This window comes from Macaca nemestrina, chromosome 18, assembly GCF_043159975.1.
Source record: "Macaca nemestrina isolate mMacNem1 chromosome 18, mMacNem.hap1, whole genome shotgun sequence".
NCBI lineage: Eukaryota > Metazoa > Chordata > Mammalia > Primates > Cercopithecidae > Macaca > Macaca nemestrina.
The window spans coordinates 54,692,411-54,746,754 of record NC_092142.1 but is presented as its reverse complement, the minus strand read 5'-3'; the positions used below and the strand labels follow the sequence as shown (position 1 = coordinate 54,746,754).

Below are 54,344 nucleotides of genomic sequence, written 5' to 3'. Positions count from 1 at the left end.
CAGACGGAGTCTCCCTCTGTCACCCAGGCTGGAGTGCAGTGGCATTATTTCCGTCACTGCAAGCTCCTTTTCCTGGGTTCACACCATTCTTCTGCCTCAGCCTCCCAAGTAGCTGGGACTACAGGTGCCCGCCAGCATGCCCGGCTAATTTTTTACATTTTTAGTAGAGACAGGGTTTCACCATGTTAGCCATGATGGTCTCGATCTCCTGACTTCGTCGTCTGCCCACCTTGGCCTCCCAAAGTACTGGGATTACAGGCGTGAGTCACCGTGCCTGGCCCTCTCCATTCTTTCTATCTATCCAATCTTTCTCATGGGCTCCCGATAGATGTCCATTGGGTAGAGTCTGTGAATGGAGTCAACTCCTCCTTGGGTCCATGGTTCCCAGAGATTTTATACTCTCACAGTGGCCCGCACTTGGCCTTCAGCACTTATTAAAATTCAGAGTATTTCTGCTCATTATGGTTACCCCGTCTCCTGCCTGCAGGTGAGAGGTAATGCAGTGTTCAAATCCCACCACTCCCCCAAGTGCTTGTCCTCCCGTTGATTTCAGGGTAATCATGTGCCTTGCAACTTCAGCTATTTGGTGCAGGAAAAGTTATGATTTTGAGGACAACGCAGCTTTCTCTTGCTGATAAGGCAGGAGTGACACTCTTTAGAGCTTTCTACATTCTAGCAGAATCCAGAAATCACCCCTGGGATTCTGAAAGACACAGTATTAGGATGACCCTCTGGAGACTTACTCCAAGGTGGTCACTGCCCGTAGCAGAAGTGGTCTGGATTACAGAGGGAGTTTAGCTGTTGAATGAGACAACCTCAGGGAGGGGTCTAGGAGGCTAGTGTACATACTGAGGAAGGTGTTGCAGACCTGTGCAAGAATCAATAAAGGCCATCCAACAGTGGCAAGGGATTACCTCGGCACCTCTGTCTCTTCCCTGATCCAGGCAAATTCTCAGCCTGGGCCACTTCCATTTCCATAGGCAGCTCCAAATGGAGGATAGGGATGCTGCACTCTGGCAATCCCAAATCCTATTGTTGGAAATTGTTGGGGGCCCAGAAACACCCAGCAGGTCCAGAGCTCCCCTGAGCACTGTCCATGGCCCAGCCTTCTGGTCTCTGCTCGTCCTGAGGCCAGGCAATCTCTAGCAAAGCCAACTTCCTTCTCATATTGCCTCTTTCATCACTTTCCTGTCTCTGAGGAGGATGGATTAATCTTCAGTACAAGACGCAAGCACTGATTTAGCTATCGAAAGATCTTTTATTGCCAAAGCTGAGGTCACAAATAAAAAACTTGCTCCCTCATGAACTCTGCCCCCTGCCCCCTGCCCCCTACCACCAGGCAATTCCCCAGCCACGGTAAGATGCCTTCTGAACCTGCAATACCTTTCGCAAAAGACCCCAGTCTTTGCTCCTGCAGGCTCCCGAGGCTGGATGGACCTTCCATTCACAGCCCAATGTGTTCTGTCTGGGGTGGCTGCTCCGCTGCCTTCTTAAAGAGGTTGGTCCAGAAAACCACTTCCTTGTCCTTCAGCTTCTGGGCCACCTGGGTGTTGGCACCAATCTGCAGGTACCCTTCCTTCTGGTTGTACTCTGGCCAGTGGGGCAGCCCTTCCCCATTGGGGTTTCTGGAAACAGAATCAAATAGAATTGCCCCAAAGCTGCTGTGCGTTCCCAACAATTTTCTGAGATGTGCGAGGATGCCCAAGTTGTCTCTGTGAAGAGGCTTGTATATCTCCAGAGATGGGGAGCTCACTATCTCCGGGTGTGACCTCTCCAATTTTAGAGAGCTCTCATTGTCAGAGTGCTATGGTCACAGGGTCAGGAGACTGATCACTAGAACCTTAGAAGCTGCCCCTTCCCAATAGGCATGCCCTGCCCCTGATCCTCACCAGCCCTGCTCCATCTTTGCTACCAGCCTCACCCACTGCGAGCAAAGTTAGCCCAGAATTTCATCATCATCTTGCTGAGTCTGATCTCCTCTTCTGAGGCACCCTCTGTGGGGAAGAAGAAAAAAAGCCTTTGTGACTCAAAGTGTGATCCGCAGACCTGCAGCATCAACATCACATGCGAACCTGCTAGAAACATAGTCTTGGCGAATGCTCCACACCCACTGAGCTGAGGTCTGCAATTTTAGAAGAGCCTGGTGGATTTGTGTGTACTTTTCTATTGAGCATGGCTGACCTAGGGCTTGGCAATGGGCATGCATCATTCTGTGTGCTTGTCCCACCTCCCAGGGTTGCTCTCTCTTGTGTCTTTTCTCCCTCTCCTGCACACATCCACAATTCATATTCTGAAATATAGCAGAGCTCAAGGCTCCTAAGGGTGTACAATTGGGACATGCCAAGCAGAGCTAGTGCATCCTGAGTGGCCATGGGGTGAGTCCCATGTGATCTATAACAGCTGAGAGTTAAGGCTTAGAAGACATTGTGAAAGGATTTTTTAAAATATTGTATAATATGAACTAAAAATAAAATCCTAACACCCTCAACTCACTGAACTGACCCTCTCTGGTCTAAGGGGAGCCCAGAAAAGCCCTAAACTGAGTTTCTGCCTGGAAACAGACAGGCGGTCAGACACACCTCATAATATCCCTTCCCTTTTGTGGTTTAGACACCACTGGACCAACATCAGCAATAAAATAAAGGTCATCATTCTGACAGAACACACTCTTTGTGGCAATAAGACACCAAATTAAAAAAAGATCTAAGACCATGCCGGGCAAATGTTCAGGCCTGCATCTCTACCCTTAAAGAATCCACTCTGTTCTCACTGCTGCAAGGTGCTTCTTTTTCTCTAGCAGCTAAACCAGCACTGGCCTGGAGTTAAGCAAAGTGAAAACAATTACAATGGCTGCAGCTTGCAGACACGTATGAACAGAACCCTGACCTGCCAGCCTTAACTATGGCTTTGATTGCATAAGAGACTGATTTCAGTAACTTTCTCCAGATAAGAACATCATCAACCATGCACTGGACCTGGCCAGTGTACAGAGTCTGCTCACTTGCTGGGCTTTGTGTCCTGAGAAGACCTTTGGACTTATAGGCCCTAATCGTAATATAATATTAAGTCTCCATTACCAGGTGAACATGGGCCACGTTACATGCATGTTTGTTTAATACACATATGTCAGGACTATCTTCATGAATATCCATTGCTCCCCCTGTAACCTGTTGAACACGTATGTTTAATCAATCCATTTACGTAAAGCTCCTACGCAATCCCACCTCGTTCGATGAACCTGTGTCTGGGCTTGGCCAGAGGTACCTTCCCAGCCTGTGGGATGGCCACCTTGCTGGCTATAAAGCATACCAAAAATAAAGTTTCCTCTCCTATTCCAAATTCATACATCCTACGATTTAAAATTAACAATTATTAAATATATTAAATTAAAAGGCTTATGAGATTTTGTTAGAGACAGACAGAAAGACAAACAGACACACATCAGACCTGACTCAGAGTTAACACCATTTCTAACCTCACCCTCAGTCACATTCTCAGCACTCCTGGGAGAGGGAAATTGATCGGTGGTTTCTCAACCTAGAGCAGGGCCCTGCATGTGTCCCACCACCTATCTTGTTGATGACACAGCCCAAGATTCTGAGTGTCTGTGCAGAGGCCACCTGAATACACATCCTCCCTCAGGTGTGTTAGAGCAGGCAGAACCTGGGGGACAACCCAATGACATTAAACCCTGTCATAGTGAATCCTGCGGGAGACCACCCCACACCTGTCTTGTTGATGACACAGCCCAGGATTCTGAGTGTCTGTGCAGAGGGCACATGAAGACACATCCCCCCACACATGTGTTAGAGCAGGAGGAAGCCCAGGGACTACCCAATGATGTTCAACCCTGTTATAGAGAATCAGGAAACTAAGACAAGGAGAGGAGAAACTTGCTGAAGCCCACCACACCAACACTGGAACCCAGGTCTCCTAACTCCAAGCTCACGGACAGCAAGGAGCCATTACCTTTTAAAAATGGGGCCCCAAGGACGGAGAAGAGCTCGTCCCCGTGGTCTCCTATCACCGTCTTGGGTTTCATGTCTGATGAGAAGCTTGGACGATACTGAAACTCATACATGTAGGTGGGTGCTCCAGCATCTGAGAAGACAAGGATTCATGCTCAGTTCATGTTGCCCGACACACACCTGGAGGCTACCAAGGTCTCCAGCTCCGCAGGAAACCTCTGGCTCTCAGCACAATAGAGAAACAGTCATGGGAAAGCTCAGTGACGTGCACTGGGCTGCATAGCTGGCTGAGGTAGAACCAAAATTTGAGCCAGATATTTGTTCAATGAACAAATGTTTAATGAACGAATGTGGAGACCCTGGGTCAATTCATTTAAAATAACTGCCAATGCAGGGACACTGACTCAGCCTCATAAACCCCTTTGCCTGCTGGTGCATTCTCTCTCAAGACAATCTCTCTACATCTAGTTACACTGGATGTACTTCATTGATAACAGACTCACATTCATTCACTTGGACATTTTCCAAGTGTTTCCAAGCATTTCAGTGTTTCTCTCACCCATCCTGAGAAGACTGAAGCAAATCCAAGTTTCTTGTCTGAATGTGAGGCTATTTAAATACAAACATAGGCAGAGAAGGAACAATCTGCCTCTTGTGTCTCAGGAATCTGCAGCACTCACTGCTTTATATCTCACTGTCCCCATGTGTCTTGCTGCCTGCCTGGCCTGGGAGTGTTAGGGTGTTAAGGCGTTAAAGTCTTGGCAGAGAAAAGAAGGGGCTGAGCAAGGGTGACCTTGCCTCTCCCCTGCCCTCTCTCCTTCTGCTCTGCCCTCCTATCCCAGCAACAAAGCTCTCCTGTCCCAGCTCCAAGAAGATGCCAGGTTCACAGGGATTGGCTCACTGGAACCACACATCGCTGCCCCTTCAGGGCTACCCGGTCCTGTGCCTCAGCACTTTGCATTTTCCACCTCTGACTTAATCTAAAAATAAGTTTGAAAATCCATTTTAAAAATCGGATTTAAAACTTCACTCATAACTCTACCACAGAGAACACTTCTTTTTTTATTTTAGCATATCTCTTTTTTATGTATATAAACTTGGGATGATATTACACGTGTTATTTTGTAATATACTACCATCACATTTTAAAAACAATTTTTTTGTAGAGACAGGGTCTCAGTATGTTGCCCAGGCTGATCTTGAAATCCTAGGCTCTCACAGTCCTCCCACCTCAGCCTCCCAAAGTGCTGAGAGTATTGGCATGAGCCACCACCTCCAGTCATCATTTCTTAACATCCTTAAATATTCATCCACAAAAGGATTTAACAATGGGAGCTCACGCATCCCTAACCTCACGCCCCACCCACACATGTCATTTCAATGTGAGAATGAAGAAGAATTTATTCACTAGTCTTCGTCAGCCTCCTTCACTGCACCCTCGGCTCAGCAGGAAACGCGCTTGTGAAGATGCCATCTTTCTGTGGCTCTGTAATCCTCCTGTTAAATGGCTGCTTCAATGTCAAGCAAAACTTGCTAAAAGGAGGGTTTGACCTTGCCTTTGCCCCTTGAACATTTTCCAAAGGAACTCAGAGCCAACCATAGAAGAAAGATCTTTGGGGAATGGGAGAACTTATTATAGGCAGCATGCTGCCCAAAACGTACTTTGTAAAACCTTTTTGGCTAAAGCCATTGATATTCATACAATTCCTAGAGTCACAACACAAGTCTTGAGAGGAAAGTAGGGCACAGTTTTGCCCAGTGACAAATAGGCACAATAAGAGAAGCAGAGACAATGAAAGACGTGTCATGAAAGACATGCAAATGAAAACAGGGTGATGTGCTTCTTTTTGGTGGGGAAAATTGGCAGCATTAACTTTTAATCTTAGTATCCCAAATGAGAAAGGAAATTAAGAAATCCACATTCTTAATTCTGGAATGCAAATTTGCATTATTTGCCAAGAGTTCTAAAATATTTCTAAGGTCCAGCCTAGTTATTCACTTCTAAAAATAATGCTAGGAAAATTATTAGACATGTGGTTGGAGATTTATAAACATCAGGCTGAGCTCAGTCTTATTGTAGCATCAGAATGTGAGCAGCCAGGCTAAACATCTAATAGGATAGGAATATTAAAGGCTATTTAATATAGCCATTTCATGCAATAAAGAATGGTTTGATGAGCTTTTATCAACCTTCAGAAAATCCTCACAACATACTGTTCTATGAACAAAAGCAAAATAGAAAATTGATTTTTAAAGTATATAGGACATGAAAAATATTTAGAAGAAAGCACAAAAAAATGTATATCACTTGCCTCCAGGTGGGGGAATTAGGAGTGATATCTAGTTTCTTCTTTATGGATTTCCATATTTTTGAAACTTTCTGCATATTAACTTTATCATATTAACTTTATATTCAGAAGTGTTGTTTTTATCAAAAAGAGTGAGACACGACAATAAGGGAAAGTTGATAAAATATGTGTCTTCCTGGAAAAATAAAAACAACACTGAACTCAAAGTCATGGGAAATCAGATGAAAAACGGAGGCTCAGTATTGCTCAAACCATCAGAGGATGGAGATGGGAACACTATATATAGATCAGACGCAGAGCATGGGGCAAAGCCAAGTGAGAGTTGCGAGCACCTGCCCCTTCCTGTGCAAAGGAGTGTATGGGCACCTGCTAGATCAGCCTTAGTTAGTTTTTATCATGCTTATGAAGTTCTGCATTTAAAAATCCTTCCAGCATGGTTAGAGAGAGGACATTTCCTGGCTTGCAGACTAGGTGAATGACAGCTGAAAGAAAAAGAGGAGTCCTGTGAGCCTCCTCTAGTTTGCACCCAGGAGAGGACACTCCTCTCTAGTGAGCCCACGCATCCCTAACCTCACGCCCCACCCACACAGCCTTGGGTCAGTGGTAGAAGGTCCTGCATAGACCCTGCCCTGGACCTGTGCTTGCCCATTACTGCACACACCGAGATAGACAAAAGCCAGTCTCAGACATTGCCATTCTTCAGACCACCTCCCCCACACCTGCCACAGCTCTTCCTTTTGGCCTTCTTGGTCCTTGACAATGCTTTGGATCCCATGCAGTGCTCCCAGTCTTTCCCCAGCTCCAATACTTAACAAACTTTCTTGCAGCCAGCTTGGACCTTAAAAACCTTCCACAACTCATCTTTCAATATTTGTCCTACAGCAGCCCTATGTGATAACACCAGGCATGGAGCCCTTGCAGCAGATGCTGTCAGTGTCTCACCCATATCCCCTCTTCCTGGGCATGCCAACCTGACTTCCACCTCCAGCATCTGTAGGGCCGGCCTGAGGCCTTTTTCTGGTCACAAGAGACTACTCTGCCCTTGTGTGCAGCAGGTCAAAGTCACAGGGAATAAACAACTCCTTGCAAGAGCCTTTAACCAATCACAAGTGGAAGCTGGTGGATAAATACCCCGGCTCCCTTGCCACTCAGATGGGATGCCCCTGAGCACTGTATTCTCCATGTTTCCTTGAGTTTCCCAGCTCCAGTTGTCCACAGTGGATATTCTCTTGGCAATGCATCATGGATTGGATTCCATCTCTTTCCTCTCTCACTTCCCCACATCCCTATTGCTGTTATCTGGGATCATCACTTTAAAAAAACACTTGCCTCTGGATTTTTCTTCTCACAATCTGCTACTGGCACAAACCAAAATAAGACATCACCTCACTCCACGCTATATGGAATCAGCCTTTGAGGCCTGACCCTCGGCTGTTTCCACGACTGTCTATGCTGGGAGGCAGGTGAGTCAGACACAGAAGCTGGTGGGGTCCATGTCCCTCCCCTGTTCGACCTCTGGGACTCACCTCTGTGGTGCCGGGCCACAATCACAGATGGGACACCGAACATTACATCCCCCATTAAGTCCAGGAACAGGTCTTTCTTTTTGACAGGGTCATCTGTTCCTCCTAAGTACTTCTCAGTGGCTTCTGGAATCAGTTCCTTAGGAATGTGCTAAAATAGATCAACAAAGTGACCACCACCCCGTGGTGAGCGATGCAGTTTCTCCAGCCCACCAGGAAGGCCTGCCTCAATGGTGAACCTTGCAAGCCCTGTGCAACTCCCCCCTAGGATGGAAAGTGAAGTGGGGAAGGTGGAAAGATGGGTGAAACCCTGAGGCCCCAGTCTTCTTTTTGCCATTTAATTGCTCTATGATTTGAGCAAGTCCTTGTCATTCTCTGGGTCTCAGCCAATTCCCATGATTCCTAGACTCTTACAACAAGGGGATAGGACTTCCACAAGAGTGACATGGCTGTCTTCTGGTCCAGTTTCCCTTCGGAGAGTGGATAGCCCATCAACTGTTAAAAAAAATTAAGCATTTATGAATCATTGGGAATTAATGAGGAGAATCAAACTGACCAACCAACCAAACCAACGCAGACTGAAAGTCCTCTAATTTGGGGGGTTTCTAAGGGCATGAGTTTTTACTGAAATGGTCAGAATCAATGAATCAAATGGGCTTATATCCAGAAACTCAAGCATCACAAAAATTACAAAAAAAAAAAAAAAACAAAAAAAAAAAACAAAATTGGAGAAGTTGTAGAAAAAGTTGGAAAAATGTGCAGTGTGTGTGTGTGTGTGTCTCTGTATGTGTGTGTGTGCATGTGTGTGTCTCAGGTTGGGATCCCCACAGTGGTCAGTGATATGGAGAGGCAAGGTGTCTGCCAGGCCAGTGTGGAATACAGGGCTCTGGGAAGAGGACATAGATGTCCCAAGTACTACCACGTGTCACAGATGACACTGAAAGCCTTAGATCCTGCCTTCATGGCTTTGGTCTCTGGCAGAACCTCTGAAATCCTTCTGAGGGGTGAACTTCATATCTCTTCTCATAAAACAACTCTGCCCAAACCTCTGCACTCAGAGACGACCAAACTCTAGCATTGCTTCTAGCAGCTTAAGGCTGTGTCCCTAGAATGACCCCAGTATTCTTAACATACATGCCTGGGAAGGCTCAGCCCTGTCAAGACAATTTACTCTGCACCAGCCAAAACCTAGAGAGAAGCTGACACGCCCCTGAACCCAACTAGAGCAGTTACTCTAGAAACCTGAAATGATAAACACTTTCTCTGCCCTTTGGGATGTGAATCTACCACCCAACCCTGTTTCCCTGAGGACCTGAGAGCCTTCTCTTTGCAATGCAAGCATTCAGGGAGCTCACTCCTGATCTTCCCAGTGCCTGTGGAAAGAGTAGAGGCTGACTTCAATGGAAGCTTCCTGCAGTCTAACGCATGGCTTCCTGTCCTGAAGATAAGAGAAGTTTGTTTCTGCCCCAGGTGAGCCAGGATGAAGACATCCAGGTGGTCTAGTCACATGGACCAAGACCCTCTCCACAACCCACAGTGCCTTTCCCTTAGCACGCTCAGCCTTTAAAACAGCACCAGGGGTTAGTTTTGGGGATTTGAGTCCAATCCATACTGGACTCTTCTTTCCCTGCGCAATCATGTTACCAAATAAATTCTGTCCTACTGCTTTAATCATGGTCAGTTTTGTGTGTCCTCGACTGGAAGGAGAACACTTTTTTTGCTTTTAGAAGTCAATCTTTTTTTTTTTCATTTTTTCCCCCAACTTGTATTTTAGATTTGGGGGTACATGTGCAGGTTTGTTACATGGGTAAATTGTGTCTCTGGAGTTTGCTGTATGGATTATTTTTTCACCAGGTATTGAGCATAGCACCTGATTAGGTAACTTTTCCATTCTCACCCTCCTCTGTCCGTCATCTCTCAAGTAGGCACTGGTATCTACTGTACACTAGAAGTCAATGGTAAATCAAAAGAAGCCACTTTCTTTGGATCTTTTCAATGAGGTGATGGAAGACCACGAGTGATTTATGGGGGAACTATGCATACCCAGCCAGAGGTGGGAAGCCAGAAAGCCCCTGACTGCCTCTCCAGACTCCTCAGCTCCTTCCCCCTCCTAGGCTCCCTCAGTTTTCCCATCTGCACAGTTATTTTCTTTACTGGCCCTCCCAGAACAGACACTTCAGGATTCTTCAATAGGAAGACAATCAGAGAGTCTGGGGAGAGAGGATCCCAGAGCCCTGAAACCCCAGTGACAACTGTCCCCTCCTGGGGAAGGTTTCCATGGAAGTGGTAACTCCTGCTGAAGGGAACAGCTGCCCAGGACTCAGAGTGGTGCTTGGAGAGGGAAACACTCCTGGGACCAGAGACAGGAGGGCTGTTTTGGGTGGGTGAGTCCCTCCAAGAGGCCTGTGCCTTCTCACCGTTGGAAGAAACCAGCCAAATTCCTTCTTGTTAATTCCGATGATGTAGGGGACAGTGAGGAACTTCCTTTCAGCTTGAAGCTCCTCAGGTGTTTTTGGCAGCACCACTCCATCAATCACGGTGGGCGTGTGGGGGTAACTCTGGGGGAGAGAGCAGCACAGCGCCTGTGATTTTCACCCAAGGTCACACTCATGTCCCCAACTCTGCCTGTCTGAGGGTGAGACCCGCACCCCAGACCGGCGTGACCATAGGCCATGGCTACACACGCTCAGGGTCCTAACTAAGGAGGGTAGGTGTGTGGCTCAAGGGTAGAACTTCAGGCAGAGGCTGACACTGGTCAGATGATGAGGAGAGGATGAAATCTTCACTCAGACTGAAATACATGTATTATCTATATAAAATTACATGTCTATGTATTTCAATTTGAAGCGCATGCATTTCCCTCTCTCCGTCCATAGTTGATTTTTGGTAGTCCTGGCAGTTGCTTCTGATAAAACTCCCATGAGTGCTGAATTAGAGAATAAAGAGTCATCACTCAAAGGGGAAATACTGGGTTAGATTCTTGCAAACCTCTGGTCACAATATTTTCATCAACCTTCCTTTATGTGTGGTTTTCTGTTGAAAGACACTTTACATAATATATAAGTCTTACAAAGAGTGAATTATAAGTAGGGTTGTTTTAAATAAAACACCAGCTGGAAAGCCCTTCCCATTTTTGTGACCCTGGGTAACATGACTTCAAATTTCCTTAGTTTTCAACTTCACAACAGTGCTGTCCACCCTGCTTTTTAAAAATTCCTTCATCATCTCATGAATCTCCCAATGTAGTTGCTTTTCCATCTTTCCACATCTCCATCACACACAGTAGGTGTTACTTTAGCACTTCCCATCACAGCCTCACGTATGAACTGGCCAATTTCCTCCTTCTTTTCCTGGATGTGCAGTTTTGCAGATTTTTCAACACTGAATGCACGACCAGCAGTACTACTGAAGCTTGTCTTACACAGGGGCCTTCCCCGTAAGGCACAGCACAGCCTGTTTAGCTCAGGAACGCCAGACAGCAGCGCTACTCTTGGGGGCTACTCTTAACAGTGACATCACCACAAAAAGCACAAAAATGCAGAACACATGGCACTAAATAGACCGCGAAGAGGACACTTGTTAGCATAAGAGATGAAACAAGAAGACAAAGGTCGCCTCGCCGGATCTTAGATGGAACGTGCCCATCATGCAAATCCAGTTTCCCCTGCTCTGTGCCTGCCTGTGTGTGACCATGAGAGTGCCACCAGTATCGATTTGGGGGTTACAAGGAAATTTTAGTAAGCAGGTGAATTTATAAATGCAGAATCTGTGATTAATGAGGAGAGATTGTGCTGTCCATCTGTATTTAAATAAGAACTGATGTTGATCCATGGGTGGCTTTGAAGAGGTACTGAACCCTCATCACTCGAGGAGCCTAGACTAGGATGTGATGCCCTATTAGAGAGAAAATCATGAATAAAAGAATCAGTGATGAACTCACAGTATATTGATCCATATCCCCATTTTAGGTTTTACCTTTGATAAATAATTTATATATGGTCACAGATTAGAGAGAGCCTAACTCACATGTTGCCATCAGGGCAGCTGGTTCTGGGTACAGTTATATATTTATATTTCATATTTAGTCACAATGGTGTTAAAAACGGAGCATGGACATTGAAAGCACATTAACACCACCTGAAGCCTGGCTCTGCTACTTACTGGTTGGGTTTCACCTGTGTGGACCCCAGTTTTCTCATCTAAGAGGTGAGTTATTGTGAGGATTAAATGGCTGAACACATGTAAAATACTTAGCACAGCACCTGGTGTCTGGAAGGGCTGAATGAATGTTAGGTATTACTTGTTAGCAGGGTTGCTGAGGGTCCCTCTCAGAGACATCAGTCTTCTGTGCCGTCTTCCCAGTTCCACGCCCCATGGGCTGTATTTCCCTCCTGGAGATCAGATGGAACTGGACAATTCTTAGCCTTTGAGACCCTATGGCTTCCAGGACCTTTGGTCTGCTCTACAAAAGCCAATGACTGACGAGGTAGTTCAGGCTGCCTGGGGGAGATGTTCTGTAAAGTGAACCAGACCCAGCTGTACAAGGTGCAGATCCTAACCCAATATGGCTGACAATGCAGAACAGGATTGGGGTGCAAGTCTGGGTGCCTTGAGAGGCTGTGCAGTTCAGGCAGGGCTGCCATGGGAGGCCAGCAAGACCAGCCCCTCTGAAAGGAAGATGCAAGGAAGGCTACATGGAGGAGGCACTGCCCGCCTGCAGTGGGCTCTGGGCAGTGAATGATATTGACAGGTGAGGAAAGGAGTGAGAATTTCTAAACAGTGGGAACTGCATGAGCAATAGAATACAGGTGTCTCTGTGCAGGGTCAATTCCAGAAATACCCAAGAGTCCTGGGCTTGGACAGATGCCGTGGGGCAGGGTGTAGAGAGAGGGACAGGTGCAGAGCCTACCTTCTGCACAGTCTGGCACATAGCGCGCATGCAGGTGTGTTTTGAAGGACTAACTTCATGGAGGGAAGGGGATTTGTCTCATAAGGAAGATCAGGCTTTTAAGAAGTGAGGGTGACGTGCTCTATCTCTGTTAAGGAAGGCCAGTCTGGCTGCACCATGAGACATGGAAATGGGGAGGGGATGTGAAGTACAGGAGGATAAAAGTTGAGGAGAGAGACAGGATTGCCCCATTTGGGTGGTAGCCAAGTGGGAAGACTGCCATCAGCAACAATGACAAGTGATTGTTGTCCACTCAGAGTTTGCAAGTGATTGCCCTGTGTGGGCATGACCCTGCTTGTGTCAGAAAGCTCAGGGCATCCTCTACTCCTCTCCCTTTCTTACCCCTTGCATCCTGTCCATCAGTGAATCCTCTCAGCTATTCCTTCAAAGATATCCAGACTCCAACCACTCCTCCCATCCCCACTACTACAGCCCTAAGCAGCCAGGAGCCCTTGCCTGGATTATGGCAATGCAGTGGCTGCCCAGCTGGTCAGATGCATCCACTCTGCCCCTTTCCTACAGTCTATTTGAGCACCAGGGGCAGAGACCTTTGTGAAATCTAATATCATGTGACTCCTCTGTTCAAAACCTCCAAAGGCTTCCCACCTTGCTCTGAATCCAAATTCAACTACTTTAAATGATCCCTCTCCCACTTCCCATTACCTCTTGACCCTCAAGCCAGTCTGTCCCCACACTCTGTCCTCTCCAGCTAGACCTGCCACTTCCGTCAGGGTCTTTGCAGTGGCTGTTCCCTCTGCCTGGAATAGGCTTCTCCAGGTTTCCTGACAGCTGGCTTCCTGCCTCCTCCAGAGCTTGGCTCAAATGCCACCTTCTCATTGAGCCATTCCAGGATCCTGCTACTTAAATGGAAACCACCTGCACTAGGCCTGCCACTAGTCTTCCTGGCTGTGTTACCCAGGTGAGTCACTGCCCCTCTCTGGGTCTCAGTATCAAGCACACAGGAGTTACTATAATTACCCGAGAGAGGATTCTTTCACTCACAGTTAACTGGAGCTTAAAGGTGCTAAGACTCAAAACCTGTAATCAAGAAACAAAAGGTCTTTACCTTTCTGGGGTCTCCATGTAACTTCAGAGTTAAGAATTTCTGTGAAGACAAAGACAGTGAGAGGTTTCCCAGGAGAACACTGAGCTGGGTGACTGGGGCAACAGAGGTGTCAGGTTCTCCCTCTTGGTGCCAAGCTGGCTGGGCCCAGAGGAAGTGGGCAGGACTCTGGCTCTGCTAGGCCTGAGCACAGGGTGAAGGCATAGAATGGAGGGGTGGGCACCAGCATGGGAAGGATGGGCCAGGGACTCTGAGCCAGGGTTGCTAGAGCTCTGGATAGGACACCTGCTTTTGGAGACTGCCCTATCCCCCATCCCTCTCCCCTTTCTGTTCCCCAGGGAAGAACATCCCCATTCTTTTTCAGGAACCCCTTTCTTCCCCTATCGCTCCATGAATTCAGGTATCTATAAGATACCTGGGGTGCTCCATCTCCCTGATCGCGGATACTAGTGCATGGATAGGCATACACCCATGACAGTCCAAAACAGTTTACCACAGAACTTTTGCAGGAATTATTTGGAAAAAGGGTTTCTAAGTAGATAGGATATAACTCTAGAGCACGGTTGTCTTTAACCTTCCCAGGAGACATATCTGCCTAAGAGTGAAGCCAACACAGAGTTGTGCAAAGAGAAAAGATAGAGAATGGTAGATTCTCAATAACATCCTATAGGCATCTGGATCCAGCAATGCCTGAAGCTCTCAACTCCTGAGTTATTCAGTTAACATGAGGATGCTATTCCAACACATTCCTTTTTCCATTCAAGGCACCTTAGGGGAGTTTTCTCATCTCCCATTACACAGCTCTGACTCATACAACCCACTGAAACTCACCCTACCCCATGTTTCTCTTTGGTGTGTGTTCACGAAGATTGCAGTCGTTGTAGCATTGCACTGTAGCTCACATGTCTGACCTGTTCACAGGAAGTAACCAGTGCAGGTCTCTCCATTAAGGATTGTAGTCCCACTAGCTAGGGGGGGTGTGTGTGTGTGTGTCTGTGTGTGTGTTTGTGTGTGTCTCTGTGTGTGTGTTTCTCTCTGTGTGTGTTTCTCTGTGTGTGTGTCCAGTGTGTGTACTGGAGGCAGTGGGTAATCATGGAGGTACTTCCACAAGATCTCAGAAAATCTCAGAAGGATGTCCCAGAATCTTAGGGCTGGATTTTCCCAAAGTCACCAACTTTTTCCTTTTAAGCTGAGTCGTCTGATGCCACATGCAGAATTGCTGGAATATTTGCCTCCTTCCAGGCATTAGAAAACAGGTGTGTTTTAATTCCTTGAACACTTTGATCATTTAGAGCCTGAGCCAAGACTTAAGCTCCAAGACCACATTGGACTCAACCCATGGAAACACAAGCAGAGTCCAGTGGTAGAGGCTGGCCCTGAGACCCAGGAGTAGCCTCAGGTCCAAGGAGAGAGACCAGGCAACTCCTGAGCTTGGAATTCACACCCTTCCCCGTCAAAGGGAATAGTTCCCAATGGCCCTGGGTGCTGTGTCATCTGGGTGTTTGTCCTGCTGGGCTTCCCCGTGATAAGCGACTGCCACAGCCATCCATGAATCCTAAAGATCCCCAAGTCCTAATATGTGAGGACAGCAGGAATGGCAGAAGATATTCTAGACCTGCAGGTGTGGGTTCTGGGTCCTACAGTGTTGCCTCTGACTAACTGGAACCGTGACATGAGCCAATTACAAAATTCATCTGTCTTTGTTACCTCTTTTAAAATGGGCACAATGATCTCAAAGCTGAATTTCTCAAGAAAGATAAGGTGGAATCAGGGTTAAGGGCATGAACTCCCAAATTCCTCTGTCTGGTCTCAAACCCGGCTCCTCCACCTTCCCTGTGAAGCATCCCTGAGGACTATAATGAATGCGTCCCCTCTGTGCTGCCACCATACTCAACCTGCGAAGTATATGAATGTGTTTCTCTCTGGATAGTTCCTTGTGAGTGGGGAGCATGTCCCCTTCATGTCTGTTTCACTACCTCTAACACCCGCCCCTACATACTTGTCATGGATGGATGGGTGGATAAATGGTGGAATGGATGGGTTCGCCAATACCTGGAGTACAGTTGAATTGGATGGATACATGAATAGATGGGTGAAAACTAACAGATAGGTGATAACTGGATTGTTGATTTTGGAGGAATGGGTGATAGAGTTAAGATATATGGTGGCTGGATGATGCATGAATAGTGGATAGATTGAAAATAGATAGATAAAAAGTTGTGAAGAAGTTGATGTTAGATTGATAAAAAGATATCAGTGAATTGGATGAATTAGTGAACAGATAGATTCATAAGAAGATCATAGTGGATGGATTCATGATTGAGTGGGTGGATGACTATCCCAGAATGAAAATTGAGTCAGAGTCTCAGAAAATCTAGAAAACTGGACCACTACTAGGTCTAATACTGAGAGTTTTTAAGTCAACGAAAATAAATTGTGACAGCTTTCTGAAAATCTTTGAGCTTAATATCTCCATTCCCCAAATTCAGGATGATGGTGTCCCCCTGGTATATGTAGTTTAGTTTCTCAAAAATACATCTGAAAACAAGAATGGCAAAATATTAAATTTTGGTCAAATGTCAAATTTGGTCAATTTTTTATCATGTTGTTTTTGGACTTTTTTTTTTTTTTTAACATTTGTGCCTTTTTTCAATAAAAAAGAACAAATTAGATTCCCCGTTTAGATACTGAGACTCCAGAGACTTGAAAAATTGTCCCAGGTAACTGTCCCAGGGCAAGAGGACAGCTGAAATGAAGAAGTCTGGGACCAAGTTTACAGGATTTGGGCTACAGGAGCAGGCAACTTAACCATTTTCGATGTCGTCTCCAAGAGCTCCTCTTCCGTCTTCTGTCGCAGGCACTGAACCATGACAGCTGAGGTGGTGGTTTGACACCCAGCAGTGTTAGCAATTTTCTGCAAAGATCACAGGCAACAATAGAGTTCAAGAGTGAAGTCCTTTCCCCCCATCAATATGGAAAAACGTGTTCTATCCCAATCCGGACTTGTACAAGCGGCTGGGGTAGCAGAAGAAACTACATAGGGCCATGTAGTGTCCATGTCCCCTCCACATGGACATCTGGCTTTGAGACAAAATGACCTCTGCACACCTCTTGTTTTTGCCTTCACTTATTCACCTAGTTTTGTTGTGTGAACAAATGAATCAATGAGTGAATTCCCCAGGAAGCAACCCTCGTTATCAGGCGCTCAGTGTGGAACTGCTCCAGGCCTACAGCCCACAAGTGGGTCTACAGAACTCAGACCCTGAGAGACCCAAGACACCATTACTGCCCAACATGGTATCAGGCCCTGGCACACAGGTGGAGTGAAGGCACAGACAGGGCACTGTACTGGCTGTCTAGGCCCATAAGCTGGAGTCTCAGCTCTGCCCTGATCACCTGCTGCCCTTGGAAAATCCCTTCCAAGCCCTGCATCCATTTACCCGACTCTGAAACTGAGAGGTTGGGTGTCTGCTTGCCCTTCCTGCTCAGCCACTGGGGCTTCAGTGGTTCTAGGAGAATATCAGCTAGAACCTATGGCAAGAGTGACCCTTGAGGATTCAGGAGCATAGAACCAAGGGGATGGGGGCGTCCAGCGGGGGACTTACCTCAGCCAGGGGCTTGATGTCACCGTCCTCCAACAGAGCATGAGTGAGGGCCACACCACTCTCAGAAATGGCCCGGTGGAAGAGATTCTTGGACAATGGAGAGAAAATCTGGGACCAGAACGGAGGGGAGGAGAGTTCATGTTCAGGGGTGGGGTCAGTTACCCACTCACTCTTCCGGACTACATCCACCCTAGCTCTGCCCTGGCCCATTCCCCTCAGATCCTGGGGGTCACTGAACACGGTGTCTCCTCCACTCACTTGGCCTGCTTGCCAGACTCACCTCCCACCCAAGAGAACCTCCCACCCAAGAGAACCTCCCACCCAAGAGAACCTAAGTGGGATCAGGACAGGGCACAGGGCAGGGACATGACAGGAGGTGTGTGGCAGCCGAGCCTAACCAACAAAGGTGTTGGAAAGGCAGCTTAGCATCTCCTAACCACAACTTCTGATTCAGCATCTCCATTACTCAGAGCTTATCCTATAAAATGATCCTGGAGGCACACAAAGATTTCTAAGGATGCCTCCGCTGTTTACAATGGTACACACTGGACATAACCCAAGGGTCCAATATTACGAGATTGGGCAAATAAATGGTTTTTCATTCTTATCGTGGAATACTGTACAACTGTAAAATATATTATTAAGGGACAACATTTAATATTTAGTAAAGTGTTTGTGTTGTATTATAATATTCAGGACAGTATTTTCATAAATAAAAAAGACAAAGATTGATAATAGATGATAGACCTATTGATAGGTAGATTGATGGATAGATGGATGGACAGATAGATATAAAGTCATGGAAAAGAAGACTAGAAAAATCCATGTCAAACAGAGCACAGTGACTATCCCTGCGTTATGGGATTGTAGATGGCTTTTGTCTTTCTCGGGCTTATCTGTATTTTTCCTTTTTCTCTACTTTAAAAACTATAAAAAATGTTTTCCTCTGTGTATTCAACTACAAAGCCAACACAGGAGTGAAGACTCCAGTAGTGGGCTGACCCTCTGCCCACCTTGTGGCAAACGGAAGGCTTCCTACAGCTCCCGGTACTTCTCGTCTGGTTTTTCACCCCAGCTCCCCCAGTTTCTCCCTCACCCAATCCCCCACTCCAGCAGGACCCCTCATACCCCCAGGTTGTGTCTGTGTCCCACAACCCCTGCCCCATCCCTCCCTATCCCCGGCTCCATACCTCCTTCCTCTAGCCCGCCTGCCCTAGCTCACCTGGTCTCTCAGTCGTAGAGACTGTTGCCTCCTTCTTAGGCATTAACCAGTCATCAGACCACCACAGAGGAATCCCCAGCCTGCTCAGTGTCCATGTCCCCTCCACATGTAGATCTGGCTTTGAGCCAAACAATACCTCTGCCCACCTCTTGTCTCTGCCTGCCCTTACTCATAATTTATGCCTATTCCTACTTCCCAAGAGAAGGGAAGTGAATCCTCATATTAAAATGAGTGATAGAGAGAGAGACAGAGAGAAAGAGAGAGAGAGCTCAACCAAGCTAGAAGAGGGAAATGCCACCATTGCAGGCTGCAACTGGAGATACATGGGGCCCTGGGACATTAAGCTTAGCTCAGATTCCTGGGGGCCAAGGAAAGCTTGGTTTTTAGCTTTCCACCACCTGATGCTGGACAGTGAGTAGGGTCAGTCCTGAATACAGGTATTGTAAGCAGAAGTGTGCATAGCTGGATTGACAGGTGTCTAAGAGGTCTCATCAGCATCACATCAAGCATGGGGTTGGGCCTGGTGCCAGGAGCACTCACAAGAACAGAGACACTTTCTCCTCCCGATGACTCTCCAAAGATGGTCACAGAGCCTGGGTTCCCTCCAAAGCTGGCAATGTTGTCCTGGACCCAACGCAGGGCAGCCAGCTGGTCCAGGTGGCCCCAGTTCCCCCGGCTGTGTTCATCCCCTGTGCTGTGAGGAAGAGAACAGGTTGAGGGTGGGGAGCAGAGATGTCATGGCAGGACCTTCAGGACTAGAGATGGGGCTGGGGGCTCTCAACGAGCGCCAAGGCGGGTGAATCACGATGTCAGAAGATCGAGACCATCCTGGTTAACATGGTGAAACCCCATCTTTACTAAAAATACAAAAAATTAGCTGGGTGTGGTGGTGGGCACCTGTAGTCCCAGCCACTCGGGAGGCTGAGGCAAGAAAATGGTGTGAACTTGGGAGGTGGAGTTTGCAGTGAGCTGAGATAGCGCTACTGCACTCCAGCCTGGGCGACAGAGCAGGACTCCATCTCAAAAAAAAGGAAAAAAAGAAAAGAATCAGGCTGGGCTTCATCCCACAAATGGTTATATACCCAAAGGATTATAAATCACGCTGCTGTAAAGACACATGCACACATATGTTTATTGCGGCGCTATTCACAATAGCAAAGACTTGGAAACAACCCAAATGTCCATCAATGATAGACTCTGGATTAAGAAAATGTGGCACATATACACCATGGAATACTATGCTGCCATAAAAAGCTATGAGTTCATGTCCTTTGTAGGGACATGGGTGAAGCTGGAAACCATCATTCTGAGCCATCTATTGCAAGGACAGAAAACCAAACACCGCATATTCTCACCCATAGGTGGGAACTGAACAATGAGAACAATGAGCTGAGAACACTTGGACACAGGGTGGGGAACATCACACACCAGGGCCTGTTGTGGGGTGGGGTGTGGGGAGGGATAGCATTAGGAGATATACCTAATGTAAATGACGAGTTAACGGGTGCAGCACACCAACACGGCATATGTATACATACGTAACAAACCTGCACATTGTGCACATGTATCCTAGAACTTAAAGTATAATAAAAATAAATAAATAAATAAATAAATCATAAATTAAATAAATAAATAAAAATAAATTTTATTAAATTAAATAAATAAAAAATAAAAATAAATAAATTAAATAAAAATAATTTTAAAAATAAATTAATTAAAAAAAGAATAAGGCTGGGCTTCAGCATCTCTGAGACCCTGCCTTGCCTTGCTGCAGTGGTGATGTATGGTTCTACATTCACTCAACTGGCAACTATTTACTGAGCATCTACTGTATGTTTGACACTATCCTATGAGCTAGAGCACATCTGAGAGCAAAAAGGGTAAAACCTGTGACGACACAGAGCTCCCACTACAGATCACAAGCAGATAAACAGATCTATAGAGAGAATATAATGATGTCAGGTAGTCAAAGTGCATTGAGGTAAATACAATGGAGTAAGGAAAAAAACAGGGGTGGGACAGGGGGTGCCATTTCAGATCGCAATCAGGGAAGACCTTCTGGAGGCAGTGGCATTTGAGGTTTTGGAGGTAAAGACCTTCATAAAACAAGCACAACAAGCACATGAGCCTTGCAAATATCCAAAGAAAGGAATTCCAGGTAGAATAAAAAGCAAGGGCAAAGGCCCTGGGGCCCAGTGAAGGAAAGTGTGAGTCAGGAGGTGCAGCTAGAGGCCTTGGGGCCCTGATAAGAACTTTGGCTGTCATCGTAAGGAACATGGGAAGCCCCTGCAGTGTTTTGCGCAGAGGCATTGCATGATTCAACACACATGCTAAGTGATCACTCTTGGTACTGTGCGACTCAGCCTCAGGATAAAAGTGGCAGGTATCTGAAAGTAAGTGTTAGGATCATAATCAAGGTGAGAGACAGAAAGCTTTGGCTGGGGTAGGAGCCAGGGAGAAGGTGCGAAGTAGTGGATTCTGAAGGTGGAGCCAACAGAGTTAGGAGAAAATAGAGAGTCCGGGCTGCCCACAGGGCTTTCTCCTGAGCCCCCAGGAGGATGGGGCAGCAGCAGCTGAGTGGAGGCGTGGTGGGAGGAGGAGTGGGAGTCAAGGATTCAGCTTGTTCCTCCTTCTGGCACCAGCCAGGGGTGGGGAGAAGACAGTAAGTGATGCCTGCAGGTTTCAAAGGTGAGATGGGCTAGAAATGGGGGCTCTGGGCTGCTCCCTGGGATCACTGGAAATTAGTAGGGAGGGAGAGGTAGACAAGAGAGGCCTGTGGACAGGGAGGAGGAGGGACCAGGAAAGGGACTGGGAAGGAAGCATGTCGCAGAGGCTGAGCGGCCATTGGCTGCTGCTGTGAGGTTGGGTGGAGAGTAGGGGGAGGTCATCGGTGACCGCGAGACCAGCTGAGTGGCGTATCCAGGAAGAAACCTGACTGGCATGGATGGAGGAGATATACGGAATAGAGGAAGTAGAGACAGATCATGAAGCAGCTTTATTATAATGGGGAGCAGAGACACAACCTGTGGCTGAAAGGGATGAAGGTGATACAGCCAAGACTGACCTGGGATGCCTAGCTGACGGTAGACCAGAACCCATCCTCCATCTCCCTAGGCCTATTCATCAGTGAGGGGAATCCCTCCCACAGCCCTCCCAGCACTCACTCGAGATTGGGGTGCTGGGATGGTAACACTTAGAAAAGGTTCATAGTAGTTGCACCTTGAAGGAGATCTGACTCCTGTCCCCATGGAGACCTGATGGGGAAGACTCCATCCTTGCTTCCTGCACTTGCCAGATTTCAAGCAGAAAATGGGGTGAGTGGGCCCCAACACTCCTTCAGGAAGGGGTCAGATGCTCCCACACCCCACCATCTGCAGCCCCCATTTCTTCACCCACAACATGCCCTGAGCTCCCTCTGTGACTCTGCCCCTTCCCTCCTTTCCATGAGAAGTCAGATGTGTCAACCTTCAAGAGCTGGGCTGCCTGCTAAGTGTCATTACAGAGAAATTCAATGTGCTGGAGAAACATAGGTGAAGAAGAGATGAGTCTTTCAGTGGAGGTAACTGGGGGCTGGGTCTTGCAGGATGATGAGGAGTTCCTCAGGTAGTTAGCATTCCAGGCAGAGGAACAGCATATGCAAAAGCTCAGAGGCAAGTGGATGAGTGTGGCTGGGGAGTGAGAGGGTAGGTAGTGTCCAATTATGATAAGGCTTGTATGCTACAATGAGGAACCTAGCTAAGGTCTCCTGAGGGTTGACATGACCAGAGGTGGGTCCTAGCAGCCTCATGTTGGGGGCCAAAGTGCAGTGAGGAGAGTCTAACTTCTTACCTGAAGAATCCCAAGATGCCCAGGCGGTGCTGAATGGTCACCACCACCACGTTTTCGTGGGCAGCGAGGACCTTCCCATCATAGGTTGATGCTGCACCCACCACCAGTCCCCCTCCGAAGATCCACACCATCACCTGGGCAGGGAGGAAGCAACATACCAGTTACAAGACACTGAGCCAGAGAGCACTCAGAGGGTGTTTTGTTTGGTGACCTACCTGTTGGTCACAACTAAAGGAGGATGTTACCCAAAGTTCACCAGCGCCCAGCAAGGTTGCAAAAGCCAGTCTCTCTCCTCCAAAATTCTCCCAACCGGGGCCTGAGCCACCACCCCACTGCACATATCCTGGCTGCCCCTTTCTTTCTACCCAGCCACCAATGCCTCCTCCTCCCAAGGCTCTTCATGCTGAGAACATCATCATGGGCGTAGCAAAGGCTAAGGATGTCGTGTCCTCCCCCTCACTCCCATCACCCTCAAGCCTGGACTGTTTATGCACTCAGCGTACCCATGGGGCAGCCCTTGTATCTCAGTTTCATCTCAATTTACTCTCTCATGGTGAAGTAAACTTCTCTGTGCATGAATGACTGTCTCAAGAAGCACACATACCTGTGATAGTGTCTCTTCCCTAAATGCCTCCTCTATGACTCTGCATCCCTAAATCCTATCCATCCTGCACAGCGCAGCCTAAAACCCACCCGCTTCCGGATACCTTCAATCAATGGACTAACGCTGTCTGAGAACTTACCATGTGCCAGGAACTCTGCTAATACCCGAGATGAGAGTACGTACAATTCTTAATGCAAGGTTCTTGCATTTTAAAAGTCCACATAGTGGGGAAGTAGTGAGAGTGACTAAAATAATAATATTGTAATAATATTATTCATGAAATATAAAAGAACTCATAACATAAACCATGTACTAAGTGCTGTTCTAAGCACATGTAGTTCTAGAACCTGTGACCATTCCTAGAGGTTCTCCTGCCTCCAGGTTCCCAGAGTTCCCATTTCTCCCACACATCTAATCCCTGCCTGCTTCCTGGGGAGGGACTGAATGTGCATTCATCTGTGTGTGAAGGCTGAGCCCGAGGGCTGGCCTGCAATAATATGCTGAAGAGAGGATTTGTCTCTACAGCCCAGATGGCAAGATCTTCGAAGGTAGGGGCTGCGTGGAGTGGGTTCATGTTCCCCCTTTCCCTGAAGCCCCAGGTCTAACTGTGTATATGGGGCACTGAGTACAAAATAGAAGAATGAATGAATGAATGAATGAGTAAACCTTTCTCCCACTTCCTGTGTCTTACAAAGCACATGTAGGACCAACTTCTAGTCACACGTTTGCAGACCTGCTCCCCTACTCCTGGGCTCCATGCCAGGGTGGCCCTAGGAGACTGGTTGGATGTGACACCCCTTCCTCTTCCACCCTGGGGTGGCCTTCTTTGCCAGGAGACCCTCCCTACCCTGCAGCTGGCAGCCTGCCCCATCTCCAGCCCTTTGTTTATTTGGGAAATGCTGACACATTGGGTCATCAGCCTTTATCAAGACAATTACGGAGGGAAATTAGGTACAAAAAAATCCCAGATATTTGGCCAAAGGCAAAAGAAAGAGCTTCTGGGATTGTCTCAGGCTCCGCCCCCAACATCTGTACCCAGACGGTGAAAGTTACACCAGATGAATGCTGGTGTACTGTAGAAAGGCCACATAAAATCTCAATGCCCTACTCTGTGTCAAAAGCACTGGTTTGAAGATCAGAAGACTTGAGCCAAAACTACCCTACTGCGTGACCTCCTCTTCCCTGTCTGGGCCTCAGTTTCTCTATCTGAAAAGAAAGAGTTGAGGTGTTGGCTTTTCTCTAAGTTCCTTCCACCGCTAACATTATTGAAAATCATGTCTTACCCACTCTGGGTGTCAGCTTTTTAATCTAATAACTAAAAGTAATCATTTACATCCTTCTATTAGCATGAGGGAACTTGGAACAATTAAGCTGTTCATAAAGATGCACAGCAAACTCCCCCAGAGTTCCTGTGTCACGAGGGGAAACTGAGGTGTGGAAAACCTGTGTTTCCTGTGGAGGCCCTGAGGTCCTGGCCTGTGCAGCCCCCTCCCCAAGCTGCCTTCATCCCCTTCCGATCTACACTAGAAGATCCGGGGTACTGGAACTGACAGGCCTTGACCAGGGGATCCCACAGCTTACCGGCAGCCTGTTTTTCTTGGTCAAGTCAGCAGGAGTGTAAATATTGAGGTAAAGACAGTCTTCGGAAACCTTGAGAGAAATGTTCTCCTTTCTGTTACTCAATAGGTCTGAGAGAAACTGCCCCGCCTTGGGATCTTGGATGCACCTGGGGATGGGGAAAGAAGAACCCCTGAAGTTCAGCCAGCTATAAGCCAGGTGTCTTCTTTGGCAGGGCCTTGGACTGGGAGGTTTAAGCTTGAAAATGGACTTGATATTTACAGACTCACGACATTGTAGTGGGTAGGAGGCTATCAGGGGCTTCAGGTGGGGGTGCTGGGACTCACTAAGGTCTCCTAAGACCAAGCAAAGTGAGAAGGGCTTCACACCTCTTTCCTTCCAAGAACCTTTGGGACTCCCAGCGTTGAGGAGGGGAGACAACAAATACACTGATTCTTCCTGGATGGTGACATTTCTCACAATATCTTAGGGGTGAAATCTTTGTGGGACAACATCAGGAGAACTGTGCTCTAGTTTTGTCTCTCCCACGCATTTACGGGGTGACCTTGGGTGAATTCCTTTCGCATTCTGGGTCCCAAATCTACCAGGTCTAAGTGAGAGCAGTGATTTCTACATGGGTCTTGCAGCCCTGACATGCCAAGACTCTACCATCAACCCATCCCAGGCAAGTGCTGTTGGTGGCCCTGATGAAAGATCTCAAGGATACAACATAGATGAACACTGGTAATAGTTATTGAGTCCTCCCAGTGTTCCAGGCACTGTTTTAAGTACCCTTTGTATATTAACTCATTTAAGCCTCAGATCAGTCCCATTACATAGATTCTATTATCTCCATTTTACAAATGAGAAAACTGAAACCCAGAGAGGTTAGAGAACCTGACCAATGTCACATAGCCAGGAAGATTCATGCCATGTGGTTCTTATACACAAGTGTATTATAAGCAACAGTCCCAGACCTCAGAGTACCAGAAGGGAGGTGTCACCGCCCCCACTAGGTACATGAGGAAACTGAGGCACTCAGGCTCTGGGATGACACAGCTGTCAAGTGACAGAATCAGAGTCAGCAAAGATGACTTCTTGATTTCCATCCTGGGAGATTTTCCTACAGAACACCCAGTACAAGCAGCGTAACAATAATAATAATAATCAAAAGACATTCCAATGTGAAGAAAGGGAAAAGGAACTCAACTTCACTGGTCTTTGCATAAATGCAAACTAAAGAGGAAAATAAGATTGCTATTATTATTATCGTTTTGCCTACTGAATAACCAAAAACAATTTTAATAACCCGAAGCACTGCAAAAAAATCTAATGAATGGAGATTTTTGTCCATCAATGGGAGAAGTGTAGTTGGAATATTTTGGCAGGGAATTTTAACAAAAGATATATACTTTTTGACTCAGAAATATAACTTCTGGGAACTTATCCTAAAATATTCATTCATTGGCATAAAGGTTTCACTACAAAATATTCATCATAGTGCTCCCTATGTTATCAAAAACATCATATGTAACTTAATGACCCCAGATAAAAGCTTGGGGAAATTAATTATGGTGCAATACCAAATATAATGCAGCTGCTAATATCAGGCTGTGCCATTTAATGGCATAGAATGATGCTCATGATATACTTAACGAGCAAAGCAAGCATCCAAATTATCTGAACATAGCACTCCTTTTTAAAGAAAGAAAGTATAGCAACAGGCCAAAAAACTGGAATACAAACAAAACATTAGATCATAATACTGTACCATCTAAAATATTGACAGCTGCTCTCTTTGAGTGGTGGGATATTGTATGTGATTTTAATTTTCTTACTTTTCCTTATCTAAATTTCCTAAATTTTCTGTATAAGTATATACTATACTTGCAGTCAGGAAATAAAAACAGTAAATATTATTTTTTAAAAAAAGGAAAGAAAAGAAGGCAACCAGAGGTGGGCTGCTGGAAAACCGCTGAATACCTGGCTGCTGAGATGCATGGGGTTTCCTCTGATGCCTGTAGGGTCCTTGGTACCCTGGGGAGTGGCGGTGAGGCCAATTAGAACCTTTGGGAATAATAATTAAAAAAAAAAAAAAAAAAAAAAAAAAGAACCTTTGGGCTTTTCTTCCCAGCCTGGCCAGGGTGAATGGACACACCTGCCATCGTTCTCCTCAGGAATACGGAACTGGGCACACTTGAGAGTTGAGCACTTGCCAAGAGGACACCTCAGTTCACTTGCCACCCACACACCTCCTGGCCCTCCCTTCTCCCCACTGTGTCAAAATTCAAGACAGCGGAATTCATGGGATCCTTCTTTCTGATCTCCCTCACCTGCTTAACTGCTTCTTTGTTTCCAAGGCACTTATCCCACTCTAACAGATCACACAATCCATGGGGTAATTTGCATGTTGTTCTCCTCTGTCTCCCGCTGCTAGAATGCACGCTCCATGAACCTAGGGGTCTTTGCTTTGTTCACTAATGGATCCCAAGAACCCAGACACATGCCTGGCACACAGTAGGTGCTCAATAAACATGTGTTAAATAATGGACTCCAGAATGCTGTGAGACTTCTGGAATGTTCTTAAGGATCTACAATGATCTTAAGGATTCCAGAGCAAAGGATCAACCCATCGGGGGACTGCCTTGACTCCTTCCTGCATCACTTTGAGGCAAACATCCCCCACAGACACATGCCACAGCCACCCCTGGCTTACATAGGAGGGTAAGAGGTGGCATTCTTCACGAAGCTCCATGGCTCTGCAGGCTGCGGTGGAGTAAACCTCAGGGGTCCAAGAGGGGGCTTGGCAAAAGGGATTCCCAGGAAAACGGCCACAGGCTGTGCAAATCCTTCTAAGCTGACGAACTTCCCCAGCACTTTGCCATGCACGGTGTCCACCACAGGTGGCGAGGACGGGTGCCCTGCTGGACATGGAGAACAAATCAGGATGCATCAGAGGCAAAAGGCTGGACCCAGATTCCAGGTGGGGTTTGCCACTTTCTAAGTGCATGACCTTGAATAAGTCACCAAAACCCTCTAGGCCTCAATTTCTTTTGATGTACAATAGGGATGAGGATCACTGTCCTTACTAACTGAGGTGGTTTAAAGTGCAAATTAGATTTGGAGGCATAAAAACATTCAGCCAAAAATAAATGCAAGAAGGAGAACTACTAGGAGAGAACAAGACATTTATCTTCCCCCTTAGAAGCCTCTGGAAACATTTATCCATTAGAATCCTGGCACTGAGCCACATGCTGGATGAGAGGATGAACAAGAGGTGCTCCGTATTCTCAGATGCATTGACCCTTGTAGGGAAGGGTCACTTATACACCTGGGCCTACAGATGGGAAAGAAGTGACTGTGTCCTGGGAGAGGTACTCATAAGGCAGTCTAGGAATTAGAAGAGGGGGCAAGGCCTTCTGATTGCGGACATCATGGAGGAGCTGGGACTTGCAGTAGGGGAGGATTGAATAAGGGGAGATGAGACGCAGGGAGTGGTACCGAGCAGAGAGAAGGGAATGTGCTGAGGCTCAGAGCAGCAGAATGCATAGCCTGCCTGGGGAAGGGGGCATGGCCCACATGCACCAGGTGGTGTCTGAAGGGAGTGGAAAATATTCCTGGAATGAGACAGCGCATGTCAGGGAGGGCCTAGAATGCCAGGCTAAGGGCTTGAGTTTTCTTTAGTGGACGAATAAGCAGCAGGGACCATTCCAGATAAGGGAAATGATCAAGTCGAAGAACATTTTTCTGGTGGCCCTGGGCACATCTGATCCATTCTTGCAGCACAGACAATGCTTCCTCATTGAGCTGAAATTCATTTCCCAGCCTCCGCATCAGTCTTGGTTCTATCTGTCATGGGACCGCACTGGCCTGTGGCCTTTCAGACACTTGATTATGCCACCCACCCCTCAGGTCCTGTCTGACTCCAGTGACCTCAATTTGTCTAAGCTTCCCTCCTACGAAATGATTTCCAAACTCTTGTCCTCTCAGTTGCTCTGTTTTGGATATAGGCAAGAAGGCAATATCTCCATCAAAGTGGGGCCAGAGCAGAACAGAACAATTCAGATTTGATCTTACAGGGGAATATCCAATCACAATGGAAACTCCCTATGCAAAGCCCAGATGCACAACAGCATCCATGTCTCATTATCAGCCAGCCCCACACTGAGAATAGTTAACTTGTTTTCTTCTGTTGTTGCTAATTACAAATAATATTGAGATAATTTTCTTGGAAGCATGTTTATCAACATAGCAGTGGGTGGTGGCATTACAGGTGGCCTATTTTCTTGGTGATTTCCATGTTTTCCGCACTGTATGGGATTTCTAGTCTTCACCTGAAATCCTTCCCAGCCCCATATTAATTATTTTAAAATTTTAAATAAAAAAGAAAATATTTATGAAGAAATATGATGATGTCTAAAAGGTACTTTGAAAGACTTGGAGACTGGGCACAGGGGCTCACATCTGTAATCCCAGCACTTTGGGAGGCCGAGGAGGGCAGATCCCTTGAGGTCAGGAGTTTGAAACCAGCCTGGCCAACATGGCAAAACCCCATCTCTACTAAAAATACAAAAATTAGCTGGGCATGATGGCGTGCGCCTGTAATCTTTGTTACTTGGGAAGCTGAGGCAGCAGTCCAGGAGGCAGGGATTGGAGTGAGCCGAGATTGCACCACTGCACTCCAGCTTGGGTGACAGAGTGAGACTCCATCTAAAAAAGAAAAGAAAGAAAAACTTGGTCCCTGATCAGTTTTGGGGGAAGTGGAAGATGAAGACCAAAGAGCTGGCTTGTGATGCTGGATCCCTGTTTACATAGGCTCAGTGGAGATGTCAGTGGGTTATCCTGGCAAGATGGTGCCACAAGACGTGGGCACTTCAAGACTGGAAGGAAGCCTGGCGAGACAGCAGGGTAGAATTTTCTCCTAGACGGTGAGGGTACACACCATGGATGTGTATGGCTTCATCGAAGATGCCAGTGTGAGAGGGAAGGGAAGAAAACAAAGATCAAACACAGGGACCACTACAGCCAAGACCAAAGATCCATCAGAGTGGGAAGGAGAGAACATCCCAGCATCCTGGAAGTCCAGGGAGAAGAGGACAAGGTGCAAGCTAAGATTGCTGAGGGCTTCAGGGAAGTGGAGGAGGATCAAGGCAGAGAAACCACTGGGCTGGTCTTTCTCAGCTCAGGGATTCATTCAGCAGGATGAGGTGGATGGCAGCCAGATTGCCAAGCATGAAAAAGTGGGTGAATGGGGGGAAGCAGAAAGAAGAATGGGAACAAGAGCAGTTGTCGCTGACGTTATATGAAGCATGAACATGATGGGCACCTACTATGTGTCAGGCATGCATTCCAGTTTGTTTAATCTTCAAAAAAGCCTTGCTGGGTAGGCATCAACATGCCCAATTTACAGAGAAGGAAATTAAGGAAGTGGAGGCAGCCTGTATGGTCTTCCTAAGGAAGGAAATGGATGGCATTGCCAGGAGTCACCAGAAGTAAAGGAATATTCAGCTCCAAGTAGGGTTCCTCTCTTCCTCTGCCCTTCCCCACAGTTCCAGAGCTCTCACAATGTCAGGCTGCCAGAAGGAAGACAGGATGCAGATGGGGCCTGGGCTGTCAGGATTCAAGACCCAGAGACAGACCCAGGCATGATTTGTACTACATTTCCCTATGTGAGTCTCAGTTTCTCTGTCTATAAAGTGGCACAGGGGTATTTTGAGGCCCCTCGCTGCACCCCCTCTATGTACCATGTGTTTTGCTTCCTGTATTCTGATGCTCTGGCATCTGAGGCTTTGCTGATATTGGAGAAACTGTCCCTCCCAGGGTCCAGCCAACCCGGAGCCCACACCCCAACCGCCTCTTTGATCGGGTTGCCATGCCCTGACCACTACCCACTTGCCCTAATTATGCCAGAGCTAGGTACCAGACAACTAGGAACAGCCCCTGTGCCCCAGAGACCCCTGAATTATCCCAACTCGCCAGTCCTCAGCCTGGGGATGGCCAACTGAGCTGCCTAAAGTTCTCGTTTGTGCGGCGTGAGGTGGTCCAGCCGCCGGCCTCCTTGGGGCAAGCAGTGCAGGGCGGTTTCAGTGTGTTCACCTTCTCTGCGTCTCCGCCCGGGCCAGGCTGACTGGGCTTAGCTGCTCCAAGTCCAAGTCCAAGCCCGGAGGGCGCGCACCACCGCGGATCCGGACCTGTTGTGTCTGCCTTTTTGCGCATCTGCGTCCACCTCACCTTTTTACGCACCTGCGGCCCAGAACAAGGATTTCAAAAAGTGCCCAGCATCTTTATGTTTCAGAAGGACTCACCCCAAACCGTGGAAGCAGCGAGAGTGCCCAGGACAAGAGCGCGGAGCCACATCCTGGAAGGACGACTGGTCTCGGGGCCTGCAAGGTCTTCTTGTAGCTGATCGGGACTGCGCTGTCCAGCCAGGAGCTCAGCCCCGCCCTGAGCTACCGCCCTGCTCTAATTGTGAAATTTCAGAAAAGCTTTCCCTATCTCCAGAACTCCCTGGGCGACGCCTACCTACAGGTCCCATCTCGCCAGTTCTCAGCCTGCCTGTCCTGCCTTTCCTCTTCTATCCTTGGAAGCCGCAATAAAAGCACCTTGGCCTGTTTCACCAAAGCAGTCTGGTCGACACTCAAATTACAGAGAGCTAATAAATTCTACCAACTACTTGTTGTATAAGGGTTTCTCCCTTGCAGGACTCTAACTTCAGTACACTGTGAAGGCCCCGAAAGGCCCGCACCAGCAGGCGGATGCTTTTAGGCAAAGGGATACTTTGGTCTGAGATCCTCAGAAAAAGTTAAAAAATTTTAGAGCCACTCACAGTCCCACAGCTCAGCTGGGTAACTTCGCACGCATCTCAGCTCCCAGGGCTTGTGTTTCCTAGCATTCCAGGTTCTCAAGTTTGGAAGCGATCTTAAATTTTAACCAGTCTCCTTTCTAATGCCTGAATTAGCTTCACAATATCCTGCCAACTGGCCTAGCCTTCTGTCACACAGCTCCAATGTCAGGTAAATCACTATCTTCCAAAACAGGAATTTTTGGACAGAATGTAAAAATGATTCCATCTCTCAGTAGCCCCTGGCTTTAATCATTCATCCATTCATGTACCCATCCATTCTGTGAACATTTACCACAATGCCTGGCACCTGGCCACGTATAATGGATACAAAGGCCAATTCAAGACATGGTTCAGTGTCTGAAGGGACCTCCATTGGTAGACAAGACAGATGGGGTGGAGAAGCAGCAGGGGTGATGTCAAAGCAATGTGAAATCACCGAATCAGGGTGATACAGAGTGCTCTGGGCACACCTGGAAAGCTGTCATTTACAAGCTGCTGGGGACACAAGGAAGTCACTTAAAGCCTCTTTCATGGGATCATTAAATGTCCAACAATAGGGAATTCACTAAACACACTCTGGTACAGCTGGCTAAGGAGATATGATGTATTCACTCAAAATAGTGATGTGCACAGCTATTTGCTAACAATGAAGACAGGATGCGTTATGAAAGGAGAAAATAACAGGTTACAAACTGTTGTGTGGTGTAGGCAGCTCCTCAGAAAGTTCTACATAGAATCTCCATATGACCCAGCAATTCCCCTCCTAGGTGGCTACCCAAGAGAACTGAAAACATGTCCATAAAAAAACTTGTACACAAAGAGCAGTGTCATTCATACTAACCAAAAAGTAGAAAAAAACCCAAATGTCCATGACCTGATGAATGTGGAAATGAAGTGTGGTCTATGCATGCAGAGGCATATCATCCAGCCATAAGAAGAACATGCTACAACGTGGATGAAGCTGGAAAACATTTTAAAGGAAAGAAGCCAGCCACGAAAGGTCACACGTTGTATGATGCTTTTTATATGTAATTTAGATTACATATTAATTTAATATTTAACAGGCATATTACGCAGAATAGGCAAATCCATGGAGACAGAAAGGTGTTGCCGGGGCCTTTGGAAGGGGAAAGAGACGGGAATGAGGAATGACTGCTAATGGGCATGAGTTTTATCTTGGGGGTAGTAAAAATGTTCTGGGATTAAATAGTGATGATGTTAGCACACCTCTGGGAATATACTAAAAACTACTAGCGTGTACACTTTAAAAAGGTGAATTTTATGGTTTGTGACTTATATTTCATTAAAATAATGAAATATTTTTGGAATATCTAGATAAGTATAATATCCCATTTTAGTAGTGACATACGTATTTGTCTGCATAGGAAAATACTGGAAGGCTATATACCTAATTAGAATTACAACAGCCATTTTCTGGCTGTAACCTTGTCAGTGTTTTTACTTATTTGCATTTTCCACTTTTATTTCTTCATACATTCATTGACAAATATTTACTGAGAGCTTACTGTGTGGCAAACACTATGCCAAGAGTTTTGTATGCAGGATCTCAGTTCTCAAAATAACCCTGTGAGATTAATGCTGTCTCACGATCTTAAATTGATTTCTGTTGTTTAAGCCACTCAGTCTGTGATATTTTGTTCTGGCAGCCTAAGCAGACTAATACATAGGCTCAACCAAGTCCGTTCTTTATTCCCAGAAGAAATTAAGGCCCAGAGACGGGGAGGGATTGCCTAAGGTTACACAGTAACTCAATGGCAAAGTCAGAACCAGAACTTGAGGCTTCTGCCTTCCAGCACAGTGTGGCTGGCAGCCATTTTTCTTGCTTTAATACATCAGGAAGATGCTCTAATTGGCAGCCTTATCTAAGGTAAAACACCACGATTTTGTACACAGTTGGCTTGTCAGTTCATTGACCCAGGCTGAGCACGGTCAGGCCAAAGGGTTAGAAATGGGTAGGGGAGGCTGGGCATGATGCCTGCCCCTCTGTAATCCTAGCAGTTTTAGGGGGCCAATGTGGGAGACAGGAGTTCAAGACCAACCTGGGAAACATAGCAAGACCCCATCTGTACTAAAATAATAATAATAATAATAATAACAACAACAATAAGAAGAAGAAGAAGAAGAAGGAAGAAAGAAGGAAAGAAGGAAAGAAAGAGAGAGAGAGAGAAAGAGAGAAAGAGAGAAAGAAAGAAAGAAAGAAAGAAAGAAAGAAAGAAAGAAAGAAGGAAAGAGGAAGGAAGGAAGAAAGGAAGGAAGGAAGGAAGGAAGGAAGGAAGGAAGGAAGGAAGGAAGGAAGGAAGGAAGGAAGGAAGGAAGAAAAGAGCCAGGTACCTGGAGAGCCATGTTCTATTTTCCCAATGTTACCTGGCAAGCCTGCCCTTGTCCAGGCCAGACCACGATTGACATAAGGAAAGACTGGGCAACCAGCAGCCATAAATCACACAACAGTCCCAGAGCTGCTGATGAGTTCTTGCCTAAGACTATGGACTGTAGCTGAAATGAAGCTTCTGGAGACCCAAATTCAAAAAGGGGTGCTCATTAGCACTCATTCTAGCCACTTGCGGGCTGGTGAGGGCCATTCTGTGATGGGAATGAGGATGCTGTGACAGCAAGAGAATCAGTCCCCAGAGCTAATTGACTCTACAAAGATTGACCTGAACTTTAGGGTTCCTCCCTTGCTTTATCCAGGACAGAAACCTGGTTGATAAACAGCATGCTAATAAAAAGCATCCTGGCTGGGTTCGGTGGCTCACACCCATAATCCCAGCACTGAGGGAGGCCAAGGTGGGCAGATCACGAGGTCAAGAGATCATCCTGACCATTGTGGCCACCATGGTGAAATCCTGACTCCACTAAAAACACAAAAATGACTTGGACGTGGTGGCACATGCCTGCAGTCCCAGCTACTTGGAAGACTGAGGCAGGAGAATTGCTTGAACCCAGGAGACGGAGGTTGCAGTGAGCTGAGATTGCGCCACTGCACTCCAGCCTGGTGACAGAGTGAAACTCCGTCTAAAAAAAAAGAGAGAGGCCCCGGCGGAGCAAGATGGCCGAATAGGAACAGCTCCAGTCTCCAACTCCCAGCGCGAGCAACACAGAAGACTGGTGATTTCTGCATTTTCAACTGAGGTACTGGGTTCATCTCACTAGGGAGTGCCAGACAATCGGTGCTGGTCAGCTGCTGCAGCCCGACCAGCGAGAGCTGAAGCAGGGTGAGGCATCGCCTCACCTGGGAAGCGCAAGGGGAAAGGGAATCCCTTTTCCTAGCCAGGGGAACTGAGACACACAACACCTGGAAAATCAGGTAACTCCCACCCCAATACTGCACTTTAAGCAAACAGGAACACCAGGAGATTATATCCCACACCTGGCCGGGAGGGTCCCACGCCCATGGAGCCTCCCTCATTGCTAGCACAGCAGTCTGCAATATCGCGGCAAGGCAGCAGCGAGGCTGGGGGAGGGGCGCCCACCATTGCTGAGGCTTAAGTAGGTAAACAAAGCCGCTGGGAAGCTCGAACTGGGTGGAGCTCACAGCAGCTCAAGGAAACCTGCCTGTCTCTGTGGACTCCACGTCTGGGGACAGGGCACAGTAAACAACAAAAGCAGCAGAAACCTCTGCAGACGCAAATGACTCTGTCTGACAGCTTTGAAGAGTGCAGTGGATCTCCCAACACGGAGGTTGAGATCTGAGAAGGGACAGACTGCCTGCTCAAGTGGGTCCCTGACCCCTGAGTAGCCTAACTGGGAGACATCCCCCACTAGGGGCAGTCTGACACCCCACACCTCACAGGGTGGAGTACACCCCTGAGAGGAAGCCTCCAAAGCAAGAATCAGACAGGTACACTTGCTGTTCAGCAATATTCTATCTTCTGCAGCCTCTGCTGCTGACACCCAGGCAAACAGGGTCTGGAGTGGACCTCAAGCAATCTCCAACAGACCTACAGCTGAGGGTCCTGACTGTTAGAAGGAAAACTATCAAATAGGAAGGACACCTACACCAAAACCCCATCAGTACGTCACCGTCATCATCAAAGACCAGCGGCAGATAAAACCACAAAGATGGGGAAAAAGCAGGGCAGAAAAGCTGGAAATTCAAAAAATAAGAGTGCATCTCCCCCGGCAAAGGAGCGCAGCTCATCGCCAGCAACGGATCAAAGCTTGACAGAGAATGACTTTGACGAGATGAGAGAAGAAGTCTTCAGTCCATCAAAATTCTCAGAGCTAAAGGAGGAATTACGTACCCAGCGCAAAGAAACTAAAAATCTTGAAAAAAAAGTGGAAGAATTGATGGCTAGAGTAATTAATGCAGAGAAGGTCATAAATGAAATGAAAGAAATGAAAACCATGACACGAGAAATACGTGACAAATGCACAAGCTTCAGTAACCGACTCGATCAACTGGAAGAAAGAGTACCAGCAATTGAGGATCAAATGAACGAAATGAAGCGAGAAGAGAAACCAAAAGAAAAAAGAAGAAAAAGAAATGAACAAAGCCTGCAAGAAGTATGGGATCATGTAAAAAGACCAAATCTACGTCTGATTGGGGTGCCTGAAAGTGAGGGGGAAAATGGAACCAAGTTGGAAAACACTCTTCAGGATATCATCCAGGAGAACTTCCCCAACCTAGTAGGGCAGGCCAACATTCAAATCCAGGAAACACAGAGAACGCCACAAAGATACTCCTCGAGAAGAGCAACTCCAAGACACATAATTGCCAGATTCACCAAAGTTGAAATGAAGGAAAAAATCTTAAGGGCAGCCAGAGAGAAAGGTCAGGTTACCCACAAAGGGAAGCCCATCAGACTAACAGCAGATTTCTCGGCAGAAACTCTCCAAGCCAGAAGAGAGTGGGAGCCAATATTCAACATTCTTAAAGAAAAGAATTTTAAACCCAGAATTTCATATCCAGCCAAACTAAGTTTCATCAGTGAAGGAGAAATAAAATCCTTTACAGATAAGCAAATGCGTAGAGATTTTGTCACCACTAGGCCTGCCTTACAAGAGACCCTGAAGGAAGCACTAAACATGGAAAGGAACAACCGGTACCAGCCATTGCAAAAACATGCCAAAATGTAAAGACCATTTAGGCTAGGAAGAAACTGCATCAACTAACGAGCAAAATAACCAGTTAATATCATAATGGCAGGATCAAGTTCACACATAACAATATTAACCTTAAATGTAAATGGACTAAATGCTCCAATTAAAAGACACAGATTGGCAAACTGGATAAAGAGTCCAGACCCATCAGTCTGCTGTATTCAGGAGACCCATCTCACATGCAGAGACATACATAGGCTCAAAATAAAGGGATGGAGGAAGATTTACCAAGCAAATGGAGAACAAAAAAAAGCAGGGGTTGCAATACTAGTCTCTGATAAAACAGACTTTAAACCATCAAAGATCAAAAGAGACAAAGAAAGCCATTACATAATGGTAAAAGGATCAATTCAACAGGAAGAGCTAACTATCCTAAATATATATGCACCCAATACAGGGGCACCCAGATTCACAAAGCAAGTCCTTAGAGACTTACAAAGAGACTTAGACTCCCATACAATAATAATGGGAGACTTCAACACTCCACTGTCAACATTAGGCAGATCAACGAGACAGAAAGTTAACAAGGATATCCAGGAATTGAACTCATCTCTGCAGCAAGCAGACCTAATAGACATCTATAGAACTCTCCACCCCAAATCAACAGAATATACATTCTTCTCAGCACCACATCGCACTTATTCCAAAATTGACCACATAATTGGAAGTAAAGCACTCCTCAGCAAATGTACAAGAACAGAAATTATAACAAACTGTCTCTCAGACCACAGTGCAATCAAACTAGAACTCAGGACTAAGAAACTCAATCAAAACCGCTCAACTACATGGAAACTGAACAACCTGCTCCTGAATGACTATTGGGTACATAACGAAATGAAGGCAGAAATAAAGATGTTCTTTGAAACCAATGAGAACAAAGATACAACATACCAGAATCTCTGGGACACATTTAAAGCAGTGTGTAGAGGGAAATTTATAGCACTAAATGCCCACAAGAGAAAGCAGGAAAGATCTAAAATTGAAACTCTAACATCACAATTAAAAGAACTAGAGAAGCAAGAGCAAATGCATTCAAAACCTAGCAGAAGGCAAGAAATAACTAAGATCAGAGCAGAACTGAAGGAGATAGAGACACAAAAAACCCTCCAAAAAATCAATGAATCCAGGAGTTGGTTTTTTGAAAAGATCAACAAAATTGACAGACCGCTAGCAAGACTAATAAAGAAGAAAAGAGAGAAGAATCAAATAGACGCAATAAAAAATGATAAAAGGGATATCACCACCGACCCCACAGAAATACAAACTACCATCAGAGAATACTATAAACACCTCTATGCAAATAAACTAGAAAATCTAGAAGAAATGGAAAATTTCCTGGACACTTACACTCTTCCAAGACTAAACCAGGAAGAAGTTGAATCCCTGAATAGACCAATAGCAGGCTCTGAAATTGAGGCAATAATTAATAGCCTACCAACGAAAAAAAGTCCAGGGCCAGATGGATTCACAGCTGAATTCTACCAGAGGTACAAGGAGGAGTTGGTACCATTCCTTCTGAAACTATTCCAATCAATAGAAAAAGAGGGAATCCTCCCTAACTCATTTTATGAGGCCAACATCATCCTGATACCAAAGCCTGGCAGAGACACAACAAAAAAAGAGACTTTTAGACCAATATCCCTGATGAACATCGATGCAAAAATCCTCAATAAAATACTGGCAAACCGGATTCAGCAGCACATCAAAAAGCTTATCCACCATGATCAAGTGGGCTTCATCCCTGGGATGCAAGGCTGGTTCAACATTTGCAAATCAATAAACATAATCCAGCATATAAACAGAACCAAAGACAAGAACCACACGATTATCTCAATAGATGTAGAAAAGGCTTTTGACAAAATTCAACAGCCCTTCATGCTAAAAACGCTCAATAAATTCGGTGTTGATGGAACGTACCTCAAAATAATAAGAGCTATTTATGACAAACCCACAGTCAATATCATACTGAATGGGCAAAAATTGGAAAAATTCCCTTTGAAAACTGGCACAAGACAGGGATGCCCTCTCTCACCACTCCTATTCAACATAGTGTTGGAAGTTCTGGCTAGGACAGTCAGGCAAGAGAAAGAAATCAAGGGTATTCAGTTAGGAAAAGAAGAAGTCAAATTGTCCCTGTTTGCAGATGACATGATTGTATATTTAGAAAATCCCATTGTCTCAGCCCAAAATCTCCTTAAGCTGATAAGCAACTTCAGCAAAGTCTCAGGATACAAAATCAATGTGCAAAAATCACAAGCATTTGTATACACCAGTAACAGACAAACAGAGAGCCAAATCATGAATGAACTTCCATTCACAATTGCTTCAAAGAGAATAAAATACCTAGAAATCCAACTTACAAGGGATGTAAAGGACCTCTTCAAGGAGAACTACAAACCACTGCTCAGTGAAATAAAAGAGGACACAAACAAATGGAAGAACATACCATGCTCATGGATAGGAAGAATCAATATCGTGAAAATGGCCATACTGCCCAAGGTTATTTATAGATTCAGTGCCATCCCCATCAAGCTACCAATGAGTTTCTTCACAGAATTGGAAAAAACTGCTTTAAAGTTCATATGGAACCAAAAAAGAGCCCGCATCTCCAAGAGAATCCTAAGTCAAAAGAACAAAGCTGGAGGCATCATGCTACCTGACTTCAAACTATACTACAAGGCTACAGTAACCAAAACAGCATGGTACTGGTGCCAAAACAGAGATATAGACCAATGGAACAGAACAGAGTCCTCAGAAATAATACCACACATCTACAGCCATCTGATCTTTGACAAACCTGAGAGAAACAAGAAATGGGAAAAGGATTCCCTATTTAATAAATGGTGCTGGGAAAATTGGCTAGCCATAAGTAGAAAGCTGAAACTGGATCCTTTCCTTACTCCTTATACGAAAATTAATTCAAGATGGATTAGAGACTTAAATGTTAGACCTAATACCATAAAAACCCTAGAGGAAAACCTAGGTAGTATCATTCAGGACATAGGCATGGGCAAAGACTTCATGTCTAAAACACCAAAAGCAACGGCAGCAAAAGCCAAAATTGGCAAATGGGATCTAATTAAACTAAAGAGCTTCTGCACAGCAAAAGAAACTACCATCAGAGTGAACAGGCAACCTACAGAATGGGAGAAAATTTTTGCAGTCTACTCATCTGACAAAGGGCTAATATCCAGAACCTACAAAGAACTCAAACAAATTTACAAGAAAAAAACAAACAGCCCCATCAAAAAGTGGGCAAAGGATATGAACAGACATTTCTCAAAAGAAGACATTCATACAGCCAACAGACACATGAAAAAATGCTCATCATCACTGGCCATCAGAGAAATGCAAATCAAAACCACAATGAGATACCATCTCACACCAGTTAGAATGGCGATCATTAAAAAGTCAGGAAACAACAGGTGCTGGAGAGGATGTGGAGAAATAGGAACACTTTTACACTGTTGGTGGGATTGTAAACTAGTTCAACCATTATGGAAAACAGTATGGCGATTCCTCAAGGATCTAGAACTAGATGTACCATATGACCCAGCCATCCCATTACTGGGTATATACCCAAAGGCTTATAAATCATGCTGCTATAAAGACACACGCACACGTATGTTTATTGCGGCACTATTCACAATAGCAAAGACTTAGAATCAACCCAAATGTCCATCAGTGACAGACTGGATTAAGAAAATGTGGCACATATACACCATGGAATACTATGCAGCCATAAAAAAGGATGAGTTTGTGTCCTTTGTAGGGACATGGATGCAGCTGGAAACTATCATTCTTAGCAAACTATCACAAGAACAGAAAACCAAACACCTCATGTTCTCACTCATAGTTGGGAACTGAACAATGAGATCACTTGGACTCGGGAAGGGGAACATCACACACCGGGGCCTATCATGGGGCAGGGGGAGGGGGGAGGGGGGAGGGATTGCATTGGGAGTTATACCTGATGTAAATGACGAGTTGATGGGTGCTGACAAGTTGATGGGTGCAGCACAGCAACATGGCACAAGTATACATATGTAACAAACCTGCACGTTATGCACATGTACCCTAGAACTTAAAGTATAATAATAATAAAAAAAAAGAGAGAGAGAGAGAAAGAAAAAGCATCCCTATCTCTATCCACAGGCGAAAATCTGGGTGGCCCTCCTAAGTAGAAAACCAGGTTACTCCCACTCACTCAGCACAACACACAAGTGCATATGCGCACACACACACATATGCAAGGGCGTACATGAGCACACACGCCCATTAACCATCCTGCCTCATGCCCCAGCCAGCTGGCCTTTGCAACCTGGGAAACAGCCTTGGCTCTTGGCTGATGATTTTCATGACGCTTTGCTCACAAAATATAAAAGGTAAGAATGAATTCTTCTCCTCATCCACTGCTCAATCACATGCCCATTTGGAACACCAGCCAATTCTGCAAACAGAGAATTTTTTGTCCACTCCTAGGTTTTGCCTACCTCTGGCAGCAGCCTCTGAAACCCATTTCTGGTTCATGATGACTCTGCAGATGTGATGGGTGAGGCTGGAGCCTATCAAGCCTTACAATAGATCTCTTTTTTGCATAATAAGTATAATTTCCCTACATTACTTTAACTGTAAGCAATACGTCTCTTGTTTAAGTGGCAGTTGATTTGGGTCATTGCTTTTCCCTGGGGAATCCCTCTGGTTTCCCATGTGGAACTATATGACGTGGAAAGTAAAATCCTAGGAACTGGCCTTAACTTCTAAGCAGTTGGGCAGGACTTGGGAGAGTGGGCATATCTGGGGGCTTTAAATGAACTCCCCCAAATCCTTCCACCTCCATCAGTTTACTCAGCAGATATATGGAGAGCTCGTATTAGAGCAGGCATTGGGCGCAGCAAGTCCATGTCCTGCTGGGCCCCTCACTCAGCTTAGTCTCTGAACCATGGGATTGATCAGGTGTAGCTTTTGTGGCGGAGAACACTGAACTGGGAGACAGAAGTCTGAGAATCCACTGACATTTGGGAATTCCTTGTGGAAAGACAGGGGGTGGCTCTGGGGGAGGGGATCTCTCACGCACCCTTCACTGTGGCTCCGCACTCCATGAATCCAGGATTCTATGACATTCTCCTAGGCATGTGCAGTGTTTCTGGAACCTCAGTTATTCTCACACTAATATCATGGTTTTTTGCCTCATCAGTGTATCATCTGTACTTCTATGAGCAGTTTTCTTTAAAAGAAGTCACTCTTTTTACTTCAACATGCTCACTCAAAAAGGAGACTTTATACTGTTTCCATAAGTGCAAGACCTGTATAACCTGCCATAAATTAGAGGTATGCATGGAAATATGTGTGACTGCGTTTTTTAAATTAAAATGATGGCAAAAATAAAGCAGCGCATAAAGAAATGCCAGTAAAAGCACTTCTAGTTTACAAGAGTGTGTAACTGAAAAAAGTCACTCAATGGGAAAAGTGAACCATTGAAGACCAGTTAGTTACTTGAAAGCAGGGCCAGCCTTGATCGCCATCATGACCACCAGGTAGGTGACAAGGCAAGGGTTACCTACCTTTGGGAAGGGTCATCATCACCAAGGTCATTTCCTTCACAGAACGTCTTCCTGTTAACATTCAGTTCAATGGGCAGAAATTGTATTATGTTTACACCTTCCCAGGACCGTTATACTTAGGAGGTCAGACTCCCTGAGGTCAATCAGGTCCTAGGACTGACTGATCAGAGTATCTGGAGGAATTTTTGGCCTGTTAGTGGGTCTCAGAGGAGAGAGCTATACTCCCATGGGCATAAGTAGTCAGCCTCAATGGCTCAAACAACTGACGATCGGGCCATGTACATTCACCAGTCAATCACCCTGTGACTGCTAAGCAAGAATTATTAGTGAGAGTAGGGTAAACTATGGTTCAAATAGGCCCAGAATTTCAATGGCTTATTTTTCATTTACATGAAGAAGTAGAGTGTTGTTGTTCAGGTCAACAATGTGGTTGCCCTCCATATGGTCACTCAGTGATCCAAATTAGAGTATCAGCAAACTTTTTCTATAAAGTGCCAGATAGTAAATATTTTAGGTTTTGCAGGCCATGTTCTCTCTTTGGCAACTGCTGTGATAGTAAAGGCAGCCATGGATGATACCTATGCAAATGGGTGTGGCTGTGTTTCAATTGTTTCATTCTTCTGCATATGGCTGACCAGTTATCCCAGCACCATTTACTGAATAGGGAGTCCTTTCCCCATTGCTTGTGTTTGTTGACCTTGTCAAAGATCAGATGGTTTTAGGTGTGTGGTTTTATTTGTGAGTTTTCTTTTCTGTTCCATTGGTCTGTGTGTCCATTTTTGTACCAGTATCATGCTATTTTGGTTACTGAATCCTTATAGTATAGTCTGAAGTTGGGTAATGTGATGCCTCTGGCTTTGTTGTTTTTGCTTAGGATTGCTATGATGATTCTGGCTCCCTTTTGGTTGCATATGAATTTTAGGATTGTTTTTTCTAACTCTGTGAAGAATCAGCACAGGTAGTTTGATGGGAATAGCATTGAATCTGTAAATTGCTTTAGGCAGTATGGCCATTTTAATGATACTGATTTTTCCTATCCATGAGCATTGAATGTTTTTCCACTTATTTGTGTCATCTCCAATTTCTTTGAGCAGTGTTTCATAGTTCTCCTTGTAGAGATCTTTCACTTCCCCAGTTAGCTATATTCCTAGGTATTTCATTTATTTGTGGTTATTGTAAATGGGATTGTGTTCTTGATTTGACTCTCAGCCTGGATGTTATTGATGTATAGAAATGCTAGTAATTTTTGTACATTGACTTTGTATCCTGGAAACTTACTAAAATAATTTATCAGTTCTAGTAGCCTTTTCATGGATTCTTTAGGGTTTTCTAAGTCTAGAATTATATCATCAGTGAAGAGAGACAGTTTGACTTCTTCTTTTCCTGTTTAGATGCCTTTTATTTCTTTTTCTTGCCTGATTGCTCTAGTTAAGACTTCCAGGGCTATGTTTAATAGGAGTGATGAGAGTCAACATTTTTGTCTTGTTCCATATCTCAAGGGGAATGCTTCCAGATTTGCCCATTCAGTATGATGTGGGCTCTGGGTTTGTCATAGATGGCTCTTATTATTTTGAGCTGTGCTCCTTTAATGCTTAGTCTGTTGAGGGTTTTTAACATGAAAGGATGTCAGATTTTATAAAAAGTTCTTTTCTTGTCTATTGAGATGAACATATTGTTTTTGCTTTAAATTCTGTTTATGTGACAAATCACATTTATTGATTTGTACTTGTTGAACCAATTCTTGCATCTCAGGGATAAAGCCTACTTGATCATCGTATATTAACTTTTTGATGTGCTGCTGAATTTGGTTTGCTAGTATTTTGTTGAGGAATTTTGTGTCTATGTTCATCAGGGATATTGGTCAGAAGTTTTTTGTTTGTTTGTTTGTTTTTTAATTGTGTCTATACCAGATTTTGGCATTACGCTGATGCTGGATTCATAGAATGAGTTAGAGAGGAGTCCCTCCTCTTGGATTTTCTTGGAATAGTTTCAGTAGAATTGGTCTCAGTTCTTCTCTGTACATGTGGTAGAATTTGACTGAATTCATCTGATCCAGGACTTTTTTTTGGGTGGTAGGATCTTTGTTATTGTTGTTGTTACTGATTCAATTTCAGAGTTTCATTAGTCTCTTCAGGATTTCAATCTCTTCCTTATTCAATCTTAGGAGATTGAATATTGCCAGGAATTTATTTGTTTTCTCTAGATTTTCTAATTTGTGCACATAGAGTTGTTCATAATATTATCTGAGGATCATTTGTATTTCTGTGGTATCAGGTGTAACATCATTTTTGTCATTTCTGGTTGTGCTTATTTGGATCTTCTTTGATTTTGTTAATCTAGCTAGAGGTCTATTGATCTTGTTTGTTTTTACTAATAACCAACTTGTAGCTTTATTGATCATTTGTATGAATTTTTGCAACTCAATGTCAACTTCTTCTCTAATTTTAGTTATCTTTTCTTTTGCTAGCTTTGGGGTTGGTTTGTTCTTTTTTTCTAGTTCCTTTAGGTGCAAACTTACATTGTTAATGTAATCTTTCTAACTTCTTGATGAAGACATTTGGTGCTATAAACTTTCCTCTTAACACTGCTTTAGCTGCATCCCAGAGATATTGGTAAGTTTCATCCCTATTTTCAATAATTTCAAATAGTTTTTTGATTTATGCCTTAAATTTGATATTCATCCAGGAGTTATTCAGAAGTAAGTTGTTTAATTTCCATGTATTTATGCAGTTTTGAGAGATGTTCTTGATAATATTTTTATTTTTATTGCACTGTGGTCCGAGAGTGTGCTTGGTATGATTTCAACTTTACAAAAAAATTTTAACACTTGCTTTATGACTGAGCATGTAGTTAATCTTAGAATATGTTCTGTGTGGCCAGGTGTGGTGGCTTATACCTGTAATCCCAGCACTTTGGGAGGCCAAGGCGGGCAGATCATTTGAGGTCAGGAGTTCGAGACCAGCCTGGCCAGTGTGGTGAAACACGGTCTCTACTAAAAATACAAAAAAAAAAAAGCTGGCCATGGTAGCAGGTGCCTATAATCCCAGAGATACTCAGGAAGTTGAGGCAGAAGAATCACTTGAACCTGGGAGGCGGAGGTTGCAGAGAGCCAAGATCACACCATTGCACTCCAGTCTGGGCAACAAGAGTGAAACTCCATCTCAAAAAATAAAAATAAAAATAAAAAAGGAATTTGTTCTGTGTGCAGGTGAGAAGAATATTTGTTCTGCGGTTGTTTGGTGGAGTGCTCTGTAGATGCCTTTTAGGTCTAATTGGCCAAGAGTCAAGTTTAAGTCTAGAGTTTCTTTGTTTGTTTTCTGCCTCAATTATCTATCTAATGCTGTCAGTGGAATGTTGAAGTCTCCCACTATTATTGTGTGGTTGTCTACGTCTTTTTGTAGTCCAAGAAGAATTGTTTCATGAATTGGGGGACTCCACTGTTGGGTGTGTATTTATTTAGGATAGTTAATTCTTCTTGTTGAATTGTACCTTTTAGCATTATGTAATACCTTTCTTTGTCCTTTTTCTGTTGTCTTTTTTTTAATTATTATTATACTTTAAGTTCTAGGGTACATGTGCATAATGTGCAGGTTTGTTACGTATGTATACATGTGCCATGTTGGTGTGCTGCACCCATTAACTTATCATTTACATTAGGTATATCTCCTAATGCTATCCTTCCCCCCTGCCCCCACCCCACCCACAGGCCCTGGTGTGTGATGTTCCCCACCCTGTGTCCAAGTGTTGTCATTGTTCAGTTCCCACCTATGAGTGAGAACATGCAATGTTTGCTTTTCTGTCCTTGTAATAGTTTGCTCAGAATGATGGTTTCCAGCTTCATCCATGTCCCTGCAAAGGACATGAACTCATCCTTTTTTATGGCTGCATAGTATTCCATGGTATGTATGTGCCACATTTTCTTAATCCAGTCTATCATTGATGGACTTTTGGGTTGGTTCCAAGTTTTTGCTATTGTGAATAGTACCGCAACAAACATACGTGTGTATGTGTCTTTATAGCAGAATGATTTATAATCCTTTGGGTATATACCCAGTAATTGGATGACTGGGTCAAATGGTATTTCTAGTTCTAGATCCTTGAGGAGTCACCACACTGTCTTTCACAATGGTTGTATTAGTTTGTAGTCCCACCAACAGTGTAAAAGCATTCCTATTTCTCCACATCCTCTCCAGCACCTGTTGTTTCCTGACTTTTTAATGATCGCCATTCTAACTGGTGTGAGATGGTATCTCATTGTGGTTTTGATTTGCATTTCTCTGATGATCAGTGATGATGAGCATTTTTTCGTGTGTCTGTTGGCTGCATAAATGTCTTCTTTTGAGAAGTGCCTGTTCATATCCTTTGTCCACTTTTTGATAGGGTTGTCTGATTTTTTTCTTGTAAATTTGCATAAGTTATTTGTAGATTCTGGATATTAGCCCTTTGTCAGATGGGTAGATTGTAAAAATTTTCTCCCATTCTGTAGGTTGCCTGTTCACTCTGATGGTAGTTTCTTTTGCTGTGCAGAAGTTCTTCTGTTTAGTTAGATCCCATTTGTCAATTTTGGCTTTTGTTGCTGTTGCTTTTGGTGTTTTAGTCATGAAGTCCTTGCCCATGCCTATGGCCTGAATGGTATTGTGTGTGTTCTTCTTAATAGAAATTGATTTAATGTCTATTTTATCTGATATAAACATAGTGACTCTTGTTCTTTTTAGTTTTTCATTTGCATAGTAGATATTTCTCCATCCCTTTACTTTGAACCTGTGGGTGTCACTACATGTGAGATGGGTCTCTTGAAGACAGCAGATGGTTGGGTCTTGTCTTTTATCTGGCTTGTCACTGTGTGCCTTTTCAAGTGGGGGCATTTAGGCCATTTACATTCAGGGTTAGTATAGGCATTTGAGATTTTGAGCCTGTTGCTGTGTTGTTAGCTGGTTATTACGTAGACTTGGTTGTTTAGTTGCTTTATAGTACCTGTGGGCTATATTCTTGGTGTGATTTTGTGGTAACCAGTATTGTTCTTTTGATTCCATGTTTATCACTCCCTTAATGACCTCTTGTAAGGCTGGTTTAGTTGAAACAATGTCCCTCAGCATTTGCTTGTCTGAGAGGATTTTGTTTCTCCTTCACTTATGAAGCTTAGTTTGGAGGAATATAAATTCTTGGTTGGTATTTCTTTTCTTTAAGGACACTAAAAATAGGCCCCCAATCTCTTCTGGGGTGTAAGATGTCTGCTGATAGGTCTGCTGCTAGCCTGATGGGGTTCTCTCTGTATGTTACTTGACCCTTCTCTCTAGTTGCCTTTAAGATTTTTTCTTTTGTGTTGAAGTTGATGAATCTGATGACTATGCTCCTTGAGGATGGTCATCTTGTATAGCATCTACCTGGGGTTCTCTGTGTTTCCTGAATTTGCATGTTAACCTCTCTAGCGAGATTGGAGAAATTTTCGTGGACTCTAACCCCGCATATATTTTGCAAGGTTGCTTATTCTCTTTTTTTTCTCTCAGGAATGCCAATGAGTTGTAGATTTGGTCTCTACATATTTCTTGGAAGTTTTTTTGTTCATTAATTTTTTTTTTTAATATTTGTCTGACTGAGTCAATTTGAAGAACTGGTCTTTGTGCTGTGAGATTCTTTCCTCATCTTGGTCTATTCTGCTGATAATACTTCTAATTATATTATAGAATTATTGTAGTGAATTTTTTTAGCTCTGGAAGTTCAGTTTGGTTCTTTCTTAAAATGGCTATTTTGTCTTTCAGGTCTTGGATTGTTTTACTGGATTTCTTGGGTTAGGTTCCAACTTTCTCCTGAATCTTGATGAGCTTTCTTGCCATCTGCATTCTGAGTTCTATGCCTGTCATTTCAGTCTGGTTAAGAGTCATTTCTGGAAAGCTAGTGAACTCATCTGGAGGTAAGGGGATGCTGTGGCTTTCTGAATTGCCAGAGTTCTTGCACCGATTCTTTCTCATCTGGGGGGGCTTATGTTCCTTTTACTGTGGTGTAAGTTGAGTATTGTCAGTTGGCTTCTGGGTGTTTTCAGAAGGTCAAGGTTCTGTTCAGGGTCTTTATTTGTGGTTAAGTTCATGCCCTTGGTTTCACAGGAGGGCATGATAGCAAAATATTTTTGATGTGATAGTTTAGGCTATGATCTACTAGATCTTAAAAGATACAGAGTGGCTTAAGGGTAATGGGCAGTAGATAGGCTCTTAGCAGTGTGTCTCCTCTGTATTTCCTTTCATTTGCAGCCAGACTCTGCTTTGCAGTGGAGGAGAGGTAACCCCCTCACCAGGTTTGCTCCTGGGCCTTGGAGGAGGCCCCTCCTATCACTGGTGCTGTGCCCATGATTCTTTTGTTGGATGTTCCAGACTGCAGGGGTCCCTGGCTGAGGCCAGGACCCAAATACGCATTTCTTAAGATGTCACAGTCCATCCTTTTGGGTCACTCTAGCCAGAGACCCTTTACAGCAAACAATATAGAACTCAAAAAAATACTGGCACATTACTAGAATCCCATTCTATCATTAATAATTAGTCTCACTCCATCACTATATTGTATGAAAATGTCTCCCAGGGAGAGACCACTTGGGTTAGTAGACTTATTGGAGAGATCTTATTGGGTTCCAAAAGCAAGACTGGACTCTACAAAATTACAGTTTTAGCCTTTTAGGCATCTGTATAATTGAGCTAAGAGACAATATCATCACTTGCTCTGAGCCTCTTTTGAGGTGTTAGTATATATTGGATTTCCCTCATTACACAACCCATTTATTCATTCCTTTGCCCTCAGCTACTCTTCCTCCTTCTCCCCATTTTTACCTAAACTTTCCAACTTTTGGAAGGTACATTAGTTTTGACCACTGTGCTAGTCCAGATTGCAGGCAACAATGCTAGTCTAGCAAGTGCCTCCCCCTTAGTCCACTCCCATTCAGATAGGGTGAAGTTACACAGGTGCAGAACTAGTGAGGTATTTCTACCACCTGGTAAAATATAAATGCATTTACTATGAACCCCAATTTTTACAGATGGGATCAGAGCACAACCCACCCCATCAGGCCCTTAGGAATTTATGCTTTTTTTGTAGTTGGAATCAGCCCTGATCCTATAACCACTGCATCAGGTAGGAAAAAGAAAAAAAAAGTTGATATAGTGTGAAGAAGATAAAAAATTTATAGTCATTATATCAGCATATTCTTTCCCTACTAAGAATTGCATAGTCACACCAGCATTCTCCCCATCTCCTCCTTCCCAGATTCATCAGGAAATCAGAGGAATCTATCTGGTGGGGGCACTCCTTCATCCCCTCCTGCTGAGTGTGAGCACACACTTGTGAAGTGTGCAAATCAGCCCTTCATGCCTTGATCTCCTTCCATTTCAGACAACCAATGTTTTAGTTGTCTGTTCCAGTTTTCTATCAAACTATTATTCTGAGGAGGAGATCTGTCTGCCCACTGTTGGACATTATAGGCTATATTGTGTATTTCTTGGTCTGAGGAAATGTGACTCGGCCATCCAAATTGGTGCAATATCTTCTATTCCAGTTCTTTTATGGCATTCTGAGTATTTGCATCTTCCACCAGGTAAGCAAAGCCCAGTCCAGAGACAGCGTCTATTCTGGTCAAGACCCATTTGTAGCTCCCCGATCCCAGGGCTACCACCATCAGTCTCACTTGCCAGCTAAGTTCAGGGCCTTCCCACCAAAGTCTGCCACATAGCCCTCTGGAATGTCTGCGTCTTGTTGGTAAACAGAGCAGTTCTTATTAGCATTTTGTGCCTCAGAGAATGCAAAAGGAATATGCCTAGATTCATTCCAGCTGCATTGCTGCCCTACCCCAGCGTTCGTTCATTTCACAGAGCCAGGTGACCACCTTAAGCAAGCACACAGGGACGTCTGTTTACCAATTCCAATTACCTTTGAAATCTGGAAAGGGATTCTTCTGAAGGGCATTGACATGTCCTACTTTAATGAACCTGTCAAATTCTCATAGGACCATGCCCCATATGACCATCCTTTTACTAGGCCAGGTTTCCATTGCCCTCTGGCCTGAGTGTATGGCCAGGCCACTGGCCCCAACATAGGGGCTTTTCACACTGTTCAATTCTTCCATCATGCCATCATGCTAGGTAAACAGCATGCAATTCAACCCACTGAGCTTATTTGGTTTTGCCTTCTTCAAACAAAGTGGTGGCCTTCCAAACAGGATGTTTGTTCACCTTGGAATTGCTGTCCACAGAACAAAAAGCTCTTAGTGCTCAGTTAAGAATGGTTTATAGGGCACTGTACAACTAATATAACTCAGAAGGTCCTCACACAGTTCTGGAATCAGTCCTAGGGTGAAAGAGGCTCTCTGTTTGTGAGTGCCTCCTCCTTGCACTCCCAGATAGCATGATCCTGTATAAACCATTTCCATTGAATTCTATTTCCACTGAACTCATTTTAATGGAATACTTCTGAACACTACCTTCCCCCTAACCCCAGTAGATTGTTTCTCTGACATCACCCAAGATATCATGGGTATTTCAGAATTTAAGATCATTTTATGTTCTTCAGCCACTGAGGTAGCTTTAGTTAATGTCCAATCACGAGGTAATAAGTGATCCTCAAGTGGAAATTCTCTAATTCGAAGTCCCAGTGTTCATCACTGGGAGGCACTCACAGGCTTTTGCCATAAGTCCTGGTTTATGTTATCCCCACCCCACCCCCTCCAGGGCTATCACACTGAGAATTTGTTCGTACCAGTGTTCCAGCTTCTAATCTACACTGTCTGGGCTCAGACAATTTTACTGGTTCCCGTTTATCATGTTCAATTAATATTGCTTGGAGGTTGGATATATATGCCTTCTGTTTTACAGTGCTAGGTAGGGGAAACATTCCCCAGTCAGATACAACATCTATTCCCATAATACAATCACGTAAAGGAGATGCAAGCACTTCACATAAAGCCTGCCCAAACATATTAGTTTTCATTCAAATGTTCACCTTAATTCCCTCAACTCTTACATTCCTAACTGTAGTCTCCATTAGGACTTCATCAACAGATTTCAGTTTTATAATACTAGGTAGGAGAAGTGTTCTCCAGCCAGACAATACCCCTTCCCACAAAACACTCAGGCAGGCCAGGCACAGTGGCTCAGGCCTGTAATCCCAGCACTTTAGGAGGCCCAGACGGGCGGATCACGAGGTCAGGAGATTGAGACCATCCTGGCTAACACGGTGAAACCCCATCTCTACTAAAAATACAAAAAATTAGCCGGGTGTGGCGGCGGGCACCTGTAGTCCCAGCTACTGTGGAGGCTGAGGCAGAAGAATGGCATGAACCCAGGAGGCGGAGATTGCAGTGAGTCGAGATCACGCCACTGCACTCCAGCCTGGGTGACAGAGCGAGACTTGTCTCAAACAAAACAAAAGAGAACAAAACAAAAACAAACAAACAAAGAAAGTACTCAGGCAAAGGAGACACTGCTTCCTTACATAAAGCCTGTTCAAATAATCCAATTTTCATAATCCTATCAGCCTTTACAATTGTATATTCTGTAAATCTAACCAGAGCCCATGTCGGGGCTTCACCACAGCACGTGTGGGCTTTGGTATCAAGGAGCGCTGGAGTTTTTCTTCTCCAACTCCTGACCATTTCACCCACTCTTGTGCACAAAGCTTGGGTTTCCAGCAAGATGTTTAGCAAAGGGACCTTGGCCCTTTTGTCAGTTGATTAACCTCCCTAATCATAGCCCCCTGCAATTTTTGGTCAGGTGTCTCATTGTAATCTTTCCTTTCTGGCTTTTAGGGTAAATAGATCAGACTTCTTTGGGGGCCTTTTATGTTGGGGTACCTTTGGCCTGCCCAACCTTTTGTAGTGTTTTATTAAAACCTTTGTTTTAGGAACATAAAGTCAAACAAAGCTTGTTCTCACTCATAGTGAGAAGCTTTAAAAGTTGATCTCATAGAAGAAAAAACTAGAACAGAGGATGATAGAGGCTGGGAAGGGTAGGGAAAGGCAAAGACAGTGAGAAATTTGTTAAGGGAGACAAGACAAAATTACAGTTAAATAAGAGGAATACATTCTAATGTTCTACAGCACTTTAGGATGACTATAGTTAACAATAATGTACTATGCAGTTCCAAATAGCTAGAAGGAGAATATTGAATATTCCCAACACAGAGAAATATTAAATGTTTGAGATGATAGCTCTCTTAATTAACCTGATCTGATCACTGTACCTTATGTGTAGTGAAACATCACTACATGCCCCCATAAATGTGTACAATTATTAGGTTGATGCAAAAGTAATTGTGGTTTTGGATTGTGAATTTTAAATTATTATAACTAGGCTCAAACACATCTTTATTAATCAAAATAAAAACCATTACAATTAATACATTTTTTCCAATGAGAAATATGTTTGTTTATTCCTGTAGCATAAAAATCGATGCTTCGGGATTCGATGAACTCTTGGAAAGCATTTTCTGCATCCTGCTGGTTGTGAAAGCATTTTCTCTGCAAAAAGTTGTCAAGATCCTTGAAGAAATGGTAGTCAGTTGGCTAGAGGTCAGGTAAATTTGGCGGATGAGGCAAAACTTCATAGCCCAATTAGTTCAACCTTTGAAGTGTTGGTTGTGCGACGTGCAGTTTGTTGTTGTCGTGGAGAATTGGGCCCTTTCTGTTGACCAAGACTGGTTGCAGGAGTTGCAGTTTTCAGTGCATCTCATCAATTTGCTGAGCATATTTCTCAGATGTAATGGTTTCACCAGGATTCAGAAAACTGTAGTGGATCAGACTGACAGCAGACCACCAAACAGTGACATGACCTTTTTTTTTTTCTTTTTTGGTGCAAGTTTCCTAGCCAAGGAAAGTTGTGACAGATGGCACCTGGAAAATCGGATCACTACCACCCTAATACTGTGCTTTTCCAATGGTCTTAGCAAATGGCACACCAGGAGATTATATCCTGCGCATGGCTTAGAGGGTCCCAAGTCCACGGAACCTTGCTCATTGCTAGCACAGCAGCCTGAAATCAAACTGCAAGGTGGCAGCGAGGTTGGGGGAGGGGCGCCCACCATTGTTGAGGATTCAGTAGGTAAACAAAGCAGCAGGGAAGCTGGAACGGGGTGGAGCCCACCACAGCTGAAGGAAGCCTGCCTGCCTGCCTCTGTAGACTCCACCTCTAGGGGCAAGGCATAGCTGAACAAAAGGCAGCAGAAACCTCTGCAGAGCTAAATGTCCCTGTCTGACAGCTTTGAAGAGAGTAGTGGTTCTCCCAGCATGGAGTGTGAGATCTGAGAATGGGCAGACTGCTTCCTCAAGTGGGTCCCTGACCCCTGAGTAGCCTAACTGGGAGGCACCCCCCAGTAGGGGCAGACTGACACCTCACACAGCCGGGTACCCCTCTGAGACGAAGCTTTCAGAGGAATGATCAGGCAGCAACTTTTGCTGTTCAGCAATATTTGCTGTTCTGCAGCCTCCACTGCTGATACCCAGGCAAACAGGGTCTGGAGTGGACCTCCAGCAAACTCCAACAGACCTGCAGCTGAGGGTCCTGATTGTTAGAAGGGAAACTAACAAACAGAAAGGACATCCACACAAAAACCCCTTGTGTACGTCACCATCATCAAAAACCAAAGGTAGATAAAACCACAAAGATGGGGAAAAAAACAGAGCAGAAAAGCTGAAAATTCTAAAAATCAGAGCACCTCTCCCCCTCCAAAGGAATGCAGGTCCTCACCAGCAACAGAACAAAGCTGGTCGGAGAATGACTTTGATGAGCTGAGAGAAGAAGGCTTCAGACGACCAAACTTCTCTGAGCTAAAGGAGGAAGTTCAAACCCATTGCAAAGAAGCTAAAAATCTTGAAAAAAGATTAGACAAATGTTTAACTACAATAACCAGTGTACAGAAGCCCTTAAATGACCTGATGGAACTGAAAACCATGGCATGAGAACTATGTGACAAATGCAGAAGCTTCAGTTGCCGATTCAATCACCTGGGAGAAAGGGTGTCAGTGATTGAAGATCAAATGAATGAAATGAAGTGAGAAGAGAAGTTTAGAGAAAAAAGAGTAAAAAGAAATGAACAAAGCCTCCAAGAAGTACGGGACTATGTGAAAAAACCAAATCCATGTCTGATTGTTATACCTAAAAGTGACAGGGAGAATGGAACCAAGATGTAAAACACTCTTCAGGATAATATACAAGAGA

At 44.8% G+C, this 54,344-nt stretch overlaps 1 protein-coding gene across 4 annotated transcripts; it reads right to left on the bottom strand.

Moving 5' to 3' along the window:
- Positions 1-1,238: 1,238 nt before the first annotated feature.
- On the bottom strand, positions 1,239-31,028 carry LOC105494113 (liver carboxylesterase 1-like). 4 transcript variants are annotated; one of them, XM_024796624.2, is made up of 14 exons: positions 30,933-31,028; positions 27,344-27,548; positions 24,652-24,796; positions 22,467-22,600; positions 19,179-19,332; positions 17,417-17,524; positions 16,621-16,725; positions 13,815-13,853; positions 10,218-10,358; positions 8,215-8,295; positions 7,804-7,951; positions 3,970-4,101; positions 1,922-1,994; positions 1,239-1,625 (listed from the first exon to the last, which is right to left on the bottom strand). In XM_024796624.2, the coding sequence occupies exons 1-14, from the start codon at positions 30,982-30,984 to the stop codon at positions 1,445-1,447; spliced, it is 1,698 nt and encodes a 565-aa protein (XP_024652392.2). In that variant the 5' UTR covers positions 30,985-31,028; the 3' UTR covers positions 1,239-1,444. The 4 variants fall into 4 exon arrangements, with proteins under 4 accessions (XP_024652392.2, XP_070940654.1, XP_070940655.1 ...); XM_071084553.1 differs by having other exon boundaries at positions 27,344-27,551; positions 30,933-31,025; XM_071084554.1 differs by lacking the exons at positions 10,218-10,358; positions 13,815-13,853 and having other exon boundaries at positions 27,344-27,551; positions 30,933-31,024.
- Between the last annotated feature and the right edge of the window lie 23,316 nt (positions 31,029-54,344).

What these genes read in the sequence shown, in the direction of transcription:
- LOC105494113 (XM_071084553.1), bottom strand. Translation starts at nt 30,984, where the DNA reads ATGTGGCTCCGCGCTCTTGTCCTGGGCACTCTCGCTGCTTCCACGGTT. An exon ending in GCCACCTCTTACCCTCCTAT is followed by an intron (nt 24,797 to 27,343) that starts GTAAGCCAGGGG and finishes CCCCATCCCCAG; the next exon opens with GTGCATCCAAGATCCCAAGG. An exon ending in ACATCAAGCCCCTGGCTGAG is followed by an intron (nt 16,726 to 17,416) that starts GTAAGTCCCCCG and finishes TGATCTTTGCAG; the next exon opens with AAAATTGCTAACACTGCTGG.